A 72,089-nucleotide genomic window follows, 5' to 3' on the forward strand; every position below is an offset into this window, starting at 1 on the left:
CACTAGGGCGACGAGCTGATCCACATCCCTGGGGTCCGCTTGTCCCACACAGCGCTGTATCCGAACTGGTAGAGCACAAACAAACCGGTCCAGGACCACTCTTTCCACCACCTGAGTGGCTGTAGATACCTCTGGCTGTAGCCATTTTTTAGCCAGGTGAAAAAGATCATACATTTGCGACCTCGCTGGTTTATCCAATTGGAAAGTCCAGTTGTGCACTCGCTGGGCTCTGACCGCAGATGTTACACCCAAGCGAGCGAGAATTTCTGCTTTCAGTTTTGGGTACTGTCTGGCATCCTGCTCACTCAAATCATAGTAGGCTTTCTGTGGCTCCCCACTCAGGAAAGGAGCAAGGGTGTCTACCCACTGTTCGGCTGGGAGTTTCTCTCTTTCAGCGGCTCTTTCAAAAATGGTGAGGTAGGTCTCCACATCATCCCCTGCTACCATTTTTTGAAGGGAAGCTTGCACTCTCCTCCCCACAGAGATGGATTCCTCCTGGACATGGGGCCTTTCAGCCAGCACCGCTATCTGCTCCACCAGACTTTTATTAAGCGATTGCTGTTCTCTGAAACCAGCTTGTGTAGTCTCCATGAACAACCGATTGGTTTCCTGCTGGTTAGCATTCGCCTTTTGGAGCTGTATGTTAGCCTGGATCAGCTGTTTCAGCACTTCCTCCATATCTGCACTGTTTGTTTTTTTCAGAACAGCAGACTTAACCCAGGACATAAAACTTGCTGGATTTTTGTGCCAGCGCAGCCTCCACCATATGTAGCGGGATTAGCTCACGGGACCGCCGTCTCCTGGAATAGACGGGCGCTATAGGCACATAAAACACAGTCCAGTCCAAGCAAGTATGGTGCAACTGGCCTCAGCCAGTTTTATTGACTTTTGCAGAAAAAGAATTAAACAAAACAGTTCAAAACAAATGAAATACCTGGCCGTCTGGCCACTACTTCTAGACAGGTAGTAGTCCCTAACTACATGAAACTGAGCCTTGTGCCCAGCTCCATCAACAAAACACACTGTTGTTTTTACTCACACATAAGGGTTCTTCCCAGGAGCAGAGAGATCAGCTAGTGAGCTGTTTGCCCTTTTATAGCACACTCAGGTTCCAAGGTGATTAGCCACAGTTACACTGAATACCTGGAGTGGCTAATTGGAGCAGGGACCCACCCAACTCTCCCTGCTCCAAGCAGCCAGGCCCTTCTAACCAGGTTTTTAACAAAACCCTTGCAAAGAGAAAACCTAGTTTTCCTTGCTGTCAATTCCCTGGCTGCTTTTTAGAACGTATAGGACAGGAACCTAGGTGAAATGTAGACTCCTTCCACCACTTTCCCCCTGGTCCTGTCACAATATATATATATATATATATATAACGACTAAAAATGCTTAAGCAACTATACAGCAATATACAGGTTTAGCAAAGGATATTCGTTGCACACAATACTGTTTTTCAGATTAGGGGACTCCAGACCCCATTTTTTCTTCAGGAATATCAGATTCCTGCGGGACTTCAGATCCCTCTATTTCTTTAGGAATATCAGATTCCTCGGGGAGATGCTTATCAGAAGCGCTTACCGGGTTCAAATAATCCACTCTTACAGTATAGGGCAGTAATAATATATACACTGCTCAAAAAAATAAAGGGGACACAAAAATAACACATCCTAGATCTGAATTAATTAAATATTCTTCTGAAATACTTTGTTCTTTACATAGTTGAATGTGCTGACAACAAAATCACACAAAAATAAAAAAATGGAAATCAAATTTTTCAACCCATGGAGGTCTGGATTTGGAGTCACACTCAAAATGAAAGTGGAAAAACACACTACCAGGCTGATCCAACTTTGATGTAATGTCCTTAAAACAAGTCAAAATGAGGCTCAGTAGTGTGTGTGGCCTCCACGTGCCTGTATGACCTCCCTACAACGCCTGTGCATGCTCCTGATGAGGTGGCGGACGGTCTCCTGAGGGATCTCCTCCCAGACCTGGACTAAAGCATCTGCCAACTCCTGGACAGTCTGTGGTGCAACGTGATGTTGGTGGATAGAGCGAGACATGATGTCCCAGATGTGCTCAATTGGATTCAGGTCTGGTGAACAGGCGGGCCAGTCCATAGCATCAATGCCTTCGTCTTGCAGGAACTGCTGACACACTCCAGCCACATGAGGTCTAGCATTGTCTTGCATTAGGAGGAACCCAGGGCCAACCGCACCAGCATATGGTCTCACAAGGGGTCTGAGGATCTCATCTCGGTACCTAATGGCAGTCAGGCTACCTCTGGCGAGCACATGGAGGGCTGTGCGGCCCTCCAAAGAAATGCCACCCCACACCATTACTGACCCAATGCCAAACCGGTCATGCTGGAGGATGTTGCAGGCAGCAGAACGTTCTCCACGGCGTCTCAAGACTCTGTCACGTCTGTCACATGTGCTCAGTGTGAACCTGCTTTCATCTGTGAAGAGCACAGGGCGCCAGTGGCGAATTTGCCAATCTTGGTGTTCTCTGGCAAATGCCAAACGTCCTGCACGGTGTTGGGCTGTAAGCACAACCCCCACCTGTGGATGTCGGGCCCTCATATCACCCTCATGGAGTCTGTTTCTGACAGTTTGAGCAGACACATGCACATTTGTGGCCTGCTGGAGGTCATTTTGAAGGGCTCTGGCAGTGCTCCCCCTGTTCCTCCTTGCACAAAGGCGGAGGTAGCGGTCCTGCTGCTGGGTTGTTGCCCTCCTACGGCCTCCTCCACGTCTCCTGATGTACTGGCCTGTCTCCTGGTAGAGCCTCCATGCTCTGGACACTACGCTGACAGACACAGCAAACCTTCTTGCCACAGCTCGCATTGATGTGCCATCCTGGATAAGCTGCACTACCTGAGCCACTTGTGTGGGTTGTAGACTCCGTCTCATGCTACCACGAGAGTTAAGGCACCGCCAGCATTCAAAAGTGACCAAAACATCAGCCAGGAAGCATAGGAACTGAGAAGTGCTCTGTGGTCACCACCTGCAGAACCACTCCTTTATTGGGGGTGTCTTGCTAATTGCCTATAATTTCTACATGTTGTCTATCCCACTTGCACAACAGCATGTGAAATTGATTGTCACTCAGTGTTGCTTCCTAAGTGGACAGTTTGATTTCACAGAAGTGTGATTGACTTGGAGTTACATTGTGTTGTTTAAGTGTTCCCTTTATTTTTTTGAGCAGTGTATAAAAAAAATATAGAATCACTTACCCGATACAGTTTTTTTGGTGGATCCCACTGCTGCCACCAAACTGTTAGCGGTTTTTCTCAGGCAGGTTTATGATGGTATATGATGAGGCATCAGACCTCCAACCCGTGAATATTTCCCTGTGCGACGAATATCCCATTTGCTCTGATCAGGAGATAAATATCAGCCCAGACTTAACATAGGTTGCTAAATATCTGAAATCTTTATTTCCTAGCACATACTTATAGGGCTTTTTGGGGGTGGGCGCATATTGTCTCTCAAGATCCAATTGGAACAATACTGGTATTTCTTAGTAGGCCTTGGGAAACATGTTTGTCAAGATACAGTTGAAACTTTGTTAAACAATACTGGTATCTGCTATATACAATACATGAAAAGGGTTATTTTACATTGAACAGGTTTACTCTACATGCTAATAAGTTGAATGACTTATCATAGGTTTCTGTCATTGTATGTGAGGTGAGATGTTAAATAGCCTTTTGTTAAGGAAAAGTTGTGAGATGTGCTAATTCGGGGTACTGCATTCCACAAGAGATGAGGCTTGTATAATCTATGTCTAATCTGTGATGTATCAAAAGTAAGATTATGAAAAATCCCTTTCACACATGTAACAGGTCAACCAGTTTCCTAGGTACAAATCTGCTGACAGAAGCCCTTTAATATGCAATAACATTTTCTTTTGATGGAAGTCTCCCTTGGTGTTTGAGTTTTGCTTGTTATTTTCCAGTGTTGGTTCCTGAAAACAGGTCAGCAGAGCAAGAGGAGATGTCCCCTGAAGGTGAGTGGCTATGTCTGCGACCAATGGCCATGCAGTTTTGATGGCAATATTTCACGCCCCCCTTAAAATCATGTGGCTATTGGTTTTGTCCGCATGCAGCCAATGCAATGTTAGTATTCAGCCTTATAAATGAATATGGCTGCATTTGGTCTTACAGTTAGTGAGCTGCTCTTTTCAGCAGCTCTCTCTACATATTAGGCAAATACAGGGGTGTAACTATGGAGCCCCATAGCAAAACTTGGATTGGGGCCTCACTCCACTATGTCCACCTTTAACATCAAGTTCACAATATGGAAAGTTTGATTATTTTTGTCTCCCTAATACACAGAAATAATGCACTTGTGATGTCATAGTAAGGGGATAATTCTCACTGTGATGTCACTGTGATGTCACAGTACAGGGGATAATACCCTTATTGATGTTACAATAGTATAATAATATGCACAGTGATATCACACTACAGGGAAAATTCAACAATGATGTCACAGAACAGGGATAATGCTCACAGTGGTGTCATAGTAGTGGAATTGTGATGTTGCAGCACAAGAATTACCATATACAAACATACAATAATAATGCACAATGTCATATAACAGAGATAATGCAAACAATAAAAACAGATCACCATGTACAGGATCTATGACCTCACAGCAAGGCAAATAAAAACCTATAATAATGTCACATACAGGTATAATGTACACAATATTAGAGAGGAATAACGCAACGCAAGTACTGGCACAGAAGGGGATAAGGCATAGGGCTTTGTTCAGTTTAATCACCACCTTCCATTGTCATTATTGACTGTACCTTAGTCTGAGCAAAAATGGACCCCTTAGTTGTTGGGCCCCATAGCAGCTGTTATGCCTGCAGGGGTGGATTGGGAACTAAAAGAGGCACTGGACAAAAACAAAAGTGGCCCCATGTTGCAGGTGGGTCCAAATTGACAGAAGACAAGGCAACATAATTAGGCAGGGCCAACATATGTAGGTGTGGCCAGCAATTCCATAGTGCAGAGCAATATACCGCCCCAGCTGAACCAAATACCACAGTGCAGCACAAAATACTGCCACCTGCACCACAGTATGAAACTGTATCGCTATCCTGAGGACATCAATACTGTTGAATTGAGGAGGGAACCTGCAGCTGCTGGCTAGGTGCGTAGGAAACAATCTGATCATTATGTACCCAGCTGGCGGCCATGAGGAGGGCTTGAGTGGCCTTTCTAGGCATTGGTCCACCGGGAAATTCTCCTGTAGGGTCTATGACCAATCCACCCCTGTATGCCTGCTACCCTGGTAGTTACGCCCATTTAGGCAACTAAAGCCCATAAAATTGTAATTGCCACTTTTCATACACAGCTGTGTGAGGGGTCAACACAATAAAAAAGTATTTTTAACTACTGATGCAGTGCTAGCATATGTAAACATATTGGTGGAGATTTATCACAAGTAGTGCAAACGGCAACCAATCAGGTTGCTGCTTTCATTTTTAAAGGGCCTGTGAACAAGGAGAGGCAGCCAGAAACTCATTGGTTGCTATGGTAACTTCACTTGGCCATAGTCTTGTTTTTAGGCCACTTTACCCTAGTGTTACAGCAGAAGTTAAAATATACATTCATATTTAGTCATATTTCATTATACTATCATATCTAACATGTGTGAAATTATTCTTTAAAATATTAAGTTTAGGCTACTTTCACACTCTCGTTTTGGCTTTCCGTTGGTGAGATCTGTCATTCGTAAGATCAGTTTTGCCCTAATGCATTCTGAATGGAAAAGGATCCGCACAGAATGCATCAGTTTGCCTCCGTTCAGTCTCCATTCCGCTCTGGAGGCGGACACCAAAACACTGCCTGCAGCGTTTTGGTGTCCATCTGACGAAACTGAGCCAAACGGATCCGTCCTGACACACAATGTAAGTCAATGGGGACAGATCCGTTTTCTCTGACACAATCTGGCACAATAGAAAACAGATCGACTTTCAATAGGGGTTTATGACAGATCTGCCTTGGCAATGTTAAAGATAAAACAAACGGATCCGTTCATGACGGATGCATGCGGTTGTATTATTGTAACAGATCAGTTTTTGCAGATCCATGATGGATCCGCCAAAAACGCAAGTGTGAAAGTAGCATTACATGGCTTTTCACCTGCTTGCATTAATAAGTGTGTTTCTATTACTCAGATTCCCCTGCGTCAAACACAGAGAACCCTCCCGTTTTCCACACAGGCAGTTTTATCGGAGGGGGGGTCTTGGTGATACTATTACAAGCTGTTGGATACATAGTTCTGAAACACTTGCGTGGACCAGAAGGAGGCTACCAGACCATGTGAGTCATTTTTCATTTCTCGTTAGATGTAAATATGTATTTCACTAACTATCCGAATCAATGTCATCATTCAGGGACATTCATCTCCAGAAGTCTGTACATATAGTCCACTTATTGTCACCAGCAGAGTTTCCAACCTGATTTTTTTTCTTTATTCTGGCCAAGCTATCCAAAAGTCACAGAAAAGCAACAAATTGTGGAAAACCCATAAATGAATAAGGAAAATAAGTAATATAAGTATAAGTTTATATAGTGATATGAACTCATTACCAGCCTTTGCTCTGAAATGTAAAACAATGATAATTACTAGTGTTAAAATCGAAGCATTCAAAGTGGATTTCGGTCCAAAGTTTAGGAAAACTTTGATAGTAAACAAATGTGAATTCCCTCACGCTTCGTGGTAACGATTTAGGTTTTGCTAAAGCGGTGGCTGCATGTGTTACAAAGCGAAACTAAGTGTAGAGGAGTCAAGCCCAGGAAAGAAAGATTACCCATAATGCCGTGCAGCCAGTCAATCCGCAGATGTCACAGCCCTCATTCTGCTCGGTCTTCGTCATTGTCCTGTGAGCTGAGCATAGGGAGAGGCGTGGCCCTGTTTAAAGGCGCATTAAAGGTTCTTCACTGCAGCATGACCTCAATCCATCCGCAGCATGGCCGTACCTTAAGGCAGAGTGGCCTGGGAATACCTAGCAATTCATGACAAATTTCTTGGCGAACTTGCTGAATTTAATTTTTCTAAACTTTGCTCATCTTTAATAATTACAACTACAGTTATCTGTTCAAGTACCAACAGCCTCCAAAATAATCAAAGACTCAAAGTTGTTTTTTTTTTTCACTTTACCCTGTTTTCATGGCTTTCCAGGAATTTCTGGATCGTTGATGACCCTGGTCACCAGATTTGGGTCAATATCAAACATTTGTCAGGCACTTTAATATCACTGGTAATAGAATAGGTGGACTGGAAACTTAAAGAGGCCCAGGAAAAAAAACTAACAGTGGCCCCATGTTCTAGACAGGTCCAAATTGACAGAAGGCAGACAGCACAAATAGGTGGGGCCAACACAAGTAGGCAGGGATAACAGAAGTACCATAGTGCAGAACATCATACCGCCACAGCAGAACTAAATGCCACAGTGCAGCACAAAATACTGCCTCAGTAGAACCAAGTACCACAGTGCAGCACTAAACTCTGCTGTTCCCACCACAATATTCAACTGTATTTCCATCATGATGAAGGCGATAAAGTTGAATTCAGGAGGGCACCTGCAGCCGCCAGCCAGGTGTATAAGTACCTGATGCTCCTAGCATTAATTAATGCTGAGAGCATCAAATTGTCATGTACCCATCAACCATGAGGAGAGCTCGGATGGCCCCCTGGGCATAAGTTCCCTGGGAAATTTCCCTGTAGGGTCTATGGACAGTCCACCTCCAGGTAACAGTCATCAATCCAGCAGTAAATTCTGCTTGGCTGATAGAGAAGAGAATATATTTCTGGGATTTGATGATTTTTATTGTCTGGCAACTTCTGGCTCTGCAAATATGTACATGGTGCTGATACTACGGGCACTTCAGTTGTCGTTAAAGGGGCCTGAGTAGATTTTATTGGGGTTGTTTTATGCAGAATATATCTGCTGCATATAAAGTCTGTCACATCTGCCATCTTTGTTGATTTTATTTTTAAATGAGGCAACTATACCTGATATTTCTGCAGCATATCAGCTGTCAGTCACAGCCGACACCTGTAAGTAGTGGTACAGACACAGCTTCTTCTGGTGCCATCACTATGCCATACTTTTACAGCATGGTGAAGAAAATACTTTTATCTTTGCTGAACATATACAGAGCGGTGCAGGTGTCACTAGCTCATAACATGTTGGTTAAAGTTCATTAAAATTGGCTGGACTATACAGTAAATTTTCATACTGTGAGAGCTATGCATTGTTTTACCATTTTTATAATGGTAATTAATTTTTATGGGTGCAGTTCGCTTGGCATATATAATTATAATGTGCTTAGTAATGACATCCCATGTAACCAGGGTATATGAATGTACATACAGGTAAATGAATACTCATCTAACCAGGCTGAATTTATTGACTGTTGTAATTCTCTTTAATCTATGGCTAGGGATAAGTGAATAGACTTCGGATGAAACATACAGTATTAGAATGTATTGGCTCCGATGAGCCGAAGTTATTACTTCGCAAAGTCTCGCGAGGCTTAGCATAATAACTTCAGAAATTGATTTATACTGTAAAAAGCCATTTCCCGAACTCTAGTTCGGTTCCAAGGTACCACTTGTAACCGAACCTGAGTTCGGGAAATGTTTTTTTACAGTAGAAATTGATTTATGAAGTTATTATGCGAAGTCTCGTATGTTTCATCCGAAGTCGATTCGCTCATGCCTAATTGTGAGCCAAAACCAGGTGAGGCTCCAAACACAGAACAGGTGCAGATCTTTCCCTTATACCTTATGTCTCTGGAGGCTCCAATCCTGGTTTTGTATCACAATCACTGATAGAAATCACTGACCAAAACACTGATGTGTAAATGAAGCCTTTGGGCTCATGCACACAACCGCATTCTTTGTCCGTGTTTATTTATATTTTTGCTGCCATTATCGGAACCATTCACTTCATTGGGGCCGCTAAAAAACGGAAATGACTCTGTGTGCATTCCATGTCCATATGTCCGCATTGGCTGTTCCGTAAAAAAATAGAACGTCCTATTATTGTCCACATTATGGAAACGGATAGGGCTCTTCTATTATGAGTTAGCTGTTCCATTCTGCAAAATGTGGAATGGCCGGTATCCGTGTTTTGCGGATACGCAAATTTGCAGACTGCAAAACAGCAATGGTTATGTGCATGAGCCCTTGATTTTAATGGGAGAAAAAGTCCTGTGTGCAGTACTTTTTCTCCCGTCAAAAATAACTGATCTTTGACAGAAGTGACAAAAACTGATGCAAACTGATCATAACTGATGCTCAAAATAACGGATCCATTTAATTCTGGTCTTCTGGCAGATCAGAAGAATGGAAAACTAAACAGTGATGTGAACTCAGCCTGAGCCAGACTTCACTGGATGATGCAATCAGAGTGCACAGCTCCTCCCTCAGAGGGGGGGAGGGAAGCCCTCTTCCAGCTGAGTAGGGCACAATAACTAAGGGTACTTTCACACTTGCGGCAGGACGGATCCGACATGCTGTTCACCATGTCGGATCCGTCCTTCCGCTATTTCGCCGTGCCGCCGGACCGCCGCTCCGTCCCTATTGACTATAATGTCCGGGGACGGCACCGCCGTGCTGCGCTGGAGCTCCGCCCCTGTCCCCATTATAGTCAATGGGGACGGAGCGGCGGCATGGCGAAATAGCGGAAGGACGGATCCGACATGGTGAACAGCATGTCGGATCCGTCCTGCCGCAAGTGTGAAAGTAGCCTAAGCTGCTGCACCACCTATATACAGCTCTTGGGGTGACATACAAAGCATAACACAAGGCATTAACTCTTTTGGCAATAAATTAAATCTTAGTGATCTACTAAGTCACTGCACAATTATTATGATCTGGGAAAATATTGTAGGTATGTATAATAAGATCTGCAATAAAATTCCTGGAGTTAGCTAAACATCCATCTTCCCAAATTCTAAACTCTTGTGTATATTGAAGCTGCATACTTCAGTGACCAATGTGAGTGGAGGATTCTACATGCCCTGCATGCTGTTGCATCCTCCTTCATTGATGACATTGCTGAACCATGGTGCAGGAGGGCTGCATTAGGTAAATGCACAAGGCATCTCTTCCTTACTATGATCATTTAAATCCCAAAGTAGTACCACCATACAGTGCAGGCCAAATGCCAAACAAATCACATAATACCAAGTCACTTTTGAAAGCTAATTTTAATATCCCAGATTGTCTTTAAAGGGTTAATGATAATATTTCAGATGCCTACGGTGGATTAGGGGTTCTTGGTAGTATTTCTGGTGTTGGAAACTTGAAAAGAAAAAGAGGGGTTTTCCAGAATTTAACAACTTCCTATTTCTTGGGTAGGTAATTTCAGATTGGTAGGGATCTGACATCGCACATCCCTGTCGATCAACTGTTTGGGTGTATCTCCGGTGCTACACATGGTATTATGGACAGAGCTGTGTAGTTCTGGTGCTGTTCCCATCAAAGTTTAGTATCCACACCTTTTTCCAGCACTGGAGCTATTCTCTAACAGCTGATAGGCAGGACTGTGCAGTGTTGCACCCCCAACAATCTGATAATGATGACCTGTAGTAGGGATAGGCCATCAATTGTTAACCCATTAAGGACCCATGATGTAGCTGTACGTCATGGGTCCGATCCCTAAATATGGCGCCCGCTCGCACGTGCAGCGGGCGCCTTAGCCGTGGGGTTTCTGCTATTTTAAATAGCAGAGACCCGCGGCACATGTATTCGATCAGCCATCAGGCTGATCGCATACATCTTACCCTTCAGATGCCGTGGTCAAATGTGACCACGGCATCTACGCAGACCGGAACCGGAAGTCGCGCGCTTCTGGTCCGGTAACAGCTTTCCCCGGCTGAGATCGGGGAATCTGTTACCTTGCGCTAATTGACCGAAGCCTCAAGCAGGCTTCAGAGTCAATTAGATGTATATATCAATACAGGCCACTAGGTGGCAGCCTTGTATTGATATAGTGCAAATTAAGTCTTCAATGATGGCTATTTAGCCATCACTGAATACTATGGGCAATCGAATGATTGCCAGTTATTGTCACCCAAGGTGACTTAAAAAAGTTAAAAAAAAAGTTTTTACAAAGATTTAAAAAAAAAGTTCAAATCACCCCCCTTTCCTTAAAATAAAAATACTTAACCAATAAAAAAAATAAACCTCATGGGCATCGCCGCGTGCGAAAATGCCCATACTATTAAAATATAACAATATTAATAGCATACGGCAAATGCTGTTTTTTCTGCATGCATTTTATATCAATTTTATATTACTGCTCTTGACTATGTATTTGTGCAAATACGTGTAATCAATTATATATTTGTGTATATAGATATGGGGTTAAAAAGGGTAGTACCGAACTTGCTGTGTAGGTCAAATGAAGTGCGATGCAGCACGAAACGGTCGTCACCTGTTTATCCATATTCTGTATGGATGTGGTGCACCAGAAAGAAGCATGGCTTTGTGGGAAAGGATTGTAGCCAAGAAATGCAATATTTTGGGCCAAAATTGCACCACAATTCTGGAGTAAAATTCTGTCTTAAACTAAGCCAGCAATACTCCCAAAAAAGACCTGGGCCATTAATCTAAAACTTAACTTTTACTTCATAAAATAAAAAAAAGTGTACACAAAGTTCAAAACAAAACAACGCGCTGAGAAATACCTAAATAACATATACCCGAATAAATGCACCTATCTTAAACTAAGCCAGCCAATAGTTGGTATAGCGTTAGATAAAAGAGTCTAGCCCTACACGAAATTTATCATTCAGCCTGAGCTCCTGTGATAAATCTGGTTCAGGTCCATGGCAGCCTGTCTGAAATAACGTCTTCTATTGGATTAGTACATCTGCCCCTGAGTTTATAGAATTCAGTACTTTCTGAAACCAGCAATTTAATAAATTAGTAAGCTAGTTTCTATTATTATAATGCATTTTTATGATATCCATTGTTTTCTTGTTTTAACAGGGAGGAAACACATCAGCAATAAGACGTCCTTACTTATCATCTGATCTGCTCACTTGGTACTCTTCAGAGAGAAAACAAAATTTAGTCATATGGACAACAGAAGACACGCTACTCCTATGTGCTTACTGTTTTTTTGTATTTATCTTTACATCTCTTTACAGTGTGACTGAAGTCTGACTTTAATGTGAGACTCAGCCAGAATGCGGTTAAATACATCCTCATACTGGTTCCCCTCCTATTCAGTAGACATAGCCTTTGTTGCTGCTGCTCTGATTCATTGTCTGATTCTGCAGTCTTCGATAATCAATATATGGATCCTTGGCCATGGCAACAGTTAGAGTAAATAGATTGCCTGGCACACAGATCCATATATTGAGAATAGATTTCTATGAGCTGTGCGATCATTAAAGGAACATTTTTCTCAGCATTCAGTAGGGCAAATTTGCCATATGGTTGCTAGATAAGTGTAGGGTACACATCATTTTACTGATTTCAAAAACTATAAAGCCCTTCAGCACTGCTCAAACAACAATAAACAAGGGCCATATTATCAAATGGTGCTTTGTTTAACAATTCTTAGTAATGTGACATTAGAAAGGGCAATTCTGAGCTCACAGGCGATGTGATCAGGTGACAAGAAACATTTTGGCATTTCGATCGAATAATACATTTTCTTGCTTTTTGGAGCCAGTCTAGCACATATGACTCACTATCTATATTTATGTTTGATCTATCTGGTATATTGTTTCATGCCATTTCTCAAAACTGCTGTTAACCCAATTTCTTATAAGTAGTGTTGAGCAAATTGAAGTATCAAAAGTGGACTTCGATCCGAATTTCAGGAAAAATTCAATTCGCTGTGAAGCCAAATTTCTTACGCTTTGTGGTAATGAATCTATTTTTCCTGAAATGGTGGTAAAAAAAACATACCTCATCCATTTGCTCATGAAGATGGCGTTTCAGCCATCTTGATTGCAGAAACTGCAAAATCTTGCGTTGTGTCTTCAATTAAGATGGGCGCGATGGCCTCTTCGCTCGCAAATTAATACGGTGAGTATGTTTTGTTTTTCTTAGATTTAACTGGATTAGCCCCTGAATGGCCTTAATTTTAATCTCAGATGTCGTGATCAGCGATGAATGCGGCATCTGAGGGGATCAATGATGGGGGGCAATGAAACTGCCGTTCCCCATCATTGTTCCAGCTACATACAAAATTCGGCAAAGCAGCCGAACCAAATTGTTCAGAACTTCGCTTATGTCTACTTATAAGCAATGTAATAATGTTGTTTTGTTCATGTACTCCTGAAAGTATCTACATTTCTACAAATAAAAGGATTGAGTTTGTTTAATTTCAACATATTTCTGGTGGTGTCTTTTTTATATCTTGCTGTGTCATAATACACAATAGATCACAAGCAATAAAGGGTTCAAATATTATTTTTTAATCATGGAGCCATTCTTCTTTACTTTGATTTATTGATTTGATCTATTGATTGATTTCCCTTCCAAGTACTCTGTGTGTGTGTGTGTGTGTGTGTGTGTGTATATATGTATATATGTGTGTATATATATATATATATATATATATATATATATATATATATACACACAGTCAGGTCCATAAATATTGGGACATCGACACAATTCTAAATTTTTTGGCTCTATACACCACCACAATGGATTTGAAATGAAACGAACAAGATGTGCTTTAACTGCAGACTGTCAGCTTTAATTTGAGGGTATTTACATCCAAATCAGGTGAACGGTGTAGGAATTACAACAGTTTGCATATGTGCCTCCTACTTTTTAAGGGATCAAAAGTAATCGGACAATTGGCTTCTCAGTTGTTCCATGGCCAGGTGTGTGTTATTCCCTCATTATTACAATGAGCAGATAAAAGTTCCAGAGTTCATTTCAAGTGTGCTTTTTGCATTTGGAATCTGTTGCTGTCAACTCTCAAGATGAGATCCAAAGAGCTGTCACTATCAGTGAAGCAAGCCCTCATTAGACTGAAAAAACAAAAACAAACCCATCAGAAAGATAGCAAAAACCTTAGGCGTGGCCAAAACAACTGTTTGGAACATTCTTAAAAAGAAGAAACGCACCGGTGAGCTCAGCCACACCAAAAGACCCGGAAGACTACGGAAAACAACTGTGGTGGATGACCAAATAATTCTTTCCCTGGTGAAGAAAACACCCTTAACAACAGATGGCCAGATCAAGAACACTCTCCAGGAGGTAGGTGTATGTGTGTCAAAGTCAACAATCAAGAGAAGACTTCACCAGAGTGAATACAGAGGGTTCACCACAAGATGTAAACCATTGGTGAGCCTCAAAAACAGGAAGGCCATCTAAAAAAGCCTTCACAGTTCTGGAACAACATCCTATGGACAGATGAGACCAAGATCAACTTGTACCAGAGTGATGGGAAGAGAAGAGTATGGAGAAGGAAAGGAACTGCTCATGATCCTAAGCATACCACCTCATCAGTGAAGCATGGTGGTGGTAGTGTCATGGCGTGGGCATGTATGGCTGCCAATGGAACTGGTTCTCTTGTATTTATTGATGATGTGACTGCTGACAAAAGCAGCAGGATGAATTCTGAAGTGTTTCGGGCAATATTATCTGCTCATATTCAGCCAAATGCTTCAGAACTCATTAGACGGCGCTTCACAGTGCAGATGGACGATGACCCAAAGCATACTGCAAAAGCAACCAAAGAGTTTTTTTAAGGGAAAGAAGTGGAATATTATGCAATGGCCAAGTCAATCACCTGACCTGAATCCGATTGAGCATGCATTTCACTTGCTGAAGACAAAACTGAAGGGAAAATGCCCCAAGAACAAGCAGGAACTGAAGACAGTTGCAGTAGAGGCCTGGCAGAGCATCACCAGGGATGAAACCCAGCATCTGGTGATGTCTATGCGTTCCAGACTTCAGGCTATAATTGACTGCAAAGGATTTGCAACCAAGTATTAAAAAGTGAAAGTTTGATTTATGATTATTATTATGTCCCATTACTTTTGGTCCCTTAGCAAGTGGGAGGCACATATGCAAACTGTTTTAATTCCTATACTGTTCACCTGATTTGGATGTGAATACCCTCAAATTAAAGCTGACAGTCTGCAGTTAAGGCACATCTAGTTTGTTTTATTTTAAATCCATTGTGGTGGTGTATAGAGCAAAATTTTTTAGAATTGTGTCGATGTCCCAATATTTATGGACCTGGCTGTATATATCAAGAAGGACAAGCCGTAAGGTTATGCATATAGAGGAAGTAGCAGGTGTTGCTAAGATCTGCAAAGGATCAAATGTTCAAGCACCTAGCTGTAATCTGTGGCACGTGGGAAGGACATAAAAGCCTCATGAATCCTCAAACATCAGATCAAGTCGTGTGGGATGAATCAATGCCTCCTGTTCATCGTCATGCCAGTTTTCGCCACTTGAACTGAGAGACCTTGGTTTATCACTCCGGCAGATCACTAAGCTTCTAGGCCGAGATGTCAGAACTGTTCAATGTTGTGTGTCCCAGTGGTTGGGAGAACAACAACAAACTGGAATGACAGCGAGAGATGCACAGGGGTGAACCTCTGCACAGACAGATTAACTGATTAGAAGAATAGCGCATAGTGGTCCATTCAGTACTGTAGGTGAAATTGGAAGTCACAAGTGTCCCAGGAGACATTTTTCAACAGAACAACACTGGGCCGTTTGTTGCTCGTGCAACTATGAGCAGCCCGTGTGCCCTAAACATGCTACCATGGCCAGCTGCGTCTCCAGTCTTGTCTCTAGTCAAGCACATCTGAGATGTCATTGATTGCTAATTGTAAAGGGACCTGCCAGCAGTGGATCTTGTCGATTTATATGCCCTGCTGCATTCAACATTCCTCAAACAACCATTAATAGCCTCATTAGTAGCAGGCCAAGGTGTGTAAGTGCATGTGTTTATGTGCATGGTGCACACACATGATACTGAATAAATCAAAATGTTTAAAATATTTTGTTTCTATTTTTTTATCATTTGCATACTATTAACGTGTCTATCAATCCTGTGATTTCCATAATTCCATGAGTTTTCCTTCTTCAAGCTGAAATTTCTGTGTTGAGGAGTGTATATTGTAGGAAGGCGCAAGGGGCCTTCATTGATGGAAGGTATGTGTCACCGAGGTTCCTGGCCTCGGTGAGGTAAAAGCCGGTAGTTTTAAGTGTCAGCGGCACTGTTAGTATGGCTGTAAAGCCGATCCGGGCTGACTCTTACTGGGAGTAGCTAAAGTGCTGGGTGGGTGGCTTGTCCCCACGCTCCAGGCCGGATCTTTATTGGCCTATATAAAACTCAGCCAGCAGTCTCAGCTGGGTGTAGATGATCCTCCATCTGACAGGGAAGCTGTGGAGACTCTGTTTTGGGATCTGTGAATTGGTGCCGTGCTAAGGGCTTGAAAGCCGCATGCTGGAGAAACAGGCACCTAAAGCCTGCTGTGGACGACTGGGGGAAAGACTGCTAACCAGGTGAAGATTTTATTCTATGTACATTGCATGGTGTGAACAAACACCAATACTGTGAACGGTCATTTTGTGTTTCCTTATGTGTGAATAAACACTGAACTGTTTAAGTTAAAGACGTTGTCGTTGCCTCTATACTGCATCCGCTAGCCTGTCTACCAGAGCAAAACCCCACAATATATAGGCATTAACTAAGCAATTAGTCAACTTCATTTCCATAATTTACAGTAACAGACACACCAAAATATCTTATGCAAACACATTTTATTGGGAAAGAACTCCGTGCTGCAATTTTACAGGAAGAAAAAACATTCCTGGGTTGTGGTAGCACCAGGGGAACTTGAGTAATATTTTGATAGAAATTACACTAATCTGTACACTGTAGGCAGTATGGCAACACATACAGTTCCTATGCACTTTGTTATTTATGTTTAAGAATCATAGTCAAGAATGGATACAAAGGGATGCAAAAGTATATAGAGGAAAGACTACTCTCTGTTTTATCCACTCCATAGGTTGGCTCAAAAAAACTGCATCAAAATGGCATGTATTGTGTATATATATGGCCTTTGAAGACAGGTAGAACTTTCAGATGGCTGAGAAGAATGATCTAAAAACATTTGTAAGGATCCAGCCTTGATTCTTTCAAGTTGCTTGTTAAATGAGAAATTAGAAGCCTGACAAGACCACATTATTGGAATGTGACAGCAACAGTTGATAAATTTGTCAATGTTGCAGAAGGTGGTGTCCAGTCTAGGGAGGGCCAGACTAGGGATGAGAGCTTAGCAGGAAGCCTTCATGACTGGGATTTTGTCACCGCCAGCTCTCTGAGAAGCTCTGACAAACGTTCTTCTGTACCTCTTGCATGATGTTCTTTGTTTTGGTTTCACTTTGTCATCTCTTTTCCTTCTCCCAGCTGTCATCTATTTACACTGATTGCCTCCCTTTATATTCCCTCCCATACTGTCTCACTTTGCGGTTTATACTACTTCCTGGATTGTGTTCACTGCTAGATGCTGCAACTGCTGGTTCCTCAGATAAGTCTTTTCCTTTATTTGTGTTTCCATGCTGGCTTGATTCTAGGTGACCCTGACTCCCTCCGTATTAAGTGCAGGGAGCCGGTGGTCGTGTCCCCTCACTATTATAGGGTTTTCAGGTGTCACACAGTCTAGGTACGAGGGCATGCAATTATCTATCATAAAGATCTTTGCATGGGCAGAGCAGTCAGGGAGAGCTCTAGGGGTTTTATAGGGCTCACCCATATGTTCCTTAGTTTGGGATCAAGTCAGTCGGATGTTTATTTATAACTTCCAGTTTTCTGCAACACCATCCGTGACAGGTTTGGAGGGAGTGGATAATTAGGTTAGAAAGGGGTTATGTTTAGGGGAGAGGAAGGTTTAACAAAGATCCGGGAGAAAAAGGGTTTAAAAGAGGAAGGAAAATGCGGACTGGCAACCATTTTAGTGAGCTGCCACCCTGCTTGAATCATGAGAACGGGGACTCCGTTCTCTATGGAGCCCCCTGAACGGAGCGGCTGGTCCGGCATGCACGCAGTCTCTTAAATAATTTCTATGGGAGTTCTGAAGATAGCCAGACATAACCAGAATAATCCTTCTAGGGCCACCATGTCCATGTTGCGCACCGCAAATAGCAGGACCGCAAAACATGGGTACCAGCCGTATGAACTTGAATGAGTCCACAATCCACAAGATATGGCAAAAGATAGGACAAGTCCTATATTTTGTGGTGTGGAGACATGGATTGGAAGCCCACAGAAACACTCGGAAGCACTTCTGTGGGCTTTCGGGTCCGTGCCTCCACACCGCAAAAGATAGGACAAGTCCTATCTTTTGCCATATCTTGTGGATCATGGACCGATTCAAGTCAATGGTTTCGCCTGGCAGTACAGAGTTCACAAGGCTGGTGCCCGTGTTTTACGGACTGCTATTTGCAGTCGGCAACATGGGCACAGCGTGTGAATGGATAACACCTCCCCTAGATTGTAGCTGTTTTTTAACTCTAATAAAAGACTGAACTGTCTCAGAGAAAAGTTTATGGATTGACGGCACAGCAAAAGAAAGTGAGGAAACAAAGGATTAAACAAGTTCAACAGGTTCAGGCCTGAAATATGAAACATACTGAGGAAACCGGTTATATTCCTGGATATCTAATGTCATAAAACACACCATGGGCGTAGCTATAGGGGAAGCATGGGAAGCGGCTGCTTTGGGGCCCTGACCCAGAAGGGGCCCATCCAGGAGGAGGAGGGCTAAAAGATTTTGTCAGGGCACCCTCAACAGTATTACACAATGAAATTATATACAGTGACAGTATAGACAGTGTAGAAAATGGATGGAACAGCTGCCGGTCCTGGTCTGAGAGAGCGATCTTTACTAGCCACAGGAATGGGGGCGGCATGAAAGGAAGGGGTTGCGAAAAAATTACTGGGGGAGGGGGGCCCCATTCAAAAATTAGCTGTGGGGCCCAGTCATTTCTAGCTACTCCACTGAAACACACATTTAACTGACAATAAAATATAACTCAAATGTTTGCTGCTGGGGTGGGAATGGTTTTACAAGAAAAGTGCCAAAAACCAGAAATTTTATCATACCCTTATGCCATGGATTTGGCATTAACAAGTCACAAAACCTGGTTTTCTGACTTTAAATTCTGTCGCCATAAATTTTTATGCCACACTCGACCTATCCCCTGGATAGGTCATCAGTATCTAATTGATGGGGGTCCAGCACCTGGGAACCCCATTAATCACCTGATTGAGGAGCACCCTGCGGGCTTATCGCAGTTTTGCCTAGGCCAGTGACCTCACATTCATCAGTCACATGGCCTAGGCGCAGTTGAGTCCCATTGAAGTGAATGGGGCTTAGCTGCGATACCAAGCACTGCCATTATACATTGTACGGTGTGGTGCTTGGGAAGCTGAAAGGAGGATGCAGCGCTCACAGGAGCCCCGCGATCTCCTCAAATAGCTGAGCCCCACTAATCATATACTGATGACCTATCCAGAGAATAGGTTATCTGTGAAAAAGTCAGAATACCCCTTTAATTAATGTGTATTGTTCATAGCATACTAGCGCTGATGGCACAGCAAATAATCATGTAGCAAGATAGGTGAGAGGGTACGTTTCCATGTGCTGAACTTTTAAATAGTCAGTTAAAGTTGAAGCATGCAATGACAGGCTTTTTTCTTTTTTTTTCCATTGCTCCGATTTTTCTTTTTAACTCAGCATTGCATTCATCTGTCTTTATGGGCTCATGCACACGACCGTATGTATTTTGCAGTCTGAAAAACACGGATCCACAAAAAATACGGATGACGTCCACGTGCATTCGGTATTTTGCGGAATGGAACAGCTGGCCCCTAATAGAACAGCCTTGTGCTTGTGCGTAATGCGGACAATAATAGGACATGTTCTATTTTTTTTGCGGAACGGACATACGGAAACGGAATGCACTCAAAGTGACTTCTGTTTTTTTTTGCGGACCCATTGAAATGAGTGGTCCCGCATACGGTCCGAGAAAAAGGAGTCTATGCAAGTCCATGCAAATCAATAATTGTGCACCTAAGTATTTTATGAGAATAGGCACAATGTGAATGAATTAAAGTGGCAGATAGTAAAGAAGGTATATGAAGGTAACAATGCATCTAGGTCTAGAGGCTTTTGAGGTTTGTTAAATTGTAAAGTTGTATATGATGCAACCAAAATGCTTAAACAAGTGCTATAGTTTCAATGTATTCTTGTGATCTTTTAATATTTGTATGATGCTATTATTCAGGCATTACATGCCGCATAATCACACATGAGGAAGGGGTGTGCCCTCCTAGGGTGTGCTCTCCTGAGTCATCACAGGATGGAGGGGCTGTGAGTAGTTGAGTATGATTTAAAGTGTAAGGGAGCCCATGAGTCAAGACTGTGTATTTATGTTTGCTATATGGATTGTTATGGAGGGTGGTAAGGTCTGAAGCAGCCGCGGGCACGTTAATGAATACAATTCTGGTCAAGGTGCTTGATTATTGCCCTGGTATCACCACAGCAAGACCACTGCAAATACCAATAAATATGGCCTGAATAATATTACTATACTATTACTGAAAAAACTCACTGTACAATGACCAATATTAATCCAAAGAAAAAACTTGTGGTCCAGCTTCCCATAAAACAATAAAAAACTGTTATCCAAACACGAATCACATACAAGATCCACAATGTCTACGTGTTTCGGACTCCACAATCTCGGTCCTTACTCGTGACATACAGAAAAGTGAATGTTCATCTCTCTTTAAACATGTGGTGCACCAGGTAATCAAGACTTCGGCATCACATGCTCAAAAGGGCAGGAGAACAAATCAGACACCAGAAACCAACCAATGCATCAGAAAGAAAAGGCAACATGTATATAGTACTGAAAAACTATAAAAAAAAATAAAAATTCTTTTAACGATATTGTAAAATGAGATCGTGTTTTCTGTTTAGACCTGTGGGAAAGCAACTTCCTAATTCAAACATCCAATATGCCTCACAGCTGAGGAGTAACCCTTTCCACTCCCTGAACAGAAAACGCTTTTCTATCTCCTTTGTGCACAGTGGCAAAGTGAAAACTGGCTGCAGATACAAGAGTTTCCTAATATGGTATATCTGATAAATGTTTGCGTATTCTGCTTTTTATTTGTTTTGTAGTGCAACCTACATATTGTAGAAGACAATCTCTGCAGGTGATTAAATATATTGCATAATCTGATACAGTTCAAATATTGTTTTATGGTGTAATTCTTGCCATTCACAGTAGATGTCACATTTTGACACACTGACATGTATTTACAACAGATACATCTGTCACTACCACATTTGTAGCTCCTTTTATAGGTGAGCCACATAGGTGGAGTTGCTGATCATTCCTGGAAAAGACTGGGGCTAATTTTTTGTCCTATGGTTGTGGCTCTGCGAGCCACACATTTAACCCCCTCATTGACTATGCCTTTCCACTCCTGGTCAAAGTTTAATAAAGGGAGATGTCGCTGTATGATATTACAAATCTCCGTGTATACCTTACTGTGACCTGTCACAAAAGTTGCTGGCTTCCCTTTTTTATCTTTTTTTGTTATTTTCCTATCCGAAACTGCCTTTTGGAGAAATATTAAATTCTTTGTCTAAACAGATAGCCCATGTTTTGGCCTCCTCTATAGACCGTGTAGCATAATTTCTCACAAGAAATCTGCCACCGATATTATCTGCTTCCCTCATAAATGCAGTGCTATCCGAACAGTTGCATCTTGCACGCAACATTTCACCACTTGGCATGTTCCTTGTCACATGAGGTGGGTGACATGAAGTCACTAAAAGGGTAGTATTGCCAGCCATCTCTTTCCTATGGGTTGATGTTGAAATTACTGAATTGGCGGCATCACCATATAAATGCAGGTCCAGAAATACTATAGATTTTGGATCATGATGGATGCTAAATTTGATTGTATCTATCCCCTCAGTGAAGTATTCACCTAAAGCTGGAATGTCTGCCACATCACCGACCCATATAATCAACAGATCGTCTATGTAGCATCCAAACCACTTGATATTATCTAAAAAAGGGTTAGCTTCCATGAAAATATTAGCTATGGAAGGTGAAAATTTCGCCCCCATAGAGACTCCTGCCACCTGCAAATAATACTCCCCACTAAACATGAAAAAATTATGCTTGAGTAAAAATTGCGTAACCTTGCAAATATAATCTTGGAGCTGTGTGGTATAATCACTATAAAAAAACAAAAACCACTGTAAAGCTTGTATCGCTAATTGATGGGGAATATTGGTGTATAGCGATACCACATCTGCCCATATTTCGAACAATGACCAATATTACCACACACTGTGACCATATAGTAGTACATATTTATGTTACACAGATGCATGAGGAAGCGGGTGTGTCTTCCCGAAAAATCATAGGATGGAGGGGATGTCCATCACCTCCCTGGACACCCACTAGCTAGCTGCAGTACCTGAGTACCTGGGACATGTGGAATTCAGGGAGGTAGCCCGTGGACTGGGAGGTCAGAGCAGAGCAGAAATACACTGCATAGACATTTATACAGCTACTATTAAGTTCTTTTGTAGCTGAATATATATGTACTGAGGGTCCCTTAGCAGTGGGTGCAGGCATCCAGTGCTTTATCATTTACAATAGGATATGGAGCTCACTGAGGCAGGAGTTTTTAAGCATAAATACAGGGCACATATTTTTTCCTTTCAGGGCACTCCCTGGCTTTTGGGGATCCTGTCTGATGGCAGTTGGGTTGCCCTTGGTGGAGATGTCGCCTCATAGGTACTCTCTCACAGTGGGATACTATTTAATACTGTAACAATGCAGATGTTGGCACACACAATGATGAGGCCAATTTTATAACCAAGAGCAATTCTTTACTATAGGCAAAGGTGGCAATTTGCTAATACACAGTTTCATGGTAGGGTATTACAGTTCTTATTATACACGTGTATAGGCAGCTTTCCAAAGTTGTGTGTAGGGAAGGGTAGGCCATAAAGTAGTTCCCTCTGAGTCTCTCTTTCTCCAATCAAACTGTACAAATGCAACAATCTAGCCTAGGGGGTGCACTTTCTCTATCTTTACCTCTATATATCCCTAGTACCCTCCGCGGTGTGCTGTCTCTCCATACAGATGGCTAGTCTATCCTTTAATATAGTAGTGAAACCTGAAGCTTATCGCACCAACCACAATGCATTGAAGTCCAAAACAGACATAGATATGTTACCTTCACTGGCCTATTTTTTGTTTCGTTCTCTCCTTGGTATATCAACAGTTCTTTTCCTCAGGGGCTGGCACATACACTGTAGCTGTCAGGGATCAGAGAGGAAGGAAAGAGGGTGCACTCTGACTCCACCCTCAACCCCTGTCCCTGCCTACTTACACTACCCGTCCTAGGCGACGGGGCGTAACTGGGCGGCGGTCCCTTACTTACGTAAGTGCACAGAGGAAAGATACGGAAGGTCAACAAGCCAAGGGTCAGAACCAGGAGAAGCGGGATTACAAATGGAGCGGGCAAATGTAAGGTCAACAGTCAGAGCCGAGGTCAATCCAGGAGAGCAACTTTTGGATGATAGGATGGCAAATAGATGCATTCGTCTTTGGACAGACAATACGTCAGTGGTCCAGGAAGTGAACAGCTTGTCTTCTAGTTCATTGCCAGTTTTGGCCTTGCTCCATCTTACAGTCTTGAAATGTTGGTCTTTTAATATTTGGTTTAGAGCTAAGCATGCTCTAGGTAGTCAGAATGTAGTTGCTGACGCATTAGCTCCTATTCAGATGCCGCTGTTTTTAAATTTGCATTCTGCATCTCTGGCGGAGAAAGCCGTCTGCCCGGATTACTTTTGAGCAATAGTCAAAGCCAACTTGTAAGTCTGCTATGTAAGGCTAGTTTCACACTTGCGGCAGGACGGATCCGACATGCTGTTTAGCATGTCGGATCCGTCCTGTGGCTGTTCGCCGTGCCCCCGCTCCGTCCCCATTGACTATAATGGGGATGGGGGCGGAGCTCCGGCGCAGCACGGCGGTGCACGGAGAAAGCCGCCGGACTAAAAAACCTGACATGCAGTAATTTTAGTCCGCGGCCTTAAGCCGTGCACCGCCGTGCTGCGCCGGAGCTCCGCCCCATCCCCATTATAGTCAATGGGGACGGAGCGGCGGCCCGGGGGCACGGCGAAACAGCCGCAGGACGGATCCGACATGGTGAACAGCCTGTCGGATCCGTCCTGCCGCAAGTGTGAAAATACCCTAATACTGTGCCTTCCACATCACGGAGTCATAGCAGGGCATGGGAGGTTTGCAGTCATTTGTGCGGTGGTGCTTTTATTCTGAAACTGTGGGGTTGCCAGGAAGTTACTAAAGATGTTGTTGCCCGGCAGGTGTGAAAAGGTTGGCAGAAGGACTTTTCATCCTGTGATGTCAGTGACCTGTAACAGTTGCTCTTTTATTGGCGGTAGAGGTGATATGTGTCAGTGTGTGGGAGGTTACTTTGTTGAAGGCTGCGTTCTGTTTGAAAAAAATCACTCACATAATACTGATTATACCAATGGAAGTCAAGACACTGCTTAACCACCTCAGCCCCCAGTGCTTAAACACCCTGAAAGACCAGGCCACTTTTTACACTTCTGACCTACACTACTTTCACCGTTTATTGCTCGGTCATGCAACTTACCACCCAAATGAATTTTACCTGCTTTTCTTCTCACTAATAGAGCTTTCATTTGGTGGTATTTCATTGCTGCTGACATTTTTACTTTTTTTGTTATTAATCGAAATTTAACGATTTTTTTGCAAAAAAATGACATTTTTCACTTTCAGTTGTAAAATTTTGCAAAAAAAAACGAGATCCATATATAAATTTTGCTCTAAATTTATTGTTCTACATGTCTTTGATAAAAAAAAAAATGTTTGGGTAAAAAAAAAAATGGTTTGGGTAAAAGTTATAGCGTTTACAAACTATGGTACAAAAATGTGAATTTCCGCTTTTTGAAGCAGCTCTGACTTTCTGAGCACCTGTCATGTTTCCTGAGGTTCTACAATGCCCAGACAGTACAAACACCCCACAAATGACCCCATTTCTGAAAGTAGACACCCTAAGGTATTCGCTGATGGGCATAGTGAGTTCATAGAACTTTTTATTTTTTGTCACAAGTTAGCGGAAAATGATGATTTTTTTTTTTTCTTACAAAGTCTCATATTCCACTAACTTGTGACAAAAAATAAAAACTTCCATGAACTCACTATGCCCATCAGCGAATACCTTGGGGTGTCTTCTTTCCAAAATGGGGTCACTTGTGGGGTAGTTATACTGCCCTGGCATTCTAGGGGCCCAAATGTGTGGTAAGGAGTTTGAAATCAAATTCTGTAAAAAATGACCAGTGAAATCCGAAAGGTGCTCTTTGGAATAGGGGCCCCTTTGCCCACCTAGGCTGCAAAAAAGTGTCACACATCTGGTATCTCCATATTCAGGAGAAGTTGGGGAATGTGTTTTGGGGTGTCATTTTACATATACCCATGCTGGGTGAGAGAAATATCTTGGCAAAAGACAACTTTTCCCATTTTTTTATGCAAAGTTGGCATTTGACCAAGATATTTATCTCACCCAGCATGGGTATATGTAAAATGACACCCCAAAACACATTCCCCAACTTCTCCTGAATACGGAGATACCAGATGTGTGACACTTTTTTGCAGCCTAGGTGGGCAAAGGGGCCCCTATTCCAAAGAGCACCTTTCGGATTTCACTGGTCATTTTTTACAGAATTTGATTTCAAACTCCTTACCACACATTTGGGCCCCTAGAATGCCAGGGCAGTATAACTACCCCACAAGTGACCCCATTTTGGAAAGAAGACACCCCAAGGTATTTGCTGATGGGCATAGTGAGTTCATGGAAGTTTTTATTTTTTGTCACAAGTTAGTGGAATATGAGACTTTGTAAGAAAAAAAAAAAAATCATCATTTTCCACTAACTTGTGACAAAAAATAAAAAATTCTAGGAACTTGCCATGCCCCTCACGGAGTACCTTGGGGTGTCTTCTTTCCAAAATGGGGTCACTTGTGGGGTAGTTATACTGCCCTGGCATTTTCCAGGGGCCCTAATGTGTTGTAAGTAGGTAAATGACCTGTGAAATCCGAAAGGTGCTCTTTGGAATGTGGGCCCCTTTGCCCACCTAGGCTGCAAAAAAGTGCCACACATGTGGTATCGCTGTATTCAGGAGAAGTTGGGGAATGTGTTTTGGGGTGTCATTTTACATATACCCATGCTGGGTGAGATAAATATCTTGGTCAAATGCCAACTTTGTATAAAAAAATGGGAAAAGTTGTCTTTTGCCAAGATATTTCTCTCACCCAGCATGGGTATATGTAAAATGACACCCCAAAACACATTCCTCAACTTCTCCTGAGTACGGAGATACCAGATGTGTGACACTTTTTTGCAGCCTAGATGCGCAAAGGGGCCCACATTCCTTTTATGAGGGCATTTTTAGACATTTGGATCCCAGACTTCTTCTCACGCTTTAGGGCCCCTAGAATGCCAGGGCAGTATAAATACCCCACATGTGACCCCATTTTGGAAAGAAGACACCCCAAGGTATTCAATGAGGGGCATGGCGAGTTCATAGAATTATTTTTTTTTTGGCACAAGTTAGCGGAAATTGATTTTATTTATTTTTTTCTCACAAAGTCTCCCTTTCCGCTAACTTGGGATAAAAATTTCAATCTTTCATGGACTCAATATGCCCCTCATGGAATACCTTTGGGTGTCTTCTTTCCGAAATGGGGTCACATGTGGGGTATTTATACTGCCCTGGCATTCTAGGGGCCCTAAAGCGTGAGAAGAAGTCTGGAATATAAATGTCAAAAAAATTTTACGCATTTGGATTCCGTGAGGGGTATGATGAGTTCATGTGAGATTTAATTTTTTGACACAAGTTAGTGGAATATGAGACTTTGTAAGAAAAAAAATATATAATTTCCGCTAACTTGGGCCAAAAAAATGTCTGAATGGAGCCTTACAGAGGGGTGATCAATGACAGGGGGGTGATCAGGGAGTCTATATGGGGTGATCACCCCCCTGTCATTGATCACCCCCCTATAAGGCTCCATTCAGATGTCCGTATGTGTTTCGCGGATCCGATCCATGTATCCGTGGATCCGTAAAAATCATACGGACATCTGAATGCAGCCTGACAGGGGGGGTGATCAATGACAGGGGGGGTGATCAATGACAGGGGGGGTGATCAATGACAGGGGGGTGATCAGGGAGTCTATATGGGGTGATCACCACAGTCATTGATCACGCCCCTGTAAGGCTCCATTCAGACGTCCGTATGCGTTTTGCGGATCCGATCCATCTATCAGTGGATCCGTAAAAATCATGCGGACATCTTAATGGAGCTTTACAGGGGTGTGATCAATGACAGGGGGGTAATCAATGACAGGGGGGGTGATCAATGACAGGGGGGGTGATCAATGACAGGGGGGGTGATCAATGACAGGGGGGGTGATCAATGACAGGGGGGTAATCAATGACAGGGGGGGTAATCAATGACAGGGGTGTGATCAGGGAGTCTATATGGGGTGATCACCACAGTCATTGATCATGCCCCTGTAAGGCTTCATTCAGACGTCCGTGTGCGTTTTGCGGATCCGATCCATCTATCAGTGGATCCGTAAAAATCATGCGGACGTCTGAATGGCGCTTTACAGGGGTGTGATCAATGACAGGGGGGTAATCAATGACAGGGGGGTGATCAGGGAGTCTATATGGGGTGATCACCACAGTCATTGATCACGCCCCTGTAAGGCTCCATTCAGATGTCCGTATGCGTTTTGCGGATCCGATCCATCTATCAGTGGATCCGTAAAAATCATGCGGACGTCTGAATGGAGCTTTACAGGGGTGTGATCAATGACAGGGGGGTGATCAGGGAGTCTATATGGGGTGATCACCACAGTCATTGATCACGCCCCTGTAAGGCTCCATTCAGACGTCCGTGTGCGTTTTGCGGATCCGATCCATCTATCAGTGGATCCGTAAAAATCATGCGGACGTCTAAATGGAGCTTTACAGGGGGGTGATCAATGACAGGGGGGTAATCAATGACAGGGGGGTGATCAGGGAGTCTATATGGGGTGATCACCACAGTCATTGATCACGCCCCTGTAAGGCTCCATTCAGACGTCCGTGTGCGTTTTGTGGATCCGATTCATCTATCTGTGGATCCGTAAAAATCATGCGGACGTCTGAATGGAGCTTTACAGGGGCGTGATCAATGACAGGGGGGTAATCAAAGACAGGGGGGTGATCAGGGAGTCTATATGGGGTGATCACCACAGTCATTGATCACGCCCCTGTAAGGCTCCATTCAGATGTCCGTATGCGTTTTGCGGATCCGATCCATCTATCAGTGGATCCGTAAAAATCATGCGGACGTCTGAATGGAGCTTTACAGGGGTGTGATCAATGACAGGGGGGTGATCAGGGAGTCTATATGGGGTGATCACCACAGTCATTGATCACGCCCCTGTAAGGCTCCATTCAGACGTCCGTGTGCGTTTTGTGGATCCGATCCATCTATCAGTGGATCCGTAAAAATCATGCGGACGTCTAAATGGAGCTTTACAGGGGGGTGATCAATGACAGGGGGGTAATCAATGACAGGGGGGTGATCAGGGAGTCTATATGGGGTGATCACCACAGTCATTGATCACGCCCCTGTAAGGCTCCATTCAGACGTCCGTGTGCGTTTTGCGGATCCGATCCATCTATCAGTGGATCCGTAAAAATCATGCGGACGTCTAAATGGAGCTTTACAGGGGGGTGATCAATGACAGGGGCGTAATCAATGACAGGGGGGTGATCAGGGAGTCTATATGGGGTGATCAGGAGTTATCAAGGGTGAATAAGGGGTTAATAAGTGACGGGGGGGGGTGTAGTGTAGTGTGGTGCTTGGTGCAACATATTACTGAGCTACCTGTGTCCTCTGGTGGTCGATCCAAACAAAGGGGACCACCAGAGGACCAGGTATATTAGACGCTGTTATCAAAACAGCGTCTAATATACCTGTTAGGGGTTAAAAAAAATCACATCTCCAGCCTGCCAGCGAACGATCGCCGCTGGCAGGCTGGAGATCCACTTTCTTACCTTCCGTTCCTGTGAGCGCGCGCGCCTGTGTGCGCGCGTTCACAGGAAATCTCGGCCATCGCGAGAGGACGCGCCGGCGCGTCCAGGAGGAATGAATCAACCACCTCCAGGACGCGTCTGTGCGTACAGCGGTCCGGAGGTGGTTAAAGAGGACCTTTAACCACTCCTGACATGCCTGTTTTAAAGGCTTCATGCATTCCCCATGTAATAACAATTCTGGAGCATCTATTCTTATGGCTCTATGTTGTGCCATTCCTTTATTATTTCTACTAGAAGTTATGAATGAATTGCTATCAGTCTGCAGTAAGGGAACAGAGGGGTGTTAACCAGTTGGGGGGGGGGGTGTACCTGCACAGTCTGAAAATGGCAGCACTGATTGGATAGAGTCAGTCTGTGCAGGTACACACCCCCAACTGGTTACCACCCCTCTGTACCCTTACTGCAGACTGTTAGCAACTCATTCATAACTTCTAGTAGAAATAATAAAGGAATGGAACAACATACAGCCATATGAACAGATGCTCCAGAATTGTTATTACATGGGAAATGCATGAAGCTATTGGGAGTGGAGGAGGTCCTCTTTAAACAAATATCACTGAAGGAATCATAAAATTTAACTTTTATTAGATATCTTAAAACAGTATAAATAGCTCTAAAACGTAGGGGCCCCAAGTGAATAGTTACAACACAACAAAATTGTGAAAGAATACACACAAAGGAGTAAGGCAGGGTAGGGGGTGTGGGGTATTCTTGTCCCTTATTTACCCTATCTCTATTCCCTGACCATGGAGAAACACCTTGATGCTAGGTGTACCCCATGCTCGTACCTAGCCTAGGGGACTCTATAGAGGCCCTAGGTAGATGGATAAAGTGCAGGGGTAGATACCCCGAGACAAGGTTATAAATAACAAAGCCGTAAAAAAGCCATTAGAAAATAAATAACCAAGCCATAAAGAAGCCTTAATGCGTTTCACCATTGAGCAGGTTCATCACAGGGCAAGTCACTATGTATGTACATTTGAAGGGTTTAGACAAAGTCCATGGTGCCAAACCAACATATCAATGGAGACATAAAAAGGACAAATATGGTTTGTGATGGCTCACCTGGTATTTGTGTATGGAGTGGGTGCCCCAACCAATATAGACACACCCAGTCTATAAAGCAGAAAATAGATATAAAATATATAGTGGTTGTGCACACCTCATTAGGAAGAATTCATCCAACACATTCGTGCGTAAGGTTCCTATAGTATTAAATGATTTATTATACACGTAGGTAACCAATATGTAAGGTGGGTATACAATGTATATCAATGGTTGTCCAGAGAATGTCAGATGTATATAAATGGTTGTCCAGAGAATGTCAGATACTCAACAATAGGGACCAAGATGCGATTGGATCCCTATGATGGATATCCCAGATATTCTTCGTGGAACACTTGGTCAACAACGTTAGGATATGTACATCAATCCGCATATACTGCAATTCATCCAGCAGTTAATTCGCCCCCTGTTATGCAAACTTATTCATGTCACAATGGGAGGACGAGGCCATCCAGCCCAGACTGGGGACTGGGGACGGACCTGGTGCTCTGGCATAGATACATCGATGATGTGATTTTTATATGGAAAAATGATATGGTTGCCCTCAATACCTTCCTGAAAGAAATCAATAATAATTCATATAACTTATATTTTTCAGCGACTATTAGCCAAACATCTGTAGTATTCTTGGATATAGAAATTTTAGTTGGCAACAATAACCTTTCTTGTAAAACATAACAGAAAGAAGTTTCTAAAAAGAATTATATACGTTTTGATAGTTGTCACTTACCCCAATGGTTACTAAACATCCCGCAGGGTCAATTCAGACGTATCAAGAGAAATTGTACTCACACTGAGACCTTCGAAATAGAAATACAAAAAATGAAAGATCAATTTCAGAAGAAGAAATATCCACCACTATTATTGGACAAATCAGTAAAAAAAAAAAACGCCAGTTGGAACGTCAATCCTTCTTTGAAGATAAAACCAGTAAACCTCAAATCGATACTGATGACACTAACATTAGACTGATTTTACCATTTAATCCCCAATATAAAAGAATAAAATCGATTATCCAAAAACACTGGCATTTCGTCCAAGTTGATAAAGTTATAGGACCACTATTACCAAATATACCGAATATCATATTTACCAAAGCTCCCAATTTAAACTTATTGGTAGCTCCCACAGTCAAAATGAAAAGTAATAATAATATAAGGACACCTACTCTAACTGGATGAATGGGTCTTTCGGGTTTCTACCGGTGCGGTAGATGTATAGGGTGCCGTCTGACTAAGTTTCCGAAGACTACCCATTCTATAACATCTTCCACCAATAATCATGTACATAAAATTAAAGATTTTATAACATGTGACACCAACAGTGTGATATATGTGTTTCAATGTCCGTCTAAAATGCAATACGTGGGAAGGACTAAGAGGCCCCTCTGGAAGCGTATTGCCAAACACATTAACAACATAAAAAAGGGATATAGAAACATAGAAACATAGAATGTGTCGGCAGATAAGAACCATTTGGCCCATCTAGTCTGCCCAATATACTGAATACTATGGATAGCCCCCGGCCCTATCTTATATGAAGGATGGCCTTATGCCTATCCCATGCATGCTTAAACCCCTTCACTGTATTTGCAGCTACCACTTCTGCAGGAAGGCTATTCCATGCATCCACTACTCTCTCAGTAAAGTAATACTTCCTTATATTACTTTTAAACCTTTGCCCCTCTAATTTAAAACTGTGTCCTCTTGTGGTAGTTTTTCTTCTTTTAAATATGCTCTCTTCCTTTACCGAGTTGATTCCCTTTATGTATTTAAAAGTTTCTATCATATCCCCTCTGTCTCTTCTTTCTTCCAAGCTATACATATTAAGGTCCTTTAACCTTTCCTGGTAAGTTTTATCCTGCAATCCATGTACTAGTTTAGTAGCTCTTCTCTGAACTCTCTCTAGAGTATCTATATCCTTCTGGAGATATGGCCTCCAGTACTGCGCACAATACTCCAAGTGAGGTCTCACCAGTGTTCTGTACAGCGGCATAAGCACTTCACTCTTTCTACTGCTTATACCTCTCCCTATACATCCAAGCATTCTGCTGGCATTTCGTGCTGCTCTATTACATTGTCTTCCCACCTTTAAGTCTTCTGAAATAATTACTCCTAAATCCCTTTCCTCAGATACTGAGGTCAGGACTGTGTCAAATATTCTATATTCTGCCCTTGGGTTTTTACGCCCCAGGTGCATTATCTTGCACTTATCCACATTAAATTTCAGTTTCCAGAGTTCTGACCATTCTTCTAGTTTTCCTAAATCCTTTTCCATTTGGCGTTTCCCTACAGGAACATCAACCCTGTTACATATCTTTGTGTCATCAGCAAAAAGACAAACCTTACCAGCGAGGCCTTTTGCAATATCACTTATGAAGATATTAAACAAAATCGGTCCCAGTACAGATCCCTGTGGAACCCCACTGGTAACATTACCTTGTTTTGAATGTTCTCCATTGACTACAACCCTCTGTTGTCTGTCACTCAGCCACTGCCTAATCCACTCAACAATATGGGAGTCCATGCTCAATGACTGCAGTTTATTGATAAGTCTTCTATGTGGGACAGTGTCAAAAGCCTTACTAAAATCTAGATATGCGATGTCTACTGCACCTCCATCGTCTATTATTTTATTCACCCAGTCAAAAAAATCTATAAGATTTGTTTGACATGATCTCCCTGAAGTAAACCCATGTTGTTTTTCATCTTGCAATCCATGGGATTTTAGATGTTCCACAATCCTATCCTTTAATAGGGTTTCCATTAATTTGCCTACTATTGATGTCAGACTCACTGGTCTATAGTTGCTCGATTCCTCCCTACTACCTTTCTTGTGAATGGGCACGACATTTGCCAATTTCCAATCTTCCGGGACGACTCCTGTTACTAATGATTGGTTAAATAAATCTGTTAACGGTTTTGCCAGCTCACCACTAAGCTCTTTTAATAATTTTGGGTGTATCTCATCAGGCCCCTGTGACTTATCTGTCTTCACCTTAGACAGCAAACTTAGAACATCTTCCTCTGTAAAGATACATGCATCAAACGATTTAATAGTCATTCTTTCTAGTGGAGGTCCTTCTCCTTTTTCTTTTGTAAAAACTGAACAGAAGTATTCATTAAGGCAGTCGGCTAGCCCTTTATTCTCTTCTACATACCTTCCGTCCTTTGTTTTTAATTTAGTTATTCCTTGTTTTAATTTTCTTTTTTCATTTATATATCTGAACAATGTCTTATCCCCTTTTTTCATAGACTGAGCTAGTTTTTCTTCTGCCTGCGCTTTAGAAGTTCTTATAACTTGCTTGGCCTCTCTCTGCCTAATCTTGTAGATTTCCTTATCTTCATTGCTCTGGGTTTTTTTATAATTACAAAATGCTAGCTTTTTATTTTTAATGATTTGGGCCACTTCTGCTGAGTACCACATTGGTCTCCTCCTTTTTTTGCTTTTACTGACAAGTCTAATGCAATTTTCTGTTGCCTTCAATAATGCACCTTTTAAGTAGTCCCATTTCTCCTGGACTCCATGTAATCCGTTCCAGTCTGATAAGGACTCATTTATGACTAATTTCATTTTTGAAAAGTCTGTTTTTCTAAAATCTAAAACTTTTGTTTTTGTGTGGTGGACTCTTTCACAGTTCTTATATTAAACCACACTGACTGGTGATCACTAGATCCCAAGGTTTCGCCTACAATGACATCATATACCGAATCCCCGTTTGTGAATACCAAATCCAAAATGGCCTCCCTCCGGGTTGGCTCCTCAACCACTTGTTGTAGAGATAACCCCAGTAGGGAATTTAGAATATCTGTACTCCTGGTAGAACTTGCTATTTTGGTTTTCCAGTTTATATCTGGAAGATTGAAATCTCCCATAATGATAACTTCTCCTTTCATTGTCATTTTAGCTATTTCTTCAACTAGTAGATCATCTAGTTCTTTAACTTGACCAGGTGCTCTATATATCACACCTACACGAGTTACTGCATGGTTAGCAAACTGCAACGTAACCCAAACTGACTCTATGTTGGCCTCACCAACTTGTATTAGGTTAGATTTAATGCTATCTTTCACATACAGGGCCACTCCTCCTCCTTTCTTGCCTTCTCTGTCTCTTCTGTATAAAGAGTACCCTGGTATGGTTATGTCCCAGTCATTTCTTTCATTAAACCATGTCTCCGTAACAGCCACTAAATCTACATTCTCAGATGCCATTATTGACCCAAGTTCATTGATTTTTTTACCTAAACTGCGAGCATTTGTAGACAGGACTCTGAGCTTATCATTTCTTAACCTCTGTGCTTCTGACCTGTTCTGGCATTGTTTCGGGGGGCAATTCTCTATCTAAGCATTACAAAACATCCCATAATCAAGATCCTACAGGCTCAATTTTTTCTGCGCTTGAAAAGGTCCCCCTGCATTGGAGAGGAGGTAACCACATTTCAAGAATGTCCACACTCGAATCAAAGAGAATTTACAAACTGGACACCCTCCTCCCCAATAGACTAAATGCAGACCTCAAAATTTTTGGCTTCTTATGAAGAGTCATTGATGTGACATGCTCTTTGTCGATGCGAGATGGCAGTCGGGCTGTTTTACCAGCACTGCCATCTCTCCTCTACACTTAGCGTACACATCGAATCATCCATCTACTGTCATACCGTCCTATATCAATTGCCTTACTCCCTCCTTCTGGTGAAAAACCTCTCTGAAGAACATTTATAACTATATAACCTTCCCTACAGAGTGATATATAGATAAATATTTTATTTATTTTATATTCAATTATTATTCATTATGCATATTTATTAGTGAGTATTAGTCATATGCTGAAACTGATATTTTCATTGACAACTGCTAATATACATATCATATATACTCATTTATATAATAGTATTATTATGTATAAAAACTGCGCAGAAAACGCAATGGATTTTGCTAAACTGCATCTACTCCACATACAGTCTACATTAACTCGAGTGGAAGAGAGAATCCACACCAGATTTTCCACTTGACTCAATGGACTGACGCTATATGACTATAAAAGGCCCATTACATCTGGGGGTCTCCGAACCACTGAGGAAGGAGACTGAGATCTCCAAAACGCGTATGGTGAGAGAGGACCCCCAGCCAGACGTCATATACCAGCAGGACCTCTATGTCCTAAAGAGCGCTCTTTTTTCTTCTTATGTGATATCTGACCCTAACCGCACTTCTATAAACCCGGCTAGCATTTGAACCCTGCAACTACTCCTAAATACGAGGAGATGCCGGCATACACAGGCACCGTGTCCGTGACCTCTGCAAGCACATGGGACACCGCGGCTACAGACACCGACATTACCAGCCGTTTGCGCAGCAGTGTGATGTTCATCAGCATGTCGCTTTAAGTAGAATGATGCCCACACCGTAATTTGTGGCACACATTCACTACAAAGAGGGAATATCATTTCCTGCGATCCTACTATATAACTCACTTACCAGGACGATAATACCTGAAATAACCAACCGTGAGTAACCCGGATCTATTATACTATACCGATCAAGTCAGTTAAAAGACTGCTTCATATATTGGTTCATATTGCTACATACTATTGCTACATACTATTCCACCCGGAAAAGCGATATGTTGTTGCACAATTGAAAATACATATAGCTATTCTTTGCAGTTCTATTGTGGATTAACTACTTGTTGGATGCACCTCAATACCTGCACCTTATTTCTACAATTTATTGCGGTTCTCACCTGAGATGATTTTTTTGTGGATGTCCTATTACGGATGAACTGTTTGTTGGATACACTATAATCCTCATATTTTTCCACTATATCTTATCCAATATATATACCTATTGCGTTCCTCAATTTTTGTACTATTTCTTGGATGGATTTTAATTTTTGCACAATATTTTACAATTTCATGGATGTCATTGCCATTTATTATATATAGGGGAATTTCTAGTATTGTTTATAGGTGAACCATATGTTTATTTATTTTTGCACTTGTTTATTGGGATTGTAATATAAATTAACTGCTGGATGAATTGCAGTATATGCGGATTGATGTACATATCCTAACGTTGTTGACCAAGTGTTCCACGAAGAATATCTGGGATATTCATCATAGGGATCCAATCGCAACTTGGTCCCTATTGTTGAGTATCTGACATTCTCTGGACAACCATTTATATACATCTGACATTCTCTGGACAACCATTTATATACATTGTATACCCACCTTACATATTGGTTACCTACGTGTATAATAAATCATTTAATACTATAGGAACCTTAAGCACGAATGTGTTGGATGAATTGTTCCTAATGAGGTGTGCACAACCACTATATATTTTATATCAATGGAGACATAAGTACATGATAACAATCCAGGCCTAAGATGGTGTGCCTGGGGTAAGTATACAAGTATATATCTGTGTGCTTAAGGGTGACGCTGTGGCAGATATTATATTCAGAATGATGGTTTTATATTATAGTTGATCAATTTGAGAGGCTTTATTGCAAGCCAGGTTGCAATGTGCCGCACACCAGGGCATAATCGGAGTCCCAGTGTGCAGGAAATACTGAGTGTTGATGTTTCCTGAATAGTTTGTGTGTCACGGTGCTCCTATCTGGATACCGTCACTCCCCAGGGTTAGGCTCCAAAGCATTCAAAAAAGAGACTTGTAGTTGGTGGAGAATAAGTCGAATCCAGACTTGATGAAGTTCAATGGTTTTACTTGAATAAACTTGCATCCAGAAAATATTTGATCCGTCTCTTGGTTCCAGCAGATTTTGGGGTAGACTGGCAGGTGAACTTCAATACTTTGCTTGATCTCCCTGCTGTGCTAACCTCTGGCTTCCATCTGGCTACTGGACTTTCTGGCAATTCTGGTACGTTTAAATGGTATGCCTTTGGCCATTGACTTCCTCGTGATACTCTATCTATAAACTGCAAGGAGTCATGGTGCTCTATGAGCTATTTCCCCTGGAAGACTCCTGTTGCGGGGGGGGGGCTCTCCCCTCACCATTCCATGTCTTGTCTCTTTCCAATTCTTTTATCAACTCTCAACTAACTATAGCAGGGATGGCCAACCTGAAGCTCTCCAGCTGCAAAACTACAACACCCAGCATGCCCAGACTGCCTACAGCTATCAGCCTACAGCAGCAGGGCATGGTGGGAGTTGTAGTTTTACAACAACTGGAGAGCTGCAGGTTGGCCATCCCTGAACTATAGCTTCCTGCAACCACTCCCTTAGTAGGAAGCATGACTAACCCACTTCGGCCCAAAACTGGGGAGAATGGAATGGTAAGTTCCATTCTATCTAAAGTGGGCCAGTCCGAGCCTGATTACACCTGCTCACTACTGCGATGTAGAGCAGGTAAACAATGAAGGTAAGGCTGCACTGGCAAGGCACGTGGCCATCTCTTCAACCAGTTGATCGGCGGTGGTGCCAGGTGTCAGACCCCTGCTAATCTGATATTGCTGACCTATCCTGAGCACTGGCATGGCTATAGGGGTCACGGCGGTCACAACCACAGGGCCCCCCTTGCCAGTGGTGCACCGCTGATTATTTATTGCCGTCCTCAGTACTGCAATACAATTAGGTACTGCAGCAGAGGCATAGGAGCGATGTCTCCCTGCCCTGCCATTACCTTTGGTAGGCTCCAGGCACAGTCAGGGGCCAGCACAAGAGGCATGATGATGTAATCATCATCGCAGTATCCTCTTTTCCCCAGGACCTACCTTATCAAAGTTTCTGCAGGGACCCCCATTTTCCATCATCTGGTAGAATCTTGCTGCTGTGTGAGCAGATAATATTTGAATGTATCCGCACGGCGGGCCCTCCAAATAAATTTTACTGGTGAGCCCTAGGCACCCCAGTCCAACACTGACCTAAAACGTACAGAGTGGCATGCCGAGGGGGATGGGGGGGGAACGCGGTCCGCCCCAGGTGCCAGCTGGGGGGAGGTGCTGGATGCAATAAGTGCTTCCATCAATACAGGTGGTAGCGCTCATTGCTAGAGTGCAGGGGAAGTGGCGGTCCTTTCACTTACTGACCACTTAGCTCCCCGTGCTCCTTCCCTCCTCCAGGCCGGCACACTGAATGGTGAAGAAGGGAGCTGTTTGCTCCTGGCTTCACCATTCAGCCCTGCAGGCACAGATCGTGCTGCTGGACTGTGTAGGAGGAGTGTACAGGCCTGGGAATCTGTCTGCACATTCCGCCTACACAGTGCTGCAGCGCGATCTGTGCCTGCAGGGGAGTGCTGGAGGTGATCTGATCATCAGGAACTGGGCAAGGTGAATATTTCCTTTTTTTTTTATTAACACTGAAGGGGAAAAATATGCGCATTACTATTATGAAGGGGGCACAGAGAAGGCATTATGAAGGGGGCACAGAGAGGGCATTACTACTATGAAGAGGCATGACAACTCATATCTACTGTGAGGGGGGCACAATGAGCGTATAACTACTGTGAGAGGGGCACAATGTGGCTCTTCACATAATTACTGTGAAGAGCCACAGAGAGGGCATAACTACTGTGAAGGGCATAACAACTGTCATGGGGGCACAAGGAGGGCATAACTACTCTGAAGGGGGCACAGAGAGGGCATAACTACTTTGAGGGGGCACAATGTGGGCATAATAACTGTGAAGGAGCAAAATTTGTGCATAACTACTATGAGGGGTCACAGTGTGGGCATAACTACCATGAGGGGGCACAGTGTGGGCAAAACTACCGTGAGGGGGCACAAAGTGAGCATAACTACAGTGTGGGCATATCTACTGTGAGGGGGACACAATGTGGGCATAACTACTGTTAAGAGGTATATTGAGGGCATAACCACTATAAGGGTGCACAATATGGGCATAACTACTGTGAGGGGGCACAATGGGGGCATAACTACTGTAAGGGGGCACAATGTGGACATAACTACTGTGAGGGGGAAATATGAAGGCATAACAACTGTGAAGGGGCACCATTTTTTTAAGTATGAGGGGGTGCCAGAGAAAGGACCCGCCCTGGATGCCATACATCTTAGCCATACCACTGTACATATGTCCAGCTATAAAAAGGATAAACAGATACAGTATAAACCGTATTGTTCAGTGCACACCTGCTGCAAATGGCTGTAGAAATGTGTTGCAGCATTTTATGTAGTGCCTTACGTGCTTTGAAAAGTCCTGACTGACGTAGTCACCGTCACTTCACATCTGAGGTCTCCCTGAAATCCATTCTTAAAAGTTGGTAACTATAAAGTTTAGTCATTACAAATATAAAAGAATAAGTACTTGATAACTGGTTGAGTTACAGTATCACGGTCGGCGTGGCTATCACATACGTGACACAGAGGGAGGGAACGAGGAAGGCCCTGCCCAAGTGAGAGGGAAGATGGTGACCCCTGACTCACCTGGCGGCTGGCACCTGGCTGCCCTGACGTCCCTAGACGGGTTCCTCACCCGTACGCCGATCACATGCCTAAAGCCCTGGCTTTCCCTGAGCTGAGCCCTAGGTAGTGAACAGGGCGATGGGAACACTAGTCCGCACCACTAACTCTAAGGGAAAACACCAAGGGGAGGACAGACAACACAGACTCAACATATATTCCCAGGTGGGCGACAACAGGAGACAACAATAAGCCAAACAGGGATCCGGAGGGTAGCACACAGGAACAACAACCAGGATTAACCACTCCAGTGGGTCAGTATAGATGTCCAGGCAGGAAGCTCTATAACTGGCAACTAGAGAAGTGTGAGGGGAGAATATAAGGAGGTAGGGAGTGGCAGACACGAAACAGCTGAGGAGGAGAAGCTACGGATCCCTGAGAGAGACAAAAAGGATAGCAAGGCAAACACAGAAAACAATAACTAAGAAACACCATGATCTTTAGATATAGAGCGCGCAGCCACCCGCGGCGACTTCCTGACCCCGGGTATAACGGAGTCAGACGTAGCTCTTGATACCCTCGTGACAGTACCCCCCCCTTTCACGAGGGGCCTCCGGACACTCAGGACCAGGTCTCTCCGGATGAGAGGCATGGAAAGTCTGAATTAACCTGTTGGCGTTTACCTCTGACGCTGGAACCCACATTCTTTCCTCGGGACCGTAACCCCTCCAATGCACAAGATACTGAAGAGAGCGGCGGACCCGACGAGAATCAACAATTCTGGCTATTTGAAACTCCAGATTACCATCCACAATAACAGGAGGAGGTGGCCAGCGGCGATGGTTCTAGAGGTGGAACATACTTCTTGAGTAACGATTTATGGAAGACGTTATGGATCTTAAAAGTCTGAGGTAGCTCCAGGCGAAAAGCCACAGGGTTAATGACGGCTACTATTTTATAGGGACCAATGAACCTAGGACCCAGTTTCCAAGAAGGAACCTTCAACTTAATATTCCTAGTAGACAACCACACATAGTCATTCACTCCTAGGTCCGACCTGGCGACCGTTTCTTATCGGCCATGCATTTATATTTACCACTCATCTTTTTCAAGTTAACTTGCACCTTCTGCCATACCGATGAAAGAGATGAAGAAAACCTTTCCTCTTCGGGAACCCCAGAAGACCCCCCCTCTTTGAAAGTACAAAATTGGGGATGAAAACCGTATGCACCAAGGAATGGTGACTTGCCAGAGGACTCCTGATAATGATTATTTATGCAAACTCAGCTAACGGTAAGTATGATGACCACAACTCTTGGTTTTCAGACACAAAACACCTTAAATATGTTTCTAGGTTTTGGTTGGTACGCTCAGTCTGTCCATTCGACTGAGGATGGAAAGCTGAGGAAAAGGACAAGTGAACCCCCAAACGGGATCAAAAAGCTTTCCAAAACTTAGAAATAAACTGGGTTCCCCGATCCGAAACCACATCGGAAGGGACCCCGTGAAGCTTCACGATTTCACTGATAAACACCTGAGCGAGAGTTTTAGCATTAGGAAGTGCGGGTAGCGCAATAAAGTGTACCATTTTGCTAAACCTGTCTACTACTACTAAGATAACTGTTTTACCCGCCGACAACGGTAAGTCAGTGATGAAATCCATAGACAGATGTGTCCATGGCCTATTGGGAATGAAAAGTGGCAATAAAGACCCTGCTGGACGTGTATGAGAGACTTTCGCGCGTGCACAAGTAGAACAAGTAGACACGAAATCCATTACATCCTGACGCAACCTTGGCTACCAAAAACGACGAGATAAAAGCTCCAAGGTTGCTTTACTACCCGGGTGTCCAGCAAGTGCCGAATTATGATATTCTTTTAATAATTCAAGACGCAGGTTTAACGTACAAACAATTTCTCTGAGGGGCAAGAGGCCCGGGGCGTCCCCCTGAGCCTCTAACACCTTTCCCTCTAGAACAGAGTGTACAGCAGAGACAACCACTCCTCTTTGTAAAATAGGTACCGGATCACAAACATTACCCCCTCCAGGGAAACTACGAGATAATGCGTCTGCGTTGGTATTTTTTGCCCCAGGACGATAGGTGATTACAAAGTTAAATCTGGTAAAGAATAGCGACCACCTAGCTTGTCTAGGGGTGAGACGTTTAGCCGATTCTAGGTACAGAAGGTTCTTGTGATCCGTAATCACCGTGACGGGGTGGATTGCTCCCTCTAAGAAGTGACGCCACTCTTCAAGCGCCAGTTTAATCGCCAACAGTTCCTATTTCCAATATCATAATTCTTCTCTGCAGAAGATAATTTTTGGAAAAGAAAGCGCAAGGACGCCATTTGCCAGGAGACGGACCCTGAGACAATACAGCTCCCACTCCCACCTCTGACGCATCTACCTCGACAATAAAAGGCTGGGAGACATCAGGTTGAATTAGAACAGGTGCCGAGGTAAACCTCTCCTTTAGAGAGGAAAATGCATCTTTAGCGGCGTCAGACCATTTGGAAAAATCCGTCCCCTTCCTAGTCATGTCGGTAAGGGGTTTAACGATCACTGAATAATTTTTTAATGAACTTTCTATAGAAATTAGCGAAACCCAAAAACCGTTGTAGGGCTTTAAGGTTCTCAGGAAGATCCCAATCTAAAATTGCCTGGACCTTCCCAGGATCCATGCGGAAACCTGAAGCAGATAATAGATATCCCAGGAACTGTAATTCTGAACAGCGAAGACACATTTTTCAATTTTCGCATATAATTTATTCGTCCGTAGGACCTGCAGTACTTGCCTGACATGCACCTCATGTGTTTTCAGATCAGCCGAATAAATTAAGATATCATCTAGGTATATGACTACAAACCTGCCGATGAGATGACTAAAAATATCATTAACGAAATGTTGGAAGACAGCAGGGGCATTGGTCAGACCGAAAGGCATAACAAGATTTTCATAATGCCCCTCAGGGGTGTTAAAAGCTGTCTTCCACTCATCCCTTCCCTGATACGAATCAGATTGTAGGCCCCCCTAAGATCAAGTTTGGAGAACCACTTAGCACCCCGCAATCTGATTAAAAAGGTCAGGAATGAGAGGAAGAGGGTATGGGTCACGGATGGTTATCTGGTTTAACTCACGAAATCTAAGCAAGGACGCAGGCCCCCATCTTTCTTTTTAACAAAGAAAAACCCTGCAGCCACGGGTGAAGAAGAGGGTCTGATGTGTTCCTTAGCCAGACTCTCGGAGATATAATCTTTCATGGCTTGTCTCTCGGGACCCGAAAGATATACAACCTGGACTTGGGTAATTTTGCCCCGGGAATCAGGTTAACCGGGCAATCATAAGGACGATGAGGTGGTAGTTTTCTGACAACCCTTTTCAGAAAAAACGTCCTCAAAGTCCGAAATAAATGTAGGTAGGGAAGCTATGGAGGCGATTAAGCAATTGTTATTTAAGCAATTCTCTCTGCAATGCTCACTCCACTCCAATATCTCCCTGGCCTGCCAATCCACCACTGGATTGTGCGCTACCAACCAGGGAAGACCCAATACCACCGGAGAGGGAAGGCCCTCCAGAACGTAACATGAAAGACACTCATTATGGTGGTCCCCTACCCGAAGGTGTAAATTACGAACAATGTGGGTGAGGTTTCTCTGAGACAGAGGAGCAGAATCTATAGCGAATACGGGAATAGGTCTCTGCAGCGTACAGAGAGACAAACCCATAGTGCGGGCAAAATGGCATCAATCAAGTTTACCCCTGCTCCACTGTCTAGAAAACAGAAATAGACTCCGTCTTAACACCAAAAACAATGACCGCTGGTAACACAAATTGAGATGTTCGTATGGAGGAAACGTATACCCCCGGCTGACATCCTCCGCACAGCCCGGGGTTAGTAGTTTTCCGACGGTCTTTGTTTTTGAGAAAGGAGGGACAGACATTAATGAAATGACCCCTCCCCCCAAGAAAAAACAAGCCCCCCCTCTACGGCGAATCTCGGGAGGACGGACCTGACGAGAAGTTCCGCCTAGCTGCATAGGCTCATCTAAGTCAGTACAGGCTGACTGTTGCTTGGGAGAGGTAACCAATTGCTCCGGAATTTTCGATCTCTCCCTAAGACGTCTATCTATTCTGATAGAGAGGGACATAAACAGCATCAAGGGAAAGGGGGGTCTCATACAGCACCAGTGCATCCTTAACCCTTTCAGATAACCCAGAGCAGAACTGACTCCTGAGAGCCGGGTCGTTCCACTGAGTATCCGTAGCCCACCTACGGAACTCTGAGCAATATTCCTCTGCTGACCGATCTCCCTGTAGGAGTCTCCGTAACTTCGACTCAGCCAGGGCGACTCGGTCAGGGTCATCATATATGAGACCCAAAGCCCCAAAGAATCCCTCCACTGACCGAAGAGCCTGAGAACCAGGGGTAACGAGAACGCCCAGGATTGCGGATCCCCCTGAAGCAGGGAAATGACAATCCCAACCCGCTGTTCTTCATGAGCGCCCTTACACCTGAGGAGTAAGGGCGCAACTTAAAATATAATTTGCAGGCCTCACGGAACGTTGCAAATTTGTCCCTTCCCCCAGAAAATCTGTCGGGAAAGAGCAACCTTGGGTTCAGTGACAACCTGGTTACCCATAGCAACCGCTGGGGGTGCGGTCTGCTGCATTTGCTGCTGTTGTTGGAGAACAGACGCCTTCAATCCTGCCACCTCCAAAGACAGGCTTTGAAGCTGTTCTGCCAAGGCATCAATAGGATCCATATTGGATTCTAAGTAGAGAGAGAAAAAAAAAAAAAATTAAAATTTTTTTATTTATTTTTTTCTCAAAAGTAAGGGCCAGTTATAATATCACGGTCGTCCGTGGCTATCACATACGTGACACAGAGGGAGGGAACGAGGAAGGCCCTGCCCAAGTGAGAGGGAAGATGGTGACCCCTGACTCACCTGGCGGCTGGCACCTGGCTGCCCTGACGTCCCTAGACGGGTTCCTCACCCGTACGCCGATCACGTGCCTAAAGCCCTGGCTTTCCCTGAGCTGAGCCCTAGGTAGTGAACAGGGCGATGGGAACACTAGTCCGCACCACTAACTCTAAGGGAAAACACCAAGGGGAGGACAGACAACACAGACTCAACATATATTCCCAGGTGGGCGACAACAGGAGACAACAATAAGCCAAACAGGGATCCGGAGGGTAGCACACAGGAACAACAACAGGATTAACCACTCCAGTGGGTCAGTATAGATGTCCAGGCAGGAAGCTCTATAACTGGCAACTAGAGAAGTGTGAGGGGAGAATATAAGGAGGTAGGAGTGGCAGACACGAAACAGCTGAGGAGGAGAAGCTACTGATCCCTGAGAGAGACAAAAAGGATAGCAAGGCAAACACAGAAAACAATAACTAAGAAACACCATGATCTTTAGATATAGAGCGCGCAGCCACCCGCTGCGACTTCCTGACCCCGGGTATAACGGAGTCAGACGTGGCTCTTGATACCCTCGTGACATACAGCTTATTTTTCCCAGTGTAAGTAAATTCAGAAAAGCTTTAGGCCCCATACAGACCACTATATTCTTGGTCCTATTCATTTCAGTGGGGCCGCAAAGATAAGGACAGCACCCGTTTGTCTGTTCCTTCTGCCCGCAAAAAAAGTTTAGAACGGGATCCCTGTTTTGTTTATTCGCAGTTTGCGGACTGCAAAACACATATGGTCATGTGAATGAGGCATTGTTCAAAAAATTTTTTTTTTTTAGAAAAACAGAATGATGGGGATTTCCTGCTGGTTCTCTGAAGAACTTACCAATGCAGTATCCCAGAGGGCTACCGAAAATATGCAAATAGGTTAATTTTCTACTAATGGGTTAATTTGAGGCAAAAACAATAATAAAAAACTAATAGGAGTTTATTATAAGCCACCTAATATACCAGAGTCCATAGAAAATCTACTACTAAACGAGACGGCAATGAATTTGTTATTATGGGGGACTTCAATACCCCATATAGACTGGGAAACTGAAACCTGTACATCTCATAAAGGAAACAGGTTCTTAGCAATAACCAAAGACAATTACCTTTCCCAACTGGTTCAGGACCCGACTAGAAGGATGGCCATACTGGACTTAGTATTTACCAATAGACCTGACAGAACAACAGATGTGCAGGTTGGGAGACACCTGGGAAATAGTGACCAATCTTAACATCTAATTATGAGAGGTACTTACCTTAAAGGGGTATTCTCATCTGGGTAATCATGTTTCATCCCCCCCCCCCCCCAATCCCCTTGAGGCTTTTCCTAAATATAATCCTTTTTCTAAATCCTATAGTTTTTTTAAATAAAATTGAAAAATCCTATGGCATTCTTTATAGTCGCTGCCCATGGATACGGCCACCGATCGCCGGCCGCATCCATGGGCCGCGCCCTGCGCACCGCTTACCCTGGTGATCTAGTGGCCGGCCTGTATTAGATGATGTGAGTGCGCACGTCGGGCGGCCACGCATGCGCAGATCAAGTTTACTTCGTGCCGCGGCTCCAAACAAAGGAAGATACTTCTGCGCATGCGCGGGCGTCCGAACACTTCGGTGGATGAAGAGAAGAGTCGGACGTCTTCGAACAGCCAGCGCAGGACATGGGTAAGTATATTTGTAAATGCCCCACCAATTCCACCAACGATTTACTAATAAGAGCATCATCAATGGGGGCATTATTCTTACTGGGGGGGCACTAATGGGGGCATTATTTACCTGGGGCATAACTGGAGGCATTATTCTAACTGGGGGGGCACTAATGGAGGCATTATTTTACCTGGGTCATAACTGGAGGCATTATTCTAACTGGGGGGGCACTAATGGGAGCATTATTTTACCTGGGGGGCACAACTGGAGGCATTATTCTTACTGGGGGGGCACTAATGGGGGCATTATTTTTCCTGGGGGCACTAATGAGGCAGTATTATTCTTAGGGGCACTAAAGGGGTATTATTTTACTGGTGGCACAAATGGAGGCATTATCTTACTGGGGGGGGCACTAATGGGGGCATTATTTTTCCTGGGGGCACTAATGAGGCAGTATTATTGTTAGGGGCACTAAAGGGGGCATTATTTTACCTGGGGGCACAAATGGAGGCATTAATCTTACTGGGGGGGCACTAATAGGGGCATTATTTTACCTGGGGGCACAACTGGAGGCATTATTCTAACTGGGGGCACTAATGGGGGCATTATTCTTCCTGGGGGCACAACTGGAGGCATTATTCTTACTGGGGGCACTAATGGGGCAGTATTCTTCTTGGGGGCACTAATGGGGCAGCATTCTTCTTAGGGGCACTAAGGGGGCATTATTCTTCTTAGGGGCACTAATGGGGGCAGTATTCTTCTTAGTGGCACTAATGGGGGCATCATTCTTCTTGGGGGCACTAATGGTGGCATTATTTTTCCTGGGGCACAACTGGAGGTATTATTCTTACTGGGGGGGCACTATTGGGGGCATTATTTTTCCTGGGGGAACTAATGGGGCAGTATTCTTCTTAGGGGCACTAATGGGGGCATTATTCTTCTTGGGGGCACTAATGGGGGCAGTTTTCTTCTTGGGGCACTAATGGGGGCATTATTCTTCTTGGGGGCACTAATGGGGCATTATTCCTTCCTAGGGGCACAACTGGAGGTATTATTCTTACTGGGGGGGGCGGTAATGGGGGCATTATTTTTCCTGGGGAACTAATGGGGCAGTATTCTTCTTAGGGGCACTAATGGGGGCATTATTCTTCTTGGGGGCACTAATGGGGCAGTATTCTTCTTAGGGACACTAATGGGGGAGTATTATTCTTAGTGGCACTAATGGGGGCATTATTCTTCCTGGGGGCACAACTGGAGGCATTATTCTTACTGGGGGGCACTAATGGGGGCATTATTTTTCCTGGGGGCACTAATGGGACAGTATTCTTCTTAGGGGCACTAAAGGGGGCATTCTTCTTCTTAGGGGCACTAATGGGGGCATTTTCTTTTTGGGAGCACTAATGGGTGCATTATTTTACCTGGGGGCACAACTGAAAACATTATTCTGACTGGGGGGGCACTAATGGGGGCATTATTTTTCTGGGGGCAGTAATGGGGCAGTATTCTTCTTAGGGGCAATAAAGGGGGCATTGTTCTTCTTAGGGGCACTAAAGGGGGCAGTTATTCTTCTTAGGGGCACTAATGGGGGATTTATCCTTTTTGGGAGCACTAATGGGGGCATTATTCTACTTAGGGGCACTAATGGGGGCATTATTCTTATTGGGGGCACTAATTGGGGGCATTATTCTTCATGGGGGCATTAATGGGGGCAGTATTCTTCTTAGTGGCACTAATGGGGCAGTATTCTTCTTAGTGGCACTAAATGGGGGCATTATTCTTTCTGGGGGTGCAACTGGAGGCATATTCTTACTGGGGGGGCACTAATGGGGGCATTATTTTTTCCTGGGGGCACTAATGGGGCAGTATTCTTCTTAGGGGTACTAAATGGGGCATTATTCTTCTTAGGGCACTAATGGGGGCATTATTCTTTTTGGGAGCACTAATGGGGGCACAATATCTGTCAATAAATACTGTGAGGGGCACATATCTGGGCAATAAATGATTGAAGGGGCCACATATCTGGCAATAAATACTGTGAGGGGGCAAGAATGTTGGCATTAGTAATGTGCGGTAGCACTTAGGTGAAATGTCATAGATTTCACTACTATATATTGACATGAATAAGTCTATACTGGACCAGCACAGTGCCCCGTGCTAGTGAGTTTCACAGGGGTGGTCAAAAAGTCTTAGTAACGTGATTATTTTTATTTTATTTTTAACAAAGGGACCATTTTCTGAATCCAGTGGACCATCTCACCATCGCCAGAAACACTCTGGAAGAGGTAGGACCAATTTTTATTATGAATGGTAAAGTTTAGACATGCATTGGGCTTAGCGAATGCCATGCGGGTAAACAAGTATATGACGTTGTGCTGGAGTGCTGGTATAATTACACAATGCTATGTGGCTGGTATGTAATTTTTTAAAGGCTGGTTTTAATACCCAGTCCGGCACTGCAGATTTATATAATGGAGGGACACAGAGGGGAGGACATTATGCATTCCAGGGACAATTTTTAACAACAATATAGAGTGGAGGGACCAAAAGGGACGCTTGTATAAAATTTAGAAACAGCCATGGGAGGACTGGATGAATTTGAGTGCTCATGGGTAAAAAACTATGCATACTAGGGACAAATTGTGACCCCAGTATGGACTGTCATATCCACTGTAGGAGAAACACTATTCATTGAAATGCAAACTACGGAGCACTATATGCATTGAAATAGACACTTCGGCCAATTCAATTGACTGAATGGACTATGGGGACAGTTATATGTAATGGAGGGCTCTTTGGGGTGGTGGAAATATTGACAGAAGTTATGCTAAACTACATTCTATGGAATGTATTGACGCTGGGGGAGTGACACTCTGGAATCTATTGATGCTGTGGGAGTGAGACTAAGGAATGTATTTACACTGTTAACAATTCAATGGAGTTCAGTGTAGATTTTATGAATGTAATGAACAAAATTTTGGATTTTAATTCAATAAATATTGATAATATTACTATAACAAATAATATAAAAAAAAATATATTCTTTTTATGCAGGATCAAGATTTCTGTGATTCCGACTCACTTTAGAGTGTGTCAACAAGTTGAGTTGTGAAACAAATCCACTAACTGACATCGGTTGCCAGAAAGAATTACTCCGGTTTCCTGCTTTTTAAAGGTAGGTTATTAAAAATGTTTGTCGGTCTGATTGCGCACTAACGTGTGTGCTATGTGACATTATTGTGGACCGGTATTACGCAATTTCAGGCCCCCAATGCACGGGCAACATCCATGCGGAGGCCTCTTACCAATCCATAACCATTCTACTTGATAAGGCCATTTTCACATCACTGTTTCCCCCTTTTCCGTTCCTCTGCTCCGTATAGGATCTTGAAAACTGAAAGGATGGATTCTGCAAATAACTGAGACAGAACTGAGCCAAAATAACACATAGACTATAATGTGGTCCGTTAGGTGTCCGCTCAGAACATGATTTTATAACATAGACTAAAGTACTTCACTTTCATATCACCGCAAAAAATAATAATTCAGAGCGTACAACAACGTACCCCCTTAAAGTCTATGGGTTATTTTGGCTCTGTTATGCTCAGTTTGGTATTATTATTTTCGGAATCCTTCCTTTCAGTTCAACTGCTCCTCAACGTGGTTGTTAAACTGAAAGGATAAACTGTGATGTGAACTAGGCCTAAGTCCGTAGTGATTTTTTTTGGTCTAGGCACGGTTAGAAAATACAACTAAAGCACTCTGTGGTGCTTACGCACTGCATCTCCCGGATCGTGGACCCATTGTAGAGAATGTGTCCGCGGTCCATGATGCGGTCTACATAAGTCCATTGACTGGTCCATTGGTGTATTATGGACCCGTTCTAAGATGTGCCTCAAAATGTTGTCATATGTGTACTTTAGAAATTTAGCAGCGCCAAAACGTAACCCCTTTTAAATTGCTATTTTTTTTATGCTAAATCAGCAAGAAGAGGATATATTAGATTCTGTATGCTGACCTCATTAATGGAGCAACTGATGCGGACAGCAAACAAAGTGCTGTATGCTTATTTTATGGCTACAATTGTAGTGAATAGTTTACCCATCCAAGGCAGCAAAAAAAATTGGGACGTCAACACATCTATTTCAGTGCCAGCCCACTTATATAGCTTGGTTATTTTCAAGTTACACAATCGAAGTCATTTAGTTCTGGACTTTAGTTGCTCATTTTTAAGATTTGGATAAGTTATTTTTATTTATTTTTTTGAAAATTAGTTGATCTAATGGATGTATATTTGATGTAATATGACTTATTTTTTTAAAATTGATATAGGTATTTATTTATTTTTGGGGGCAAAATGGATGGCAACTGTTATGGGAGATCTGTGATGACACTGTTAGGGAAGGTGGATCTGTCGATGGCACTGTTATGAGGATAGATATATTTTGAAATGTTATGGTGGACTATAAATGATTCACTGTTATGGGTGATGTGTGCTATATAACATAGGGCCATGAAGGGGGCCAGCATAAGATGCAATATGAGTGAAAGATACACATATAGCATATTATGCTGTTCCCCCCTCATGGCCCTATGTGTAACAGCATTACTTTATAATTCTCCCTCATGTGTCCTAAACCGCGGACATAACTGTCTTTGTATGTAAAGTCTGTCTTTACTGGTGATACAATTGCTATCCTATTGATAAACTCCTAATTGATAAAATCAACTGCCTCTGTGCTCACTTCAACGAGCGGTCCTGCCGGCGAATGACTTCAGTTCTCTTTCAGGATACCAAATCAACTCCTCTAAAAGTGTAATCCCCCCAGCTATGGCAGGCTAATGGGTTCGCCCCTAATTTGGTCAAACAAAATATAACGTACTTAGGGCTGAATATAGGCAAACTTCCGAAATTACCTGCCTTATGAGACATATCCTAGGACTGGCTACATGGGACAAACCATTACTCTAACAGAGAGTTAGAACAGAACTTAGTAGCTCCGTGGGGCCTAGTGTCATGCCTTCACTCCAACTTAGCTACTTTACCATCGGGAATAAAAAAAACTCAATACTAATAAGAGACGGTAGTTGCGTGGGAAAGTATCAAGGAAAGCATTTGGGCTCCCTTTCCTGACATCCAAATGGATGCCACTATGGGATCACCCGGAGTTCCCTCAAGGGAGGCACAACGCATTTCAGGAGACATGGAAAATTAAAGGGATCACTAGGGTGGAGCATCTGATGCATGTGGAGGAAAGGAGATGGTTGTCTCCAGGGAAGCTGAAAGAAAGATTCCAACTACCAAATTCCCCAATTTTTACATATCCTGAAAGTATTGAGATTCTGCGGATCCCGGATTCGGAACCTCTCTAAAGAAGCGGTTTGATGACATAACTTTGATGACATAGTAGGGAACTCCCACATGCGGTGTCACTCTCTGGTCTTTACCAGAGCCATGTCAGGGACCTTTATGAAGGCCTCTCCAGCTAAGCTTTTCCACACATGGGAAAAAATCACAGATGATGCAGACATCAGGAAGAAAATACTGGAGGGATGGACCAAAGTCCACTCTTGTGTCATCAATGAAGGGTGGCGGGATTCGTATTTTAGGATGATGCATAATGCGATATATGGCTTAACTTTCCAGCTCACCTAGCTTTCCAGATCGCATTACCCATTGTCCGAAATGCAAAGAATCCTATATGGATTTTTGGCATGGAATGTGGACCTGTGTAAAGGTGACAAGATTTTGGAAAGATCTGATAGATTATATCAGGAAACACTGGAAGGTGGACCTCCCAATAGAACCCTAGGTGATTGCTTTTTCAATATATTCCATCTCCCAACGCCCCAATCTGTTCCCTTCTTTCTCCACTCGATCTTGTTGGTCGCGAAGAGGGTTTTGCTACAGCATTGGCTGTCTGACCTCATGCCTCGAATGCCGGACGTGATCTCACAACTAAAAGTGTTACTAAGACATGATCGATTGGAGGCGGAGAGGCACAAAGAGAGTTCAGCCACAAAGTTTTTCAAGAAATTGAAAATTTGCCTCATCACCCACTTTAGTCCTTCTGAAATCCAGGGGATGGTTCAGGTCCGTTCCGCTACACCTCTTGGTATCTTACCTCCTCATTGAAAGGCACTTTAGGTGCCCTTAAGTTGTAAAATCACTCTGTAATTGGCATGTGACTAGAATTATGCTACAGATGAGATGTCAATTGTTTTAATAATTAATGTCAGAAAGTATTTTGATTGTTTTCCCTACCCCTCCCCATTCTGTTTTCCCTATGTTTTATATCTAAAACTACTTCAATAAAATAATTATATCCTAAGAGAATTAAATAATGTCATAGCCAGACCTTATTTCTGATATTGAAGGACTCTATACTGACAGGGAGTGTTCCACAGGATTGGGGCATAGCAAATGTGGTGGCAATATTCAAAGGTTCCAAAAAACAGAGCCCAGATAACTATAGGCCGGTAAGTTTAAACATCTGTCGTGGGTAAACAGTTTGAAGGTTTTCTAAGAGATGCTATCTTGGAGTACCCCAATGAAAATAAGCAAATAACATCATATCAGCATGGCTTCATGAGGATCGGTCATGTCAAACTAATTAATCAGTTTCTATGATGAGGTAAGTTCTAGACTTGACTGTGGCGAATAAATGGATGTCATATACAGTATCTTGACTTCTCCAAAGCATTTCACACTGTACCATATAAAAGATTTGTATATAAAATGAGATGCTTGGACTGGGAGAAAATGTCTGTATGTGGGTAAGTAACTGTCTCAGTGATAGAAAACAGAGGGTGGTTATTTAATGGTACACACTCAGATTGGGTCACTGTCACTTGGGGTACCTCAGGGGTCAGTATTGGGCCCTATTCTCTTCAATATATTTATTAATGATCTTGTAAAAGGGCTTGCATAGTAAAGTATCATTTTCGCAGATGACACTAAACTGTGTAATGTAATTAACACTGAAGAGGACTGTATACTACTACAGAGAGATCAGGATAGATTGGAGGCATGGGCAGATAAGTGTGCAGATGAGGTTTAACACTGACTAATGTAAGGTTATGCACATAGGAAGGAATAATGCAAAATCTGCCCGTACTTCTATAATGGTAAAACACTCGGTAACTCTGACAGGGAAAAGGACCTAGGATTTTTTGTGAACAGCAAATCTTATGGGAGGTACAACCTGCCAAATTAAAATGAAATTGAAAAACCTAAAATTATTATTAAAATAATGTTTAACATTTTTAATTTCATCTAGTGTCTGCAAAATGCATGCCAAAATTAAAAAGAAATTTTATTCCTCCATTTGAATTTTCTTTTCCAACTCCAGTGTGGGTAATAAGTGTCAAAAATAAATGTAAAAATAAATAGCCTTTTTCATTTAAAATTTCCACTTTGTCAATTAACTTCTCCTCATCCTATAGTGGGCTTTTCATGTCAAAATTATAAATCAAATGAAAACACAAGTAGAAGCTGAAAAGGTAGATTGAGATTTTAATTTCATCTCTTGCAGGCATTTTCCTGCCAAAAGTCAAATGAAAAAGAAAGCCCATTTGAATTTTCATTTTTAATGTTGTACTACATTCAAAATTAATTTTAATGAGCAGCAGTGGGCGTGGTGCAGCATGCAAAATGTTATTTAATTCCTGACTGAACAGACAATGACTTTCTATGCCTACTAGAGGGCGCTGTGTTTCTACACATTCCAAACCGCTAACACACCTCTACTGATCAGATGAGTTTATCATTCAATAGATGGCGCTGTGACTGTAAATTCTTAGTACTGTGCTAAATGCATAGGATACGATTATGAATCTAATAGATGGTGCCCTCTTTTTGAGGAGTGATTAACTAGGATTATGATTATATTATCAACTCTGCTGCCCTGCTAACCCCCTAGATGCAGTGGTGTCTAATCACCTACAGCATCTATGGGTTAATCTGCTCTGCCATACTTGAGTGAGGACGTGGTGAAAACGATGCTGCAGAAAAGTGCCAAGAAGCTTAAAAGTCGCAAATTATGGTACACGTCATGCGCCATTAATCGGTGACTTTTTTATATCTGTATAGTGGCATAAGACAATTAGTCTGTGGCTTTGTGACCAAAAATCAAGGTGCATGACTTTCAGAAACACGGAGCATCCTTGGCATCACTGTGCTGATTGGTGGAAGAGTTCAGACACCCATGATCAGTATTGATGGCCTACAATAGCGCTCAGCAACCTTCGGCCAGGAACGCAGCTTTAGCGTAGCTATGTCCTATTCTTCTCCATGTTGCAGAAAGGCCAGGCATTGTTACAATGGATCGCAAAAAATAAAATAAACTAAATGGTTGCAATATTGATGTCACACAGACGTCATTCTTATTATTTGCGAATCCGTTGTTTTGAGGATATACATACATTTGTTTGCATGAGCCCTTAGGGTAGGGGCACATGCACATGACTGTATGTATTTTGTGGTCCACAAATACTGGATCCGCAAAAATCGGATGACGTCCGTGTGCATTACGTATTTTACGAAACGGAACAGCTGGCCCCTAATAGAACAGTCTATCCTTGTCCGTAATGCGGCCAATAATAGGACATGTTCTATTCTTTTGCAGAACAGACATACGGAAACAGAATGCACACGGAGGAAACGTCCGTTTTTTTGGGCGGACCCATTAAAATGAATGGTTCCGCAAAGGATTTGGTCGGTGTTAAGGTTAGGGTCAGTTTTATAGCTCATGCACACGAACGTATTTACTTTCCATGTCCGTTCTGTTATTTTGCAGACTGGAACCATTCATTTCACTGGGTCGGCAAAAAAAAGCGGAAGTTACTCTGTGTGCATTCTGTTTCTGTATGTTTGTTCAGCCAAAAAATAGAACAAGTCCTATTATTTTCCGCATTACGGACTGTTCTATTAGGGGCCAGCTGTTCCGTTCTACAAAATATAGAATGCACACAGACGATTTTTTTTGCGGATCTGTTTTTTGCGGACCGCAAAATACATACTGTCGTGTGCATGAGCCCTTAGGCCCCTTTCACACGGGCAAGTATTCCGCGCGGATGCGATGCGTGAGTTGAACGCATTGCACCCGCACTAAATCCTGACCCATTCATTTCTATGGGGCTGTGGACACGAGCGGTGATTTTCACGCATCACTTGTGCGTGAAAATCGCAGCATGCTCCTCTTTGTGCGTTTTTCACGTAACGCAGGCCCCATAGAAATGAATGGGGTTGCGTGAAAATCGCAAGCATCCGCAAGCAAGTGTGGATGCGGTGCGATTTTCACGCACGGTTGCTAGGTGACGATCGGGATGGGGACCCGATCATTATTATTTCCCCTTATAACCATGTTATAAGGGAAAATAATAGCATTCTGAATACAGAATGCATAGTACAATAGCACTGGAGGGGTTAAAAAAAAAATATATATATATATTTAACTCTACGCTAAATTTAACTCACTCATGGTGATGGATCATGTGATGGACCATGTGATGAACGCAGTGACGTCATCAAAGGTCCTATTGCTCACAGTTAAAGACAGAAGAGATGCCGGCTGCGCGAACAAGTGGATTAAGGTGAGTTAAATTATTATTTTTTTAATTTTTTTTTTTTAACCCCTCCAGCGCTATTGTACTATGCATTCTGTATTCAGAATACTATTATTTTCCCTTATAACCATGTTATAAGGGGAAATAATACAATCTACACTACAACTTCTGTAAAGAAGTTCGGGTCTGGGAACCACAGTCGGTTATTTTATCACGCACGTGCAAAACACATTGCACCCGCGCGATAAATAATTGAACATCGGAAACGCAAATCGCAGTCAAACTGACTGCAATTGCATTCCTACTCGCGCGGGTTTGCCGCAATGCAACGGGACGCATCCGGACCTAATCCGGACACGCCCGTGGTGAAAGAGGCCTTAGGGTTACATTAATTAATAGGGTCAGTATTAGGCCTCCAGCACACGGCCGTTTTTTTTCCCCGTTTACTGGCCGTTTTTTGTGTTCCGTATACGGTCGTATTACGGCACCATTCATTTCAATGTTCCGCAAAAAAAACGGACTGTACTCCGTATGCATTCCGTTTACGTTTTTCCGTTCTCGTTTTTAACATAGAACATGCTCCTATTATTGCCCGCAAATCACGTTCCGTGACTCCATTCAAGTAAATGGGTTCCGCAAAAAAAAACGGAACACATACGGAAATGCATCCGTATGTCTTCCGTTTTCGGTTCCGTTTTTTGCTGAACCATCTATTGAAAATGTTATGCCCAGCCCAATTTTATCTATGTAATTACTGTATACTGTATATGCCATACGGAAAAAACAGAACGGAAAAACGGAACAGAAACGGAAACAAAAAACGGAACAACGGATCCGTGAAAAACGGACCGCAAAACACTGAAAAAGCCATACGATCGTGTGCAATAGGCCTTAGGGTTACTGTTATTATTAGTGTTGGTATTACAGTTAGGAGTCCGTATTAGGATTATGTATAGTAATAAGGTTAGGGTCAGTATTATGGTTAGGCTCTGTATTAGGATTAGGGTTATTATTACGGTTAGGGTCAGTATTAGGGTAAGGGGTCAATATTACAGTTTGGATCAGTATTTGGGCCAGGGGTCAGTTTTCGGGCACATGAACAGTAAAGGGAAGGACAGTCTCAACTAACCTGTCCCAGAGGGGTCCCACTATGATCCTGCAGCGATGCAGACAGGCCTCTTCTGGCAGCTCTGCTCTGGTGTACAATTGCAGGTGGCGCGAGGACATCATCTACGTCACAGAGAAGCGCCCGGAATGGAGGGACAAGGGAAATCAATAGTTCATAGGGCACACCAGAAGAACTGATTTGGGGCCCCACCCTTTAGCTACATGGAAAATATTAAGGTACATCATGTCACACTGGACATAAACGCTGTCACAAGTATTTGGTGGCAGGTCCACAGCGTTTACCGTGCAGCAAAGTGGATATGATTTTAAGGGGTCTCAGCCACATGTTACAAACAAAATTCACTGCACAACTTTTTTAATTCAGTGGCATGATTTGCTGTGGATTTTACTGCAGCAGTTTTACAAATAACGGACCCTCACTTGTTCTTTTGTCAGGACTTCACACAGGTGAAGGCCTGCACCACACAGAAACTGTATTGTGCACCGCCATATATCAATATCGTAGGCTGGGGATTAGCAACCTCCGGAGGCTCCAACTGTTCTGAAAACTACAGCTCCCAGAATCCTCCTTTCACATCTGAGGGAGTTACAAGAAAAGCTGAGTAAATGTGCATGCTGGGAGTTGTAGTTTCATAGCAGCTGGAGTGCTCAAGAGCTGAGATAGGAACAAAGTTTTATTAGGAGCTGCATAGTATAGCTCAAGCATCCAGAGAGTGAGGAGCTGCAGGTGCAGAAGTGAGATCTGCTCTATGGAACCTTCATTATTGCATGCCAACCAACTACTATCTCCTCTGCGAGAGAAATAAGTACAGAATGTATAGACTATGTGGAACAAAGTGATGGATTGGTTCAATGGACACACAGTAAGTGCTCTTATATAGCAACAGGCCTTTCTGCTAATAGAAAGGGTGCGTCGCCTCGATGCCAACTATGCTTTTACCCACAGATTAGCTACCCATTGGAGGATCTACAACCTGCTATGGGAATTGTAGTAAATATTGTGAATGTGCACTACTCTGGTTAATTTGGAAAGTAGTCTGGATCCGATAGAGCCACTCTCATAGGCCTGTATTACACCAGCAGATTATCTGACCAATTTCTGTCCAATCAGACCAATAGTTGGTGTGTATAACAAAAGATCTGTATGTGTAATTGGTCATCTGACCAATGATTGTTCAGAAAATCTGTCAGATGATCTGTTGGTGTAATACAGGCCATACCCAATACCACTCTTCCCATCCTCGCCTCATCTGGGTCGCTGCACCAACAGAACACCGGCTACTGTCTATGACAGTCTATATATCCTCTATGTTCCGTAAATACAACATGGATTTTACACATCTGGCAGATTTTGTTGCAGAAATTTCTGCAACTGAATATCAGTTCCATTCATTAGAATGGGGTTGTTTTGGTGGCAAGATCTATGCAGGCAAATGGAACCAATTTTCAGAAATATTCTGCAACAAAATCTGCTGCATATGAAGACTCCCTAAGGCCTCTTTCACACGGGCGAGATTTCCATGCGGATGCGATGCGTGAGGTGAACGCATTGCACCCGCACTGAATCCGGACCCAATTCACTTCTATGGGGCTGTGCAGATGAGCGGTGGTTTTCACGCATCACTTGTGCGCTGCATGAAAATTGCAGCATGCTCTATATTCTGCGCTTTTCACGCAACGCAGGCCCTATAGAAATGAATGGGTCTGCGTTGAAAATCGCATCAATTTACACGCATGGTTGCTAGGAGATTATAGGGATGAGAGCACCCCGGACCCCATTAAAGTAAATTCACTGTATTATTTTCCCTTATAACATGGTTATAAGGGAAAATAATAGCATTCTTAATACAGAATGCCTAACTAAAATGTGGATTGAGGGTTAAAAAATAGAAAAAATTAACTCCCCTTATCAATTGATCGCGCAGCCGACATTGTGGGTAATGACCATCAAAATAAATCTGCATATTGATAATATATTAAAGAACTACAGATTAGGCTAAGTTACAGTTTTTGAGCATCAGTTAGCACTAAAAATAAGGCTACTTTTACACTCGCGTTTTGTGCGGATCCGTCTTGCATCTGCACAGACAGATCCGCACCATAATGCAAAACGCTTGTATTCGTTAATAACGGATCCATTTGCATTATTCATTAAAAAAAATCAGTGTAGACTTACATTAAAAGTCAATGGGGGACGGATCAGTTTTAAATTGCACCATATTCTGTCAGTGGAAAAACGGATCTGTCCCCAATTGACTTACGTTGTAAGTCAAGACGGAATCCGTTTGGCTCCGCATCGTCAGGCGGACACCAAAACACTGCAAGCTGCGGTTTAGTGACTGTCTAAAAAACGCAACGGAGACCAAACGCAGCCAACTTAATGCATTCTGATCGGATCCTTATCCATTCAGAATGTATTGGGGCTGAACTGATCCGTTTTGGGCTGCTTGTGAGAGCCCTGAAACGGATCTCACAAGCGGACCCAGAAACGCCAGTGTGAAAGTAGCCTTAATGGTCCGTCTCTTTTTGAGCATCAGTTATAATCCGTTTGCATCCGTTTTTGTCAGTTCTGACAAAGATCCGTTATTTTAGGACAGAAGAAAAAGTCCTGCAAGAAGGACTTTTTCTCCTATCTAAAATAACAGATTTGATGGAACTGACAAAAAAACAAAAACAAATGAAAATGAGCATAACTGATGCTCAAAATAAAGGATCCGTTTTTGGGAGGTGTTTTTGTTTTTCTGTTCTTCTGATTGATGATATGCATAGACCTGGTTTTGGCTCACAATCACTGATGGAAATCACTGACCTAAACACTGACGTGTGAATGAGGCTTTAGGTGCATTCCTATTATCATTGGGGTTTCTCCAAACTAACATTATAGCAACTGGTACATTCATTTGCTCTTCTTTATGGGCGCATGCACACGATCGTATGTTTTTGCGGTCCACAAAAAACAGATCCTCAAAAAATACGGATGACATCCGTGTAGATTCCGGATTTTGCAGAACGGAACAGCTGGCCCTTCATAGAACTGTACTATCCTTGTCCGTAATGCAGACAATAATAGGACATGCTCTATTTTTTTGCGGAACAGAAATACGGACATACGGAAATGGAATGTACACGGAGTAACTTCCGTTTTTTGTTTGCGGACTCATTGAAGTGAATGGTTGCGCATACAGTCCACAAAAAAAGGAACGGACACGGAAAGAAAAGCCTACATGCACACGAACGTGCTTTGGTTCCGCCTCCGATCTGCATTTTTTGTGGCTCAGGTGCGGACCCGTTCACTTCAATGGGCCCGCAAAAGATGCGGACAGCACAGCGCTCCGTAGCCCCGCAAAAAAAATATAGAACATGTCCTATTCTTGTCCGTTTTGCAGACAAAGATAGGCCTTGTTACAATGGATCCGCAAAAAGAAAGGATGCCATTCAGACGGACCGCAAAACACAAACGTTCGTGTGCATGTAGGCTTATGCTGATTGTGATGTGTGTTTGGATGGTAATCTTCAATCAGCAAACTGTTGAGGCACACAATCCAATCATTGGCCACAGCATGTTACATCACTCTCTATAAGGCCTCATGCACATGAACGTATTTTTTGTCCGTGTCTGTTCCGTTTTTTTTTTCCGGTCCGTATGAGAAACCATTTATTTCGATGGGGCCACAAAAATGGAAATGACGCAGTGTGCATTCGTATGTCTGCATGTCCGTTCGGCAAAAAAATAGAGCATGTCCTATTATTGTCCGCATTACGGACAAAGATAGGACTGTTCTATTATGGGACAGCTGTTCTGCAAAAAGCGGAATTCACTAGGACCAGTGTCTGTGTTTTGCGATCTGCAATTTGCAGACCGCAAAACACAAACGGTCGTGTGCATGAGCAATCACTTGGACCGGAGCATCATCGCAAACAAAAAAAAAAAAAGTATTTTTCAAGTCCGATTACAGTGTGCGTTTTTATGCCTTCAAATTGTGAGCTGCAATTAATTCTATGTAACTGATGACTCAAGGAAGGGAGCTTGACTGAGATGTTCGACTTCTTGATGAAACATCTTGAAATGTAAGAACAACAGTGACCTCTTCAGGCTGCAGTGTGTAGAATAGAATGCAGGCCCAATTACAAGGGCCAACACAGCAGACAAATGGCAATTCATAGGAACAAACTGTTTGTTCCTGATAATTGCAGACCTCCAAGTGTCCCTATTTTGGAGGGACAGTCCCTCTTTTTGACCCAAGTCCCTCTGTCCCTCTTTGATCCTTAAATGTCCCTCTTTTTGACTTGGGGAATTAATGCATAAATGTGCATTAATAAATTACTAAATTGCTATTTACTAAAATATCTGTACGGTTTCTGATGGGATATATGTTACTCCATTTTGTCTCATTTAGCCACGTGTATTACATTTGGTTAGTGCACTACAAAACCACCCTCCCCCCTCCCCCCTATGGAATGTGAGACACTTCCTTAAACTGTTTCATGAAATCCATACATGTTGAAAGTATGAACAGCCTTCTAGCCATAAAAGGACATCTGGCTCAACTGTCTACTAGCTTATGTGTATATACCTGATTGGTCAAATGCTGTTACTATGAGTCAGCTATGATGTTAATGCAGAGCTCATGTGTGACCATATTATAGGTCAAATACTAATGCTAACATATGATTGGATGTAAGGAAGCTCAACCCCCTCTATTAAAACTGTTTGCCAGCTGTGAATAAACCAGAATGGATTGGAATAGACATGTGTTCATGTGGTCTATCTTCTTCATTCTCCCGGTACCGGTAAGGCTTAATTCAAGCTGGCCACTGAAATCATGTGTTAGGGACACACCGTTAGGGAAGAGAGTAAATTTTCCTTACAGATCTGGGGACTCAGTCCGGGATTGGAGGGTCAACTCTTCAGGTCTACCGTGAAAGACATCTTGTCCGCCTTGGACCTGGGAGCAATGACCAAAATCCCATTCAAGTAAGTCGAACATCTATTTATGATTTCAGTGGACTGCGATGTCTGGGAGACACGCAAATGTTGATTGTAAGCGGCTCATATCATTGAGTCCATATCGTTATAAAATGTTGATTGTAAGAGGCTCATTTGAGTCCGTATCGTTAAGAGATAGTGCACTATATAAGGATATCTGTTCCGGGAACAGAAGGATACAAGCTTGAATTAACTCTTATGTATATATAGTATAAGTATTTTAGAAGTAATAAGATTATCTGTTTGTGTGAGATACTGATCGGTTGGTAAGTGTACGGTCATATCCCACTGTTATTATCAAATTGATGTATTTTGGGTTAACTACTGTTAATGTGTAAAATTGTTTGTGTTGTGGAGGACTGCAAGACGCCCCAGTTTTTCGGCTAAGAGCGATCTGTTGACCCGGAAAATTTGAACGCAAGTGGCAGTCCGAACAACAATAGTCGATAGGGGTCCAAAGAGTATAGAGAGACATTAAGATACGAATCAGCTGATCAGTTGACAGGTCTTGTCGGCGCAATTTCAGTGCAGTACAGCCAGTCCTGACAGTGATTGTCTCACTTATTCTTTGAACTATAAATACTACATGGGAGGACAAGGGTCTAAAACTAAATTCCCTAAACCAGAACCAGGAGAGACTTGCAAAATCAATGTAGCCCGTGTTAGTCCAACAAACTATTACCTGATCAACCCGTGGGTAGATAATCTAGCAGGATGGACCGAGGTAATGGATGCTGCAGATCCATTCCCCAGGGACGGTGATAATAGTATTTATCATATGAATATGGTCAAAGGACTATGTCTAGGTGATAAAACAGCCTGGCCGCATTTCGATGCGGATCCTTCCTGGGACATGGATTACATGTCCAGGAGTGCAGAACAATGGCTGGAAATAGCCCCCCACTGGTATGATGCAGGTAATAGCAAGAAGAATAAGAATCTAAAAAGTCCCAAAAATGATTGGTCTCTACATGAAATAGAACAGGAGGTAGGTACAAAAGAAGAGAAGTCAGAAATCCCCTCCACCTTATAATAAATCCAGTTCTGACTCAGATTGAGGAAGATGCTTGTAACAGCGGTTATACCATTAGAACTAGAAGAAAAATACCGACCCCCCATGCCAACATTTGGAAACATAATGGAGCACGGTCTAAATATTGGCACACCGCATACTAGTTATACTACACGCAGTACAAGTAGAATAAAATGTGAAACAGAATGTTATGCTAGGCTGGCAGGATTGAAAAGCTGCAAAAATCTGTTAGAAGCTTACAGACTGGTTACATCAGAGCTCCTGTGATTGTGAAGGGAGGTTAGGGTGAGTGACAAGACACAGCAGAGTCAGGAAGTTAATTCATGCAAGGGAAAAGTGTCTCAGTGTTTGCAATTAGAAAGGGCTTGTGTTAAACGTTCAGAAATGAACTGGTTAAGTTTTGTTGCCCTAATGATCTGTGTGTGTTTAAATAGTGACGATTTATAGTCCTTGGAATTAGAGATTACAGCACTAAAAGATGGACAGTTAATGCATAAGTGTATTGATAGTTGAAGAGAGAAGTTGTTAAAGGATAATAATAGCCTGGTGCAAGCTGAGTAATGGTGAAAAAGTGTATATGGAAGTGACTGAGAGAACTTGAAGTTAGAGAAATGAAATGAGCAGCATTTCTTATTTCAAGATGGAGGATTTTGAATCCTATAGAGAACAAAGGTTGCCATGAGGCATCCCTCCCCCCCACCACATTCCAAAATGTCACTTGTAGTACTACAAAAAAAAACTTCTTCCTGTCCTGTTTGAGATGTGTTTTCAGAGAGAGCCCCCTCCCATCTCACCCCTCTCCTCTGCTCAGGAATTTCATATGGGGTTGAGGGGGGAGGGGGGCTGCTAATTGGTAATGCATAAGCAGCAATGTGAAGATACTAACCTGTGTTATCTATAAGATATTCCAGACAGGGCTCCAGTATTGGATTAGATCTTTCCCAATTGTATGTTCCGATGGTTTAAAATGTGCCCTGCAGTTATGATGCTAATTGGAAGTGTCCACTCGTATCAATCTAAGGTTGCACCAATAAGTTCTTATTCAGATGTGAGTAAAAGTTTGAGGAACATGTGGTACAGCTGAATGTCCTTGATGTATTGCTTTACTTCCCTGTTTGAACACTCCTGAAATAGGAGACGCAAGGAAGAGGAAATGGGGGAAGGGTTAGTTATATACAATAAGTGGCGATGTGTGTAACACTAAAAAAAAAAAAACAAAAAAAAAAAAACGACATGGCATATAAGATGATTTGTTAATTTTAACAAAATGACTGTATGATTAACATGTATATTGTTTTACAGCGACAGACCATCAGCAATTGCTGTGTTTGTCTGTGCTGCAAGTTTTGGGATGTAACAAAGAGATTGTGTGATTGGGTGAAAGATACATGATTCAGTGGAATGTGAATGGGTGTGGCTCTGAGTTGTATGTACTAGCAGAGCTGTGTGTGTAATTCATATTTTATGTATAAGGGCGTGGTTATGAGCTGGTTTGTGAAGATGAGTACATGAAAATGTATATGAATGCGTATGGAATACGGTATTTGTTTTAAATATGCGCATTAAGAATTTTATTTTATTTTATTGGAAGTTTTTGGGTTTTTTATTGGTACCAACAGCATTGATCAAGCTGTACATTTTTATTTCAATGAAAAGTTTTTATGGGCCCTTTGTGTGTTCATGTCTGTATTGTCAGATCTGTTTGTTTCAATGTTTGCAGTTACATGTTACATGTTCAGTGTTGTGCTTAACATCAGAGCTCTGCTCGTATGGACAGCTAAGATACTAATGGCAGAACAGAAGACAGACCAAAGCGTCCACCAAAAGGGGCGGACTTAGGTGACTCAGAGTGTCAGGAAGGAAATGTGAGCCCTCTATGGGAATAAATGGGGTACTGACAAGGACATACAGAACAGATTCCTTACCAGTAGAAACCATGGACAGGGAATACATCATGTCATGTATTTAGCATTATACTAGATTGCCCAGTCAGCCTATTAGGGAGAGATTTGTTCATTAGGCTTAACTTGCAGGTATCAGCAAAGAATCAGGACATAAGAGTACACTCAGGTCTCATTCCAGTCTCTACACCAGTGCCACTGATTCTTGCGAACATACAGGACCACCCAGAATAACATTAACCCTGCATTATGGTCCTCAAATGAATATGACACAGGATTCATAGATTGCACACATTACACAGCTACTGTGAAACCAGGTGTCATCTCAGTGTTCCAGAAACAATACCTGCTGTTAAAAGAGAAACTTGATGGGCTTAGGCCAATGATAGAAGAATTCCTCCAAAAGGGAATCCTGGAAGAGGTGATTTCACCCTACAGCACGCCCGTGAATCCAGTGACAAAGGCAGATGGTGCTGCCCGCTTTGTACAGGATTTAAGGGCCATCAACAACATCATTGTGCCTATAGCCCCTGTTGTACCTGATGTCACTTAATTATTATCTGCCATTCCAGCAGACGCTGTTTGGTTCACTGTGATAGATCTGAAAAATGCTTTCTTTTCTATCCCAGTTGATAAGATAACCAGACTACTTTTTGCTTTTTCCTTTGACAGACGCCAACTGACCTGGTGCAGAGATGCCCCAGGGATATGCTGATTCACCTGTAGTGTACAGCATAGTCCTCCGAGCGATGTTAGAGTCATGGTACATCCCCCCAAGGTTCTGTGCTGCTGCAATATGTCGATGATTTATTACTGTGTAGCATGTCAGCGGAGGCCAGCATTCAGGATGGTTTATCACTGTTATAATGGTTGTCAGGATGTGGTCACAAAGTGACACTTAAGCAAATGCAATGGTGTAAAATGCAGGTTGAATACTTGGGCTTTGTCCTCACAAAAGGTGAACGGAGAATCAGCGCAGAAAGAGTCCAGTCTATTGCGGGTTTGGTCGCCCCGCATACCAAGAAAGAAATGTTATCTTCCTTGGTATGATAAACGGTAGACAATGGATTACTGGTTGCTCCCACTATTGACAATGTTTTGAGGCAAGCCACTCTGGATGGAAATCCAGATTTGATTAAATGGTCTTCTGAAATGTACAATGCATTTGATTATCTGAAATGTTCGCTCATGTCGAGTCCAGGGCTGGGCCTCCCTGACTATAATATGCCCTTCCACATGTTTGCACGCCAAAATTGTAAAACCATGGCGGGTGTACTGACACAAGAAAACGGAGGCAAGTTGCGTCCTTGTGTGTTTTTCTCAAAGGTAATGCCACCTCTGTCCAGGGATGCCGGCATGTCTGCGTTCTCTTGCAGGCCTGTGCTATGATGGTAGAGTCGGCAAATTCTTTCACAATGTGACATTACACCATTTTGCACACCACTCATGATGTTGTAGGCCTACTCAAGGACATCCGCACTCAACACAGCAGGCAGCTGAGCTTATTGCACTCACTAGGACATGTATTCTACATGCTGATAGACCTGTCACCATTCATACTGAGAGTAGGTACACACATGGGGTAGTGTGGGACCATGGTATGATCTGGCAGAGGAGAGGATTTACGGCAGCAGATGGTAAGGAACATGTCTCACAGGGCAATGCGCTGGCAGTTAAGATGGCGAAATGAGTTGCCAAAAGCAACCTCACAGGTTTGTATAACCATTGGGAGATGCCATGTTTGGCATCTCCAACCCCTGAGATGCTGCAAATACTTACTGATCTTCAGTGGTATGTCACTGAACAGGAACAGCAGGACTGGTGTTATCCAGTATTGCAGAAAAATCCTGAGATAGGATTAGTCTGCGAAGAGGGGAAGTTATGCATTCCCCAACACAGTGCTTCCATCTTAAGTAGCACATTTCCACAGAGTAGGACATTCCACAGAGTAGGACATAAACAGCATTGAGATACTCATGGGTAGGCCTTTCCCCACACCATGGGCAAGACGCCCCCTGGTGGTGCAGGAAGGGGACTTGGACCTGATCAGAGAGAAGTACTAATCTGATCAAAGTCCTCAGTAAAACTGAAGAAAAAGTTGCTTGTAAGTCTCCTTCTCTTTCACAGGAATCAACCCGTCCATTCCGGATAGGCAACCAGGTGATGATCAAGATCTTAAAGAAGGGAAAGGAACCAGGAAGTTTCACCTACGGACAACCCACCGAGGTAGTCGCGATCACCAGAACAGCGGTCCTCACTGAACAATCGCCCACGTGGATCCACGCCACAAGGATTAAGTTGGTGAAGAAAAGAGAGGTACTAACGGGGGCAGACAGCCCTGACCTCCAACGAGGCCCAGAGGTACTAACGGAGGCAGACAGCCTTGACCTCGAAGAAGATACAGAAGGGGTACTAACGGAGGCAGACAGCCTTGACCCCCAACGAGATGACGCAGTCGGGAAATTCCTCGAGATGCTGAGATGTAGTGCCTTAATAATTGTAATTTTGTGTCTCCTACTTACTGTCCCATGGCTGTGGAACAGACAGATATACCTGGAAACAGAATGCAGAGGGGAAGACAGTCTATGCAAGACAAAGGAGAACTTATGGCTGTACCTGGCCAAAACTCTGAACTTAACTGACTTTTGTCTCCAAACCACTTTATCGGCATCTAACATTTTGGAGACATGTCTGGTAGCAGTCCCCACCCCACTAGACGTATGGACGGAGCTCCTACGTTCCCAATGGAACGACACAGACTTGGAGGATCATGATGTTAAATATGGATATGTAAATCCTTATCATGCTTGTTATGACTGTCCTACATATGAGAATCTGCAGAGTAATATGATAGAAGTAATTACAGGTCTTGTCACAGCAGCAGAAATATGTTATAACTTCACCTGTGATGAGACACTATTGCCTCCCTGCATACAAGCAAAAATGCAGAATAAGATTAAGCCAAATATTGTGATAGAGATTTAGGTAGTTGTAAAAAGATAATATCAGGAAAAAATATGCAATGTAATATTACAAAAACAGTACCATCCCTAGACAAACATGTACCTCTACCAACAGGATGGGTATTGGCCTGTGGGAATACTAGTTACACATACATACCGGCCAATATTACAGAGGGACCCTGTACAATAGCCAGGCTGACATTAGCAATGTTACCACTATTCCCAGCAATGCAGACACGACACACGAGAGACACTTTCCTACAGCTACCAGAAAATTGTGATTATAATGTGAATCTCCTCTCTAGATTAGAATATATGAGTTTAGGGGTATCTTTGATAGGAGTACCAGGGTTGGCCATATATAACCACAGGACAATATCAAAACTTGCCTGTTTTATGGTAAAACAGATAAATGTCACTAGTGCAGTTCTGCAAGATATGCTGCTGGATATACAATCGTATGAAAAGGCTATCTTGCAGAATAGGGCAACTATTGACTATTTATTGCTCCAGCATGGTACAGGATGCTCAGCGTTCGCAGGGATGTGTTGTTTCAATTTATTAGATCACTCCCGTGGAATAAAAGATAAAATAGGCCAATTAGAGGAGATGAGAAAACATATAAAACAGGATGTTGACCAAGGTTGGTGGGACTGGCTTTTTGGCTGAATACCTGACTTTGGTCAAATAAGATATGTTTTAGGAGTGGCACTCGCCCTGGTCGCTGCAATAGTGGGTCTCTGCTGTTGTCTGTAGTGTGTGCCCTCCCTTCTAGCCATATGTAAAAAAATGTGGCCGAAAGAGGGGTACACTTAACATTCCTCTATACTCCGGTAGAGGTAGAAGAGGTAAACCCAACCTCAACAAAACCTGAGGATTATACTGCTGAAGGGTATATGGAATACCTAAAGGCTTATAAGCAAACCAAGGAAGAGCAGAGAAAGAACCATATAGTATAAGGTATATATATAAGGTTCTAAGAGGGGATTTGATGGGATATATGTGACTCCATTTTGTCTCATTTAGCCACGTGTATTACATTTGGTTAGTGCACTACAAAACCTCCCTCCCCCCTATGGAATGTGAGACACTTCCTTAAACTGTTTCATGAAATCCATACATGTTGAAAGTATGAACAGCCTTCTAGCCATAAAAGGACATCTGGCTCAACTGTCTACTAGCTTATGTGTATATACCTGATTGGTCAAATGCTGTTACTATGAGTCAGCTATGATGTTAATGCAGAGCTCATGTGTGACCATATTATAGGTCAAATACTAATGCTAACATATGATTGGATGTAAAGGAAGCTCAACCCCCTCTATTAAAACTGTTTGCCAGCTGTGAATAAACCAGAATGGATTGGAAATAGACATGTGTTCATCTGGTCAATCTAGTTCATTCTCCCGGTACCGGTAAGGCTTAATTCAAGCTGGCCACTGAAATCATGTGTTAGGGACACACCGTTAGGGAAGAGAGTAAATTTTCCTTACAGTTTCTACCTGTACATTAGACTTCATTATTTGGTGCAATTTGGACCTTAAAGGGAACCTGTCACCTGGATTTTGGGTATAGAGCTGAGGACATGGGTTGCTAGATGGCCGCTAGCACATCCGCAATACCCAGTGCCCATAGCTCTGTGTGCTTTTATTGTGTTAAAAGAAATGATTTGATACATATGCAAATTAACCTGAGATGAGTCCTGTATGCGAGATGAGTCAGGGCCAGGACACATCTCAGGTTAATTTGCATATGTATCAAATAGTTTTTTTTTTACACAATAAAAGCACACAGAGCTATGGGGACTGGGTATTGCGAATGTGCTAGCGGCCATCTAGCAACCCATGTCCAGGGCCGGTGCTACCATAAGGCAGACAAAGCAGCTGCCTTAGGGCGCACCCTGGGGGAGGGCGGAAAAAGGTGACATGGAGGGGGAGAAATGTGACATGGAGGGCTGATGTGACATAGGGGGGTGATTTGACATGGAGGGGGCGAAATGTGACATGGAGGGCTGATGTGACATAGGGGGGTAATTTGACATGGAGGGGGCGAAATGTGACATGGAGGGCTGATGTGACATAGGGGGGTGATTTGACATGGAGGGGGAGAAATGTGACATGGGGGGCTGATGGCTTACATGGGGGCATGATGGATGGGGGCTAATGGCTGACATGGCGGCATGATGTCTGACATGGGGGCTGATGTCTGACATGGGGGTCTGATCTGAGGTCTGATTAACATTGGGGGTCTGATTGCTGCTCTGACCTGAGGTGTAATGGAAAATATTTTTTTCTTATTATCCTCATCTAAAACCTAGGCGTGTCTTAGAGGGCGACAAATACGGTCCTCAAACCAGCGATTGTCTGAAGCAGAGAGAAGATACCAGGACCACACAGAGGAGAAGCCAGCTGCTGCAGATGGGATTTTCAAAAGTTGAGAGGTATGCAATTGCCTACTCGTCAGAAGAGGCGAGAGCCACATTTACATGAAGCAATCGCCTCTGCTGTATGGGGACAAGCAATTGATTTGTTGTTGGCAGGCGGCATATCGCAGTCTACACAGCACGATCTGCTGCCCAGAAACAATGATTTAGGTGTCTGCATCAGCAATGCTTTCACCAGATGAACCAGCCTTTGCTCATTCATAGCCTCTTAGGGTGATTGTCAGCACCATTACATGAAGATTGTGGCTTAAAATGCTCCATTGTGCCCAAAAATGTCTCACGATACTTGGAGCAAACTAAGTCAACAAATAGGTGGTTAGACTAGACCTTCTGAAGATGCATCAGATTTATCATTCGGCGTAGCCACTGTAGTAAATCTTCTGCAGTTTAAAAAATGTCAACGTTTGCACTGTCTTACTTTCAAACAGTATTAGTATATCTGCCCCTTTGTGTTGTAGAGTTTCTATATTATTCCTCCTAGAAATTTAGGAATAAATTAACAGTGCATCCCCCATACTCTGGAACTCGCTACCCCAACATATCAGACTCTCACCTACATTGGAATCCTTCAAAAGAAACCTGAAAACCCACCTCTTCAGACAAGCCTACAACCAGTGACCCTGTTGCCTCTACACCGCCATGACCAACTTCACCCTCACCTACTGTGTCCTTCTCCCATACCATGTAGATTGTAAGCCCTCACGGGCAGGACCCTCTCTCCTTCTGTACCAGTTTGTAACCCATCTTGTTTATGATTAGTGCAATTGTCTGTATTATGTATGTGCACCGCTCATCATATGTACAGCGCTATGGAATGAATGGCGCTTTAATAATAAATAATAATAATAATAACAGTTGGATGTCACCGTTCCTACACATTCTGACATTGTCAGCACTGATCGAACAGTGTGAGAGTGTGTACGGACAAGCCCGCAACTGGTAACATCCCGTTATTAATGTATTCACATGAAAAGTAGATACCTTACATATGGGCCTTACCTCTCATTCTACTGCTGTCATGACTGTGGAAGGTACAGATTTCAATTCATGCCCCCATTGAGAGGGACATGGAAGCAGGGGCGAGTGGGGGATCTGGGAAGAGAGGGAGGGGATCAGTAAGTGATCATATGACTTTTTGAACCATTTTTCATGGCATTCTGTCCCGGTAACTCCTTTATAACAAACCTTTCCACTCTACACCTACATAGAAGAGAAGAAAGGAAATACAATTATCTGGGTTCCATTTCTCAGCCCTGATTGGTCCCTATGTACAGTATATCCATGATCGGATCTGTGATATGTTAGGTCCTTGTACTGTATTTTCTCAAGTAACCTGATACATTTTTTTCTGTTGTACTATTGATTTGCATTTTAGCACTGAATAAGTCTATTACTATATAATGAATTGTGTTACTGCAAAAAAAAAGAAAAGAAAAAACTATTCCATAGTTATCTACAGTATACAGAGGAAAGGTTTACTATTCACATGCTACAGCTACTATATGAAACGGAGCTGTGTTGAAATGTTGAAACTGCTGTTTTATGAAGATATGTCTTTTATATTTTACCATTGATCTATTCGAGGTCCACCAGGTTCATGTTTTTGCTAATTTTGATTAAAAAAATGCTGCGGTATTGCTGTGGTTCTGACACCCAGCATCTTCACTGATCAGCTATTCCCCGCAGACTGCAGAACTAGCACTTTGACCAAGGCCAGAAGCACATTTCCATTCAAAG

Source organism: Bufo bufo, chromosome 3 (assembly GCF_905171765.1).
Source record: "Bufo bufo chromosome 3, aBufBuf1.1, whole genome shotgun sequence".
Classification (NCBI taxonomy): Eukaryota; Metazoa; Chordata; class Amphibia; order Anura; family Bufonidae; genus Bufo; species Bufo bufo.